Source organism: Myotis myotis, unplaced genomic scaffold (genome assembly GCF_014108235.1).
Source record: "Myotis myotis isolate mMyoMyo1 unplaced genomic scaffold, mMyoMyo1.p scaffold_m19_p_1, whole genome shotgun sequence".
Classification (NCBI taxonomy): Eukaryota; Metazoa; Chordata; class Mammalia; order Chiroptera; family Vespertilionidae; genus Myotis; species Myotis myotis.
The window spans coordinates 1914733-1983096 of NW_023416313.1; the positions used below are offsets into that span (position 1 = coordinate 1914733).

General features: G+C 64.1%; 2 protein-coding genes across 6 annotated transcripts; one reads left to right on the forward strand and one right to left on the reverse strand.

The window, feature by feature from the left end:
* Positions 1 to 8231: 8231 nt before the first annotated feature.
* On the reverse strand, positions 8232 to 27053 carry TRMT44 (tRNA methyltransferase 44 homolog). Of its 2 annotated transcripts, none has more exons than XM_036327785.1 (11): positions 26299 to 27053; positions 23712 to 23826; positions 22591 to 22810; positions 20974 to 21042; positions 20075 to 20182; positions 18745 to 18816; positions 17300 to 17406; positions 15333 to 15456; positions 13591 to 13993; positions 11534 to 11650; positions 8232 to 8968 (listed from the first exon to the last, which is right to left on the reverse strand). In XM_036327785.1, the coding sequence occupies exons 1-11, from the start codon at positions 26915 to 26917 to the stop codon at positions 8736 to 8738; spliced, it is 2187 nt and encodes a 728-aa protein (XP_036183678.1). In that variant the 5' UTR covers positions 26918 to 27053; the 3' UTR covers positions 8232 to 8735. The 2 variants fall into 2 exon arrangements, with proteins under 2 accessions (XP_036183678.1, XP_036183667.1); XM_036327774.1 differs by having other exon boundaries at positions 15333 to 15516.
* A 1050-nt stretch (positions 27054 to 28103) lies between these two features.
* ACOX3 (acyl-CoA oxidase 3, pristanoyl) lies at positions 28104 to 60006 on the forward strand. Of its 4 annotated transcripts, none has more exons than XM_036327796.1 (18): positions 28104 to 28237; positions 30127 to 30343; positions 30821 to 31051; positions 33126 to 33200; positions 33869 to 33958; positions 34728 to 34871; positions 37228 to 37316; positions 40669 to 40765; positions 41535 to 41717; positions 43452 to 43574; positions 43973 to 44093; positions 46373 to 46495; positions 47401 to 47514; positions 53267 to 53382; positions 53989 to 54163; positions 55189 to 55256; positions 56813 to 56899; positions 59374 to 60006. In XM_036327796.1, exons 2-18 carry the CDS (start codon positions 30200 to 30202, stop codon positions 59491 to 59493), a joined length of 2100 nt encoding a protein of 699 aa, XP_036183689.1. In that variant the 5' UTR covers positions 28104 to 28237; positions 30127 to 30199; the 3' UTR covers positions 59494 to 60006. The 4 variants fall into 4 exon arrangements, with proteins under 4 accessions (XP_036183689.1, XP_036183697.1, XP_036183704.1 ...); XM_036327804.1 differs by having other exon boundaries at positions 28105 to 28237; positions 30186 to 30343; XM_036327811.1 differs by having other exon boundaries at positions 28111 to 28250.
* Positions 60007 to 68364: the final 8358 nt, after the last annotated feature.

A 68364-nucleotide genomic window follows, 5' to 3' on the forward strand; every position in this document is an offset into this window, starting at 1 on the left:
GCGTGCCACGTCAAGGGCCTGGTTCCCGCAGGCTCGTCTGTGGGGCTCCTGCAGAGGGAGCTGAGAGGACTGCCCTGTCGTCGCCGTCGTCGTCGTCCCCAGGGGCACACAGACCACGTGGGCCCCCAGCCCAGGGCCCTGCAGCAGCCCTGCCCCGCTCCCTGACCCTGAAAAGCCAGGAGGTGCTGCCCCTCGTAGCGCCCACCCAGGGGGCAGACCCTGACCGGGAGACTGTGTGCAACCCCCACGCCCTCCTGACGGCCACGCCTCCCGGGACCCCATAGGCTGTCGACATCAGGGGACTGGGAGCCCTGAGCTGAAGGACCCTAGAGCCACCTGCCTGTGTGCACCCGAAGCCCAGAGAGGGGCGGCCCCGTCACACAGGAGGCTGGCGACCCAGTGGGACACGACCACGCCACCTCCTCACCCAGGAGGCCGCGCTCTCCCCTCCCAGTGCCAGGTTTCTCCTCTGCTCCCGGCATGGGGTAAGGGGCAGAGCCTCCCTCGGGCCTGGTGGGCCCCCCCCTGGATATAAGGAATTTAAAGTGGACGGCCGGGCCCCCCAGTGCGCGCACCGTGCCCGTGGGCGGCTGCTCTTAGCCCTCCCCTCCCCCAGGTGACTGGCGACAGCCGAGCACCCGCCTCGCCCAGGGCTGAGCAGCCTGGGGTGCGAGGCCTCTGGGGAAACGGTTGTTGGCAGAGCAGGCGACTGTCACAGGTCACACGGCGGCAGGTGTCACTAGGGACCCCACCCGGGACCACGCAGCCCCCAGCACGGACGTCCCTGCTAACTCGGTGGAGGGAAGAGAGGGGTGTGGAGATGGGCAGGAGGAGGAGGGTGCTACGGCCCAGGCGCCCTCACTCACTCGCACATTCATCCACAGATGTTCACTGAGTGTGCACCACGCCCATCCAGTGCCGCTTGTCCGGGCGGCCGTGGTCACACCTCGGCCCTCACCGTGCTGCCGGCAGTCACCTGGGACGCCCGACAAGCACAGGCTCCCGGCCAGGTGCCCCCCCTGCCCCCCGAGCTCCTTCCCGGGGGGGGGGCAGGATGGGGAGACCCTGTGTGCTCAGGGCTGTGTTAGGGTGGCACGCCCATTGCTGCTTCCTTGCTCAGGAGAGTTCTGATTACAAACCTGACTTACCTGAGTGCTGTTTTCTCATTTCCATGGAAACCCCGCTGCCCCTGATCGGCTCAGGGTGGCTGGCTGGGCCCCAGAGGTCCACTAGCAGCCGGGCCTTCAGCGCCATGAGGGACGCGGGGGGGGGGGGGGGGGCAAGGCAGCGCTGGGCCGGAGGGAAACGGGCCCCAAAGAGATGGTGGGCCCAGGACTCAGAACTCACCTGTCCCCCCACTACACAGGCCAGCAAACCGAGGCTGGGGGGTGGGAGCACCGGCCCTGGGTGACAGCAGTGTTGGGACCCGCTGGCAAATGGGACTGCGTTGTGGGCACATGGCCCGAGGCACGTCAGAGCTGCTGTCCACGCCACCGCAAGCCCAGGGTCAGGGTCAGCGCACACATGGCCACAGCCACGGGGACGGGCTTCCCTCCAGGCAGCCATGGGGCCCCGGGCTCTGCCTGCACAGGTCATCGGGCGGGCCCTCAGGGTTGTGGGAGGCTCACCTCTGTGGCCAGTCACCAGGAGGGCCCAGGCTGCTGCTGGCCACGCCCCCTGCCCCCCGCTGCCAGGCAGCCCCTGCAGATGCAGCAGATACCCCAGCTAGCGCCTGGGATTCGAGTCCATGCCCCCGGCTTCCCAAGGGCGTTGGGTGCAGGCGTTTCTGGGCTTAGGGCTCTGCCTCCTAGTGGACCCATCCCTGGGGACAGTGTGGGGTGCAGGGGTGAAGGAGCCTGTGGACCCTGGGCCCCTGCCTCCAGGCTGTGGGCGGAGTGGGCAGGGGCCTCACACCCGAGGATAAAGTAACAGAACCCAACTCCAGCTCCAGCCAAGAACGGGAGGGAGGGAGGCGGTGGGGGCACAGAGCCGTCCGGAGCCCACAGGGGGCGGGGGAACTCAGGAGGCAGCCAGCCAGCCCCCCTCGGCGGCCTGCTCGCTGGGCATGCTGCCGGGTGACCGGTCTCGTGACCATCCTCAGAGCAGACCTGTGCTCAGAGGCCAGCCTGCAGGGGAGCTGCGGCCTGGCCTGGGTCCCGCTCCCAGCAGTGAGCGGGTCACCCTGCTGTGCTGGGCGAGGGGCGGGGCGGCCAGCGCTGGGCCCCGCAGCAGGCGGAGCCCCTGGGAAAGCAGCTCCACGCAGGCAGGGGGGAGGGGACGGGGAGGAGAGGGAGGGGGACACAGTGCTGGGGGAGGGGCCTGTGAAGATCAGGCTCCGGCCAGGCCTGGAAGTGGGTGTGGTCGGGGGCCTAGTCCTGCCAGCCCCAGAAGGACCGAGGGCACCCCTCCGCCCAGCCTGAGGCAAAGGCTCTGTTGACCAGCCCCTCCCGCACCGCCCCAGCGGCAGCAAGGCCCCCAGGGCCCGGACGCCCGGCTGCCCGCGCAGTGTTTGCCTTTGGAGCAGAGGGAGCCGAGGGCGGTTTATTCCTGCCAAGAACAGCGCCCAGGGCTCCAAACCCGCCCAGAGCCTCCGAGCCCAGCAGGCGGGCCCTGTGGAGGTGACTGGGAGAAGTGCAACCCCGCTGGGCCCCCTGCCCTGGGCAGAGAACCCCAGGCTGGGGGAGGGGCCAGGACCACAGAGCCAGGACCAGAGGTTAAGTCAGGTTAAGCCGGCGCTACGCTGCATGTGGAGCGGTGCCCTGGCCGCCGCTCTGCACGGTCCCGGCTCTGCACGGTCTCGGCTCGCCCTCTCGGGGCGGGGCAGGCGCGGGGCTCTGCTCTGCATTAGTGTCAGCAGGACAGAGGCTCGAGACCCCAGGATCCGGTCAGCGTCTCCTCCTGGGGTGCCTGGACTTAGGAGACCCCTGGTCCGCCCACTCCCAGTCCTTCCTGCAGCCTGGTCCCCTCAGTGTCCAGCAGGCGGCCCACCTGGAGCTGACACCCCGGGACCCCCGTCTCCCAGGCCTGGGCCATCGCTGTCACACAGCCCTGGGGTCCAGCTCTGGTGCGGCCCTCCACGTGTGGCCTAAGGCAAGTGCCTTAACCTCTCTGTCAGATTCCTCATCAGGAAAGAGAGAGGGAGAGGGAGAGGACACCATCCTGGGGGTGAGGCTGAGGCGACAGCCCAGCAGCTGAGGGAGGGTGAGCTTCCTGCTCCCTCCTCCCTGCCTCCACCAGACCCGAGAGCTCAGCCCGCCCACCACCCACCACCCACTGCCGCTCCAGGGCCAGAGCCTTGGGGTCTCCTCGCTTCCCTCAGAGGCGAGGAGTGGAATGGGAAGCGGGGACGGAGAAGTGTTTTCTGGAAGAGGAAATGGCCTAGGAAAAGGCTCGGAGGTGCATAGGGTCCGCGAGCAGCCCTTTCTCAACCTCAGCCTCCACACACCTGCAGGCCCAGGGGACAGCCTCCACACACACCTGCAGGCCCAGGGAACAGCCTCCACACACACCTGCAGGCCCAGGGAACAGCCTCCACACACACCTGCAGGCCCAGGGGACAGCCTCCACACACACCTGCAGGCCCAGGGAACAGCCTCCACACACACCTGCAGGCCCAGGGGACAGCCTCCACACACACCTGCAGGCCCAGGGAACAGCCTCCACACACACCTGCAGGCCCAGGGGACAGCCTCCACACACACCTGCAGGCCCAGGGGACAGCCTCCACACACACCTGCAGGACCAGGGGACAGCCTCCACACACACCTGCAGGCCCAGGGAACAGCCTCCACACACACCTGCAGGCCCAGGGAACAGCCTCCACACACACCTGCAGGCCCAGGGGACAGCCTCCACACACACCTGCAGGCCCAGGGAACAGCCTCCACACACACCTGCAGGCCCAGGGAACAGCCTCCACACACACCTGCAGGCCCAGGGGACAGCCTCCACACACACCTGCAGGCCCAGGGAACAGCCTCCACACACACCTGCAGGCCCAGGGAACAGCCTCCACACACACCTGCAGGCCCAGGGACAGCCTCCACACACACCTGCAGGCCCAGGGAACAGCCTCCACACACCTGCAGGCCCAGGGGGACCCAGCCTCCACACACACCTGCAGGCCCAGGGAACAGCCTCCACACACACCTGCAGGCCGTGGGGACAGCCTCCACACACCTGCAGGCCCAGGGAACAGCCTCCACACACACCTGCAGGCCCAGGGAACAGCCTCCACACACACCTGCAGGCCCAGGGAACAGCCTCCACACACACCTGCAGGCCCAGGGAACAGCCTCCACACACACCTGCAGGCCCAGGGAACAGCCTCCACACACACCTGCAGGCCCAGGGGACCAGCCTCCACACACACCTGCAGGCCCAGGGACAGCCTCCACACACACCTGCAGGCCCAGGGAAACAGCTCCACACACACCTGCAGGCCCAGGGAACAGCCTCCACACACACCTGCAGGCCCAGGGGACAGCCTCCACACACCTGCAGGCCCAGGGAACAGCCTCCACACACACCTGCAGGCCCAGGGACAGCCTCCACACACACCTGCAGGCCCAGGGAACAGCCTCCACACACACCTGCAGGCCCAGGGACAGCCTCCACACACACCTGCAGGCCCAGGGAACAGCCTCCACACACACCTGCAGGCCCAGGGAACAGCCTCCACACACACCTGCAGGCCCAGGGGACAGCCTCCACACACACCTGCAGGCCCAGGGAACAGCCTCCACACACACCTGCAGGCCCAGGGAACAGCCTCCACACACACCTGCAGGCCCAGGGAACAGCCTCCACACACACCTGCAGGCCCAGGGAACAGCCTCCACACACACCTGCAGGCCCAGGGAACAGCCTCCACACACACCTGCAGGCCCAGGGAACAGCCTCCACACACACCTGCAGGCCCAGGGGACAGCCTCCACACACACCTGCAGGCCCAGGGACAGCCTCCACACACACCTGCAGGCCCAGGGAACAGCCTCCACACACACCTGCAGGCCCAGGGAACAGCCTCCACACACACCTGCAGGCCCAGGGAACAGCCTCCACACACACCTGCAGGCCCAGGGAACAGCCTCCACACACCTGCAGGCCCAGGGGACAGCCTCCACACACCTGCAGGCCCAGGGAACAGCCTCCACACACCTGCAGGCCCAGGGGACAGCCTCCACACACCTGCAGGCCCAGGGAACAGCCTCCACACACACCTGCAGGCCCAGGGAACAGCCTCCACACACACCTGCAGGCCCAGGGAACAGCCTCCACACACACCTGCAGGCCCAGGGAACAGCCTCCACACACACCTGCAGGCCCAGGGAACAGCCTCCACACACACCTGCAGGCCTAGGGGACAGCCTCCACACACACCTGCAGGCCCAGGGAACAGCCTCCACACACCTGCAGGCCCAGGGAACAGCCTCCACACACACCTGCAGGCCCAGGGAACAGCCTCCACACACACCTGCAGGCCCAGGGAACAGCCTCCACACACACCTGCAGGCCCAGGGAACAGCCTCCACACACACCTGCAGGCCCAGGGAACAGCCTCCACACACACCTGCAGGCCCAGGGAACAGCCTCCACACACACCTGCAGGCCCAGGGGACAGCCTCCACACACACCTGCAGGCCCAGGGGACAGCCTCCACACACACCTGCAGGCCCAGGGGACAGCCTCCACACACACCTGCAGGCCCAGGGAACAGCCTCCACACACCTGCAGGCCCAGGGGGACCCAGCCTCCACACACACCTGCAGGCCCAGGGAACAGCCTCCACACACACCTGCAGGCCCAGGGAACAGCCTCCACACACACCTGCAGGCCCAGGGGATAGCCTCCACACACACCTGCAGGCCCAGGGGACAGCCTCCACACACCTGCAGGCCCAGGGGGCAGCCTCCACACACACCTGCAGGCCCAGGGGACAGCCTCCACACACCTGCAGGCCCAGGGGGGCCCAGCCTCCACACACCTGCAGGCCCAGGGGGGCCCAGCCTCCACACACACCTGCAGGCCCAGGGGGGGCTCAGCCTGCTGGATCCTGCGTCATGATGGTGATTGGCAGGTCTTGGGGGGCCCTGAAATGCTGAATTGGTAACAAACTCCCAGAGGAGGCCAATACTCCCAGCGGCAATGATCTGGAGCCCTGTCCAGCCTGGGGGTGGGGAACCTTTTCCAGCCAAGGGCCCTTTGGATATTTCTATCATTTGTGACCATGTAAAATATCAACTTAAAAATTAGCCTGCTCTATTTGGTCAACATTTGATTACCTCACCCAATGCCTTGGCAGGGCCGGGCCCCTGGTGTTGGCCACCAGCCACAGGTGGCCATTGACTTTAAATTAGTGAGAGGAGGTTCAACACTCAGTCCTCGCTGGCAACAGCCACACCTCCAGCCCAGAGCCAGCAGCCAGCGCACCGGACAGCGCCAAGGCCCGGCTGCAGCCCGGCGTGTGCATGCCTTCGTGGCGCCCCCTTGGGCTCCTGCCGCGCCAGGACGTCCCTCAGTGTTCTGGGGTTTTGGCAGCTGACTCCTCAGTGCACGGAGCAGAGCTGGCAGCCACAGGGAGAGCGTGGAATTCACATCCTGTCACGTCAGGGGCTGGGCAGCGCCTTGGCTCCCCATGGAACCCCAGGAAGGCAAGGACCTGTCCCAGGACTGCAGGGGCATGGAATAAGGCATCGGGATCAGGGCAGAACAGAAATAGATCTGCCGTATCAATGCCCACTGCAAGCCTCCGTCCAAGCACAGCGGCTCACCGATAAATGAGCACTAAGCGAAACTCTGCTCCCTGCACAGAAAGGTAGAGAATTTAAAATCTCTGCACGTCCCCCACAATTTCCAGCATACAGTGACACTAGTATACGCTAGCAACAAAACCTAGTCATGTGAAGAAACAAGAAAATGCGACTCAGTCAAGTGACTAGGCAATCGAGACTGGGCAAGACGGGCCGGACACACCCTGGAGCCCTCCGCGGTCCCTCCCCGGCCCCGATCGTGCACCAGTGGGGTCCCTCAGCCTGGCCTGCGCCCTCTCGTAATCCGGGACCCCTCAGGGGATGTCGGAGAGCTGGTTTGGGCCCAATCCCTGCAGGCCAGGCCGAGGGACCCCAACTGGTGCATGACTTCATGCACCAGGCCTCTAGTGTACACATAACTGGGAGCAGAGAATGGAGCAGAAAAAATCTTTATGGAATATTGGCTGATTTTTCCAAATTGGATCAAAAAACTGTAACCCAGGGACTTATAAGGTTTAACAAACCCCAAGCAAGTAGAAAAACAAACAAACCCACAGCTTATGCCATTACCAAAACTGCTGATATTAGCCTTAGCTGGTGTGGCTCAGGGGACAGAGCGTCAGCCTGCGGACTGAAGGGTCCGGTTTCGATTCCGGTCAGGGGCACATGCCTGGATTGTGGGCTCAATCCCCAGTGGGGGACATGAGGGAGGCAGCTGATCAAAGATTCTCTCTCATTATTGATGTTTCTATCTCTCTCTTCCTCTCTGAAGTCAATAATGTATTACAAAAATAAAAATATTTTAAAATACAACAGAAAACCTGCCGAATACTAAAGATGAAAAAAGGTTTTAACACCAGCCAGAGGAAAAGCAAGCGCTGATACAGGGCACAACAATAAAACCAAGGCTGACTTCGCATCAGAAACAGCGGGGGCTACAGGCCTGGCCGGCAGCGCAGTCGGTTAGAGCGCAATCCGGATTCACCAAGGCTGAGGGTTCGCTCTCTGGTCAGGGAACATGTAAGCAGCAACCCATGAGTGCACGGTAAGTGGACACCGTATCAGTCTCTCTCTCAAGTCCATTAAGAAAAAGAGAAACAACAGAGGCCAGAAGACAACGGAATGGCGACTTGAGAAGAAAAGTGGTGCCTGGCTCAGTCCCCTCACCACCACCTGCAGGGAGTGCACAGGGTCCCACCTCCACAGGAGCCGCAGGCCCAGAGCCGGCGAGTGCTGGGGGCGGGACATAGCCAGGCGGCAGGGGAGCAACCATCCGGCCGAGCACACCCACGTGTGGGCAGCGCTGTGCTGCAGCAGGCAGCATGTGACACCGGGCTGGCCGTGACCTTGGGCGGGGGTCAGGGGGGTGCTGGGGCCTCTTGGAGGGAGGAGAGAGTTTATCCCTGTTACTCAGAACGAACCGAGAACACGCACACTACGTGCCACGGAAAAATCAAGGGCCACAAGTGTCCGTGCGACTTGTGTGTAAAACTGTAAAAATAATTTAATAGAAACACGTGAGGACCTTCCCCTGGAGTCAAAAGAAGTGTCCGTACTTGGCAAGACGCCGCAGGGCAGGAGAGGGCGGCTCCCTGGCCACTGGTCCCCAGGGGTCTCCGGGGGCAGCGGGCACTTCCAGGTGACCCTGCCGTTACACACGGGCACCCTGGGCTGGGCGGTGCCCAAAGAGCCGGCTCGAGCACTTCCTCCGTCTCCTGACCCCCAAGACGCTGGAGACCCTCACACTCGGATAAAAGGCGCTGCCTGTCAGCTCCCTCATTTAACACGAGCCCCGACCTGGGTGGGGGTGGGGCCCGAGGGCCTTCAGCTTCTCCAGCTTCTGTCCCTAGAGTGTGATGCCCGCCACACTGATGGCAGGCGGCAGGCAAGTGGCTTGAGCACCGCCAGCCCTGGAACTGCAGGGCAGAGGAGGGCAGGTCCCCTGGGGGCAGAGGAGTGGGCAGGACCCCCTGAGCCTGATGCTCACAGAATCTGCTTCTTCCTCTTGGAGGCCGGGGGCGGCCGCAGCTCCCCAGGCCCGTGGGCAAAGGGGCAGCAGCCTGCAGGCAGAGCGCAGCCATCGGGGTGGTGTGAGAAGAACCAGCAGAGGCGGGTTTTGAACGCCGTGGACAGCAGCCTGCGCTTGGCTTCCGGTTGCTTCTCCTCCTGCAGCTTCTCTTCCCTCCAGTCTCGAAAGTGCACGCGCCCGTTCAGAACTGCGGTTTGAACCGAGACACAGCCGGGAAGTCAACAGGCAAGTCCCTCAACTCACCTGAGCCCAGAGCTCCGACAGAGCCCGGCCCGCCAGCGCCCAGTGAGACAAGGGCTGAGATCTCACGCGGTGATGGGAGAAGGGACGGTGGGGCAGGATGGGGACGGGCTTGCAGGGGACCAGGCCAAGGCCCGGTGTGATGGTGTGACCGCCGTAGCGTGCAGGGCCTTCCCCGCGGGCAGAAGGCAGCCGCAGGGCCCCGCAGCCAGAGCCCCCCACGGTGAATGAGGGTGCTGCTCCCAGCGGTCAGCAGGGGTGGGGCTGCAGATGGGAGTGGGTGGGGGTCCCTGTGCTGCTAGGGGGACCTCCTGAGCTGGTGCCCTACACCCCCCCACAGCTGAGACCCCGGGAGCTTGCACGTGGCCGTTTCCTCCACGAGCTGTGAGCTCAGCAGAAACGCCGCGCGAAACGAGGCCAAGCAGCCAAGTGAGTCCCGGTTCCCCCGGAAGCTGACCCGGCGACGGGCTGGGATTTGCAGGGCTGTTGAGAAAGCCTGGCCCTCGGCCCTGAGACCTGCACTGAGTTCCAGCTCGACTTTGCTCTGCACAGACGCCCACTAAACACTTCCGGGGGAGCCCAGGCAAGGAGGCAGAGGGACTCCCTCCCGCCACCAAGGGGCGCCTCCTGTGGCCGGTGCTCGGGCCTCCCCAGGACGCTGACCGTGGCCTTCTTCCCCTGAAAGCTCCGGTCAAGGCAACGTCACCGTGTCCATAGCATACCTCCCCGTGCCGCACAACATGACCTGCCCACCCGAGGGAGCCGGGACCCCTCGAGTGTGTGTGCCCCCGTGGCCTGGACAGGCTCGCAAGAAATGTGGGGCGGTCACAGGGTCACAGCCGGGCATGGAGCAGCCTGCAGAGGCCAGGCCTCAGGGCAGTGAGGACCCTCGCCAGGTCTGCAGCACCGCCTGCAGGGCCAGGGGCAGCCAGGGCTCCCAGGCCTGGGGGGAGGGCGCTGCCGACAGCGGGAGCGGATGGGGCATTGAGGCTGGCGGGATGCCAGCAAACCGCCCCGCACCCTGAGGACGGGCCCCCCACTCTGAGACGGGTCCCGACATTTCTGAACGTTTCCTCCCTCACGTGTGCGCGCCCGAGCCTGACTAGCACAGAAAAGCTGCCATGCGCCGCCTCCGCCATTTCTGACCAGATGCTACCTTAACCGAGCGTGGAGGGCGGGGCTGGAGGTCCTCAGGAGAGCACTGCGGACAGCTGCTGGGTGTGCCGTGCTCAGGAGCCCGGGCTCTGGTCTGTCTGGACCTGGGCTGCCAGTCCCGCCTGCCCCTCTTAGAGCCTCGGCACGTCCCTGTCTGAGCTGCACGGGCACCTTCAAGGCCACAAGTGCAGCACTGAGCCCCGCATGCCGACCGCCCCCAGGGCCGGCTCCATGCTCCCGCCACACGCTCCCGACTGCGAGCTGACCAATGCGCACTGGCCATGGGGGCTCAGGGATGGAGTGGCACCATCCTCACGCCTGCACGGCACTCCGTGTCACAGCCCTGGCACCTGGCACCAAGGCGGACGCCTCCGCCCGCACACGTGATGGAGAGCACAGCTCAGCAGCCCGCACACAGACCGGCTCAGGCATAGCTCTCGCATGACGCACGGCTGCCTGCTCCAACTCCACCCTGGCCTCCTACTCAGAAGTGTTTCCAAAAATAAAAGCGCCCCGTGCATACACTGCACATGACAGCAGTCAGACGCATGCGTGCTTGTAACGGAAAAAAGATGCTGTTCATGAAACCAAACAGAAAAATGCGTGGGACACAGAGAAGGGCTGCAGCGAGCCTCCCGGACTGAGCTTGCGAAACGCAGAGCGATCCCAGGCAGCTGCGGTCCCAGGCGGCTGAGCCAGCTCAGTGGGGCAGGACGGCCAGCTCAGGGGCCCTCCTTCGGCTCCTCCCAGCCCGAGGGGCAGCATCTACCCCAGTGAGACCAAGACCTTCGGGCCCAGCATGTGCACCCAGCTGGGCCTGGCATGGGCCAGCACCCTTGGACAAACTCCAACCCGGCCTCCCTCACTCTGGAAAGGCCCCCGTCACCTCCTTCCCACAGACCCCGCCAGAGGCACCTGTCCTGCTGTGGGACCCGCCCGAAGGGGGCAGCCTCCTCCGCCAGGTCCTGGGCACAGCACAGAGGCCTTCACCCAGGCCTGCAGCCTCCAGCACAGCACACACGGGACAGCTCGCCCTGAGATGGTGCCTCGTGAGCCAGACCCCGGGAGGAGGGGTCGAGTGGGTGTGCCCCCTCCGGGACAGCCTCCTCCTGCAGCACCACAGCCGTGGGGACTGGCGGCCCTGCCTGCAGGGAACTCATGGCCTCGCTGGGGTGGGGGTGTGACAAGTGCAGGAGGACGTGTGACAGAAGCACCTGGGGACCTGGGGCCTGGAGGAGGCAGGACCGGGCGGGGCAGGTGGCTCTGGGGAGGAGACAGCCCAGAGACGCGAGGCAGGCCACAGCCACGCGGGAGGAGCGGGGTGAGCCTGGCAGGGGCGGGAGGCGCGGCTGCTCACCTGCGAACACCTGGTGGTTGTTCCGCAGCAGCGTCTGCAGGCCGCCGCACTCCCGCTTCAGCCTCTGCAGGGTCTCCCGGTCCAGCTGGCCCGCAACCTCCGCCAGGGAAAGGCTCGCTATTGAAAAGGGGTCCCCCAACGACAGGAAAGGGCCATCACACCCTGTCCCTGTCCCATGGGCACAGAACCAGCCTCCCGTGAACTCAAACCTCTCATGCACGTCAGCAGGGACCACAGATGCTTAGACTTAATGTGCTTTTGTCTACACCCCCGCTGAACTAGTGGCAGGGGGCCCCGTGCTGCCAGAGGCGGCTGTCCGCAGGCCCACCCTGTGCTGCCCGCCAGGCCTGCCCGGTGCTGCCAGAGGCGCTGCCCGCAGGCCCACCCTGTGCTGTCCGCATGGCCCTGCCCTGCAGCTGAGCCCAGGAGCCGAGCCTCCCGACAAGGTCAGCGGCTGCGCTAACCCACACCTGCAAAGCCTCCCTCTCACCTGCCTCCAACCCGCCCCCTAGAATGCGGGAACCCAAGGGAAACATCACACTGGCCCGGAAAGCCCCCACCTCCCGGCTCTGCCCCATGAGCTCCCCGCGCTGACCCTCACATGCAGCCCGGCCCGGCCACGCAGCTCCACTCTGCCACCCTCGTCCCTCCCACTGGGTCCTGCCCCAGCTCCCCCGTTCCCCTCAGCCAGGCCTGCACCAGGTAGGTCCTGGGGACAGACCACTCATGTCACAGAGCGCAGGCATGGCGGGCCCAGGCCTGGGGCGGGCTGGGCGGTCACTAATCCCAGTGACCAGGAGAGCAAGGCCGCCTGTGGGGGGGGCTGGAGGCTGAGGCCAAGGTCAGGCCTCCCCCTCATGGGAGCATGTTCCCCAGCCGACAGGGAGCTGAAGCCTCAGACCACCCTGGGGAGCATGGCGCCCCGGCTCCCAGACATCTCCAGTGGAGGGGTGGGTTGAGGAGTGATAACTAGAGCCCCCCTCCCCCTGGGCCTGGGAAAGAGCCCGTCCTGCTCACTAGGAGGCACCCCCAGGTTCCCGAAGGACCCCCGAGGGAAGCGCCATCCTGGAACGAAGGTCCAACTGCCGTCTTCAGTGCACTGGGTCTCTGGGCCCACCCAGCTTGCTTCCTCTATACTGACTCCCTCAGTGGGGCACCCTTAGGAGGTGTACCCACAGAACACCCCGTGGCACCCTGGGCTGCTGCAGCCTCATAGCCACCTGGGCCAGGCCACGCTGGCAAGGGCTGCTGGGGTCCTGATCAGACACCAGGAGGGGCGGTGACTCCGGAGAGGGGACATGCTCACCGAGGGGGGGGAGTGCTGCGGGGGGAGCTGTGTCACGAGGACACGAGACGGGAGGGAGTGAAAGGATGGAGACACTCGACTGTGACAACCTTCGTGGCTGAGGGAGAGCAGGAGGGTGGAGGACCCAGGATCCCTCCTCCCGGGCCTGTCACACCCGCGGGGCCAGCGGGGGGCCATCCTGACAGGCTTAGAGGGGTCCTCAATGTCCTCATGACCCCAAACCTCAGGCAGGACTCTGGCTGGTGGACAGACAGCTCCACAGCGCCCCCTGGTGGCTGGCCGGGGCAGATGCCTGCGGGCAGAGCAGCAGGGAAACCTTCCCAGCAGCAAGCAGCCTGGGACCTGTGACCCTGGGGAACAACTTTAGGAAGACAATCGGGGCTCACACTCAGGCCCCCACCCTCGGACGCCACTGGCTGGACAGGGCACCCTCCTGCGAGGACAGTCAGGCACACGCCCTCCCTCTCAGAGAATTACAAACCCACCACACTTGGTCAGAGTCCCGCCGGCACCCGTGACCGTGTGCTGCTGGGACAGACCTCAGACTGGCGGTCTGGGAAGGCTCGTGAGGGCCCAGTGTCCCAACTGGCCTGCCCGCCTCTCCGTCCGCCAGCGGGACCCCCAGGGAACCAGGCCTGAGCGTGCCCACAGCCTGCCCGCCACCGCTGTCTCTCACACAAACAACCCTCCAGCCGCACACAGGAGGGCGTTGCTGCCTGACGCCGCAGTGGCTGGGGGCGCAGAGCGTTACCTCCTCGGTTCCAGGTCTGCGGACTCCCGCGGCGAGGACTTCCTGGGCTTAACTGCTCTCCGCCCAACAACAGGTTTGCCACTTGCAAAACCACCTGGTCCACAAACTCCCTCGGGAGGGCGGTGCAGTTCCTCACGCGCTCAGCTCTGTCTCGGGGGTGAAACCCAGGCAGCCAGCGTCCCTCGGCCCCAGCCTCCAGGGCTCCGGGACTGTCGGGAGGACCGCGGGGGCAGCAGTCCACGCCCACGCTGCCAGCCTCAGCCCGGGGCGGGGCAGGGGCGGGCCCCGGGGCAGGGAGGCCTGCATTGCAGCCCCGGCGGCGGCTGATGTACTGGGTCCTCTGCTGGTCGACGGCGGCTTCTGCGGCGCTCGGGTAGGTCCTGGATCTCCCCAGGAGGCACACCTGCGCGAGAAGGGGAGTCACTCCTGCTTAGCGCCCTCGTCCTGCTCAGGAGCTCAAGTCACAGAACAGCCGCTCTCCGTCGGGAGAGACAGCCTCCTTCACACACCACAGGGCCCGCGCCCTGACCGTGAGCAGCAGCGGAAGCCCAGGAGGACGCTCATGCTCAGATCTGCGTGGGACCGACAGACGTCTGCGTGCTGACCGAGAGCTGCGTCACTGTGCCCAAGGGCACCCACCTGAGACACTGCGCCCATGTCAGCCCCCCTCCACTCCCAGTCCCTGAAGGTCACCCTAAGAGCTTCCGGGGAGCGACAGGAGGAGCCGTCTTTATATCGGTCTCAGTCCAGCGCGGATGCTCCACCTGGCTGCTCCCTCCCTCCTTCGCGCCTGCCCACCAAGGCCACCTGTCCTTCAGAGCCCTGGCACCAGGATGTCCAGGGACGCTGCCCAACACAGCGTCTGCGCTTCCTCCTTGGGCACCAACTACAAAGCCAGGCGACAGGCGAGGCGAGAGAGTGAACGTGAGGAATCACAGCCCCTCCAGTGCCCCAGCTCCGCCACCTGAAGTGCGTGTGACCACGGCAGGCGCTTCTGTGCGGGGAACGGGCGCCTGACGCAGGATCAGCCTGCTGTGTGCGCATCCACGCCTGCATCTGATCCCAAACCACCGTCACACGCCCGAGGCTGAGGGAGGTTAGGGAATAGCCTGAGGCGCCTACAGATGCAGGGGAACAAGGAATAAGAAATCAAACTGTGGGACCGCGCACCCACCCACACGACCCAACTGCAGTCTGCAGCACCTTTAACCTCAGGAGACACCGACCTGCCCGACGGGGGGCGAGTGAGAGAAGGACGAGTCCTACGGGAAACCCGGGTGACTGAGCAGCGAGCACCCGGAGCCGCGGGGCCCTCCCACCACCCAGTGGGTGCCGCCTCCAAGACACGGCCCTGACCGCCTGGCAGTCACAGGAGGGCGCCCTGGCCAATCACGTTTCAGGTAAATCTGAAGTGCTGAGGCTCTGACTAAGAAAACCTTGAACAGTTCTGAGCTTCCAAACAGCCTTTAACTTCAGTCAATCGTTCGCGAATCCAGGACTCAGAACTGAGTGTGTTGAGCCTCAGACAATGCCCAGGCCAAGAGGTCTCCGCACAGGCCCCGCCGACACCTGCCCCGGAGAGGGAGGGCGGGAGAAGGCTGAGCCCCAGCGATGACCGCGTGTGCGCTTGGCACGGCGCCTTCGGGAACACCCTCCGTCCCAACGTGTCCTCTACGGCTCCAACCTGGCCCTCAGCCCTCCCTCAGCGCCGCCGCCCGCCAGGCACCCGGGGCTGGACGTACGCGCTTGGTGGAAGGGATCCGCAGGCAGTCCTCTTCCACGTGGAAGCCACAGGCCGACCCCACCTCCCGGATGAAATCCAGGTACTCCCGGTACTGCGTCTTCTCACTCTGCCGCCGGCGGTACCTTCCAACAAAGTCGAAGAAGCAGCAGGGGAGGACAAAGAAACGGCAGCGGTAGGAGGACCTTCAAAACACCCACAAGCAGACACCAGAGTCCTCAGCAGGTTCATCAGAGAAAACCCAGCCCAAAGCCACGTGGCCATTCACTACAGAAGCCTCAGCAGAAGGCCACGTGGACATTCACTACGGAGCCCTCAGCAGGCCACGTGGACATTCACTACAGAGCCCTCAGCAGAAGGTCACGTGGCCATTCACTACAGAGCCCTCAGCACAAGGCCACGTGGCCATTCACTAGAGTCCCCAGCAGAAGGCCACGTGGCCATTCACTACAGAGCCCTCAGCACAAGGCCACATGGCCATTCACTACAGAGCCCTCAGCACAAGGCCATGTGGCCATTCACTAGAGCCCTCAGCAGAAGGCCACGTGGCCATTCACAACAGAGCCCTCAGCACAAGGCCACGTGGCCATTCACTAGAGCCCTCAGCACAGGGCCATGTGGCCATTCGCTACAGAGCCCTCAGCAGGCCACGTGGACATTCACTACAGAGCCCTCAGCAGAAGGCCACGTGGACATTCACTACAGAGCCCTCAGCAGAGGGCCACGTGGACATTACAGAAGCCTCAGCAGAAGGCCACGTGGACATTCACTACAGAAGCCTCAGCAGAGGGCCACGTGGACATTACAGAAGCCTCAGCAGAAGGCCACGTGGACATTCACTACAGAAGCCTCAGCAGAGGGCCACGTGGACATTCACTACAGAGCCCTCAGCAGAGGGCCACGTGGACATTACAGAAGCCTCAGCAGAAGGCCACGTGGACATTCACTACAGAAGCCTCAGCAGAGGGCCACGTGGACATTCACTACAGAAGCCTCAGCAGAGGGCCACGTGGACATTCACTACAGAAGCCTCAGCAGAAGGCCACGTGGACATTCACTACAGAAGCCTCAGCAGAAGGCCACGTGGACATTCACTACAGAGCCCTCAGCAGAGGGCCACGTGGACATTACAGAAGCCTCAGCAGAAGGCCACGTGGACATTCACTACAGAAGCCTCAGCAGAAGGCCACGTGGCAGTCGTGGATCAGAAAACAGACGCCTGCTGCTGGCGCATTTTGTTTTACGTAAAAAGTGAAGCACAGCCTCCCAGTGAGATTCCTGGAAACAGTGCAGTCCGGCTCTCCCAGTGAGACACGCCGCGAGACTCCCACACAAGGGTTTCCCACTCCAGCTGCTCTGCCAGCCGCACCCGGGCCGAGTGCAGGGCTCCAAGATCTCAAGGCGGCGGGGAGGCGGGCACAGCACGGGCAAGCTGGCTCCGCGCCTGCGGCTCCGCGAGCCGGCACGGTTCACAGGCTGCTGGAGAACGGGCAGCAGGAACCGGCGCCTAAAGGTCTCCTCTGACAGGTGAGCGCCACCTGACATGCATGACGCTGCTGGAGAGACAGATGTGACTGCTGCCACCTGTTTGTGCACCGACAGGTTTTCCTTTGAAGATAAACCCTCCTCTTATAAAAAAAAAAAAAAAAGCAAAAAAATCTTCCAGAAAAAAATGACACATCTTTCACCACTGGATGTAAATATCACAGAAGGAATGTTTTGATCATCACTGTCCAACAGAAACAGCGTGTGAGCCACATATGCAATGGAGTTTTCTCTGGCCCCATATTTCAAGTAGCAAACTAGATGGAATTCTAGATTTACCCGATATTCTCATCTCATTTCAACAAGCTGAACCAGCTGCACGCCAGTGCTCAAGTGCCACGTGCACTGGGGCTACTGCTGCCCAGCGAGGTTCAGGCACCAGCAGCCCAGCCAGGCGCCTGCCGACTGCGCTTCTCCACTCACCTGGCCGCGATGACAGGGATCCACGGGGTCAGCTCATCGGAGTGGTTCCCGATTAGCCAATCAGCGTCAGGGAAGAGGGTCTCGTCACTCGGTGTGATGGCAGCTTCCTGAAAGGAAGACCCGGAGGCCAGTCGGTGAATGCAGACCTGAGGCAGAGGCGGGCGGCCCGCAGAAGCACCGCCCCGCCCCGCAGGGCTCAGCGCTCTGAGCTCCTGGGTAGAAGGTGAGACCAGGACCAGGAGTGAGGACTGCACGGACCTGCCTGCGGTCGGCCCCAAGGGCACGAAATACTGGCAACTTCCAGGGCCATCACTAGAGACACCAACGCTTTTCTCGGGCAAGTCTCCTTTTGACCACTGAAAATGCGCTTCTTCACACAAACACACAGGGCGCCATGGGGGCCGCGTGAGCTGCCGCACGTGCCAATGCCCTGAGCCCCCGTGTCTGCCGGTACCTCCTCTTACCCCGACGGGCATGATGACATCCTGGCCATTTCTGAAGTTAAGCTCGAGGGGCTGCTTTTACGGTTTAAGGGCTCTCAACACCAGCCTTTGTGCTCAACAGACCGTCCTGGCTTGGACCAAGGCCTGCTGCTGCCTGCCCCTCACCCACAGGCAGGAGTCTGCCCTTGGCCTGTGGACACGGGGAATTTTGAACTCAACTGTGTTACTCGGACCCCTTCACACCCGAGTTTAAAACGTCTCAATTTGTTATGATGTGGGGCTATAAAGCAAACACAACCCTGTACACAAGCAGAGCATCCACATGAGACTGTCTGCACCACCACCCTCGACTTTTACAGAAAGGGGGGCAGAGAAAACACAAATGTAACCATGTGCCGAGACCTCATTCAAAGCAGGGAGCTAACGCTGGGAGAGGTCCTGGCTGCCACACTGTCCCCCTACTCGTTACAATAACGAAACGTGTCCTGAGCAACGTGTCGCTAGGCAATGTCATCGTCGTGTGAGCACCATACACCGGAGCGCTATCAGCTGCTAGGGGTGCTGCTGCGGGGCGCCCCCCGCCCTCAGGAGACGGTGCTCTCGTGGGCACCAGCACCAGCAGCTCTTGGCGGAGGACGGAGTGACCCGGGAACTTCAGCCCACGGTCACGGGCTGGACGCAGCTGCCAGCTCCACGGGGCCCAGCCCAGGTTCATTTCACCGCCCGCGCCTGGCCCTCACCAGCTGCCCTCTGCCCCGGGCAGCTCCCAGCACCACGGAAGATGTGGTCCCCATGGCAGGCCCCACGCGGGGACACGCCTCCAGCCCGAGGCCAGCATCCTCTCCAGCTGCACAAGAGGCTTTGAAAAATCCAAACGTTCACCTTTTCCTAAACCTCAGGTGAACCGGGTCGGTGTGAACGGGTGGGCGGCATGACTGGGCTGCACACAGAAAGACACTCAGCGAACAGCCACGGGGAGGCAGGGCACGAACAAGCCAGTACCTCTAAGCGCGTCTGCGGCCCATACGCGTCCCAGATCTTCCTTCTTCGGACATCAACCCCTCTGCCTGGATGCTGAGTGTCAGAAAACACAGGTTAAGTTCTGTCATCAAAACAGATGAGCAAGGACGAGTGACAGCCCGCAGTACGGCCGTCAACGGAAAGCACGGTGACCCGTGTGAAACCTGGATGTGACAGCTCAGTTTCTCAGAATGTACAGACGCGCCCCTGCTGTGGGCTCAGCAAGGGGACAGGGGTGGGGTGAAGGAGCAGCTCTGTGGGCTCAGCAAGGGGACAGGGGTGGGGTGAAGGAGCAGCTCTGTGGGTTCAGCAAGGGGACGGGGATGGGGGTGGGGGTGAAGGAGCAGCTCTGGCTGGAGCCGAGATGGGCCTGGAAAGGGAGGTACCTCGGCCGTCGGGTTCAGACCGCAGTTGGCTCCTGGTCCAGCTCGCATCCCTCAACTCCCGCCCCAAGCCCATCCTGGTGGCCTGGCACCAGGTACACAGCGACCGCACTCCGGGACCACACTTGAGCCCTCACAGGCACCTGCATTTCACACCCCCCCCCCCCCCCCCCCCGTCTCCACCCACCACCTCCTGGTCACCACCGAACGGGCAATGCGCAGCGACCTGTTTACAGTATCAGTTATTCTTCTAAGCACCTCAGGGAATACATGCTGCGAGCCCCGTCCCAGCCCCCGCCGGGAGGACAAACATGTCTGACCTGCAAGGCAGAGGCTGCGGCGGACAGATGTCAGCCTTGGGGTCAGCACTGGGCTTCCAATCCCAGCTGACGCTTGAGTGTGAGGCTGCTGAGCCCAGCCGGCTGTGCCGGGGGACCAGGTGACCGTCTAGCGCACTGGACTTGCCGGGCAGGCAGAGATGTGATGGGAGTGGGGTGGGTGCCTGCACCTCACTGACCAGGCAGTGGAGGCCAGCGAGCCCCGCGGGCTCACAGCGTAGCGCCCGGGCCGTCCTGCGCTGGACTCCAGCTTCTCGAGGCAGAAGCCCCGCCCTCGCCCCGCCAGGGCCTTGAAACGGTGGGCTTCCCGCAGGAAACATCCAACAGCAACACCTGTGCCGCTGAAGCCTGACGTTTCCTGGCGCGCCCGCCCCCAGAGCACCTCCCCGACAGCGCCCTTCCTGTGCACCGCCCCTCGGCAACACGCCATGGCCGCCAGCCCGTGCCCACGGCAGGCCGCTCGCCTCGGTAGCACCGGCAGAAGCGCTCAGCGAGCCTGTGCTGGGCGTGAGGACCCTTTGGGAAAGATGCCGCGAGGCCCCGGGCCGCCTTACCCCCGCCCCGCTCAGGATGTGCCCCGGGCCGCCTTACCCCCGCCTCGCTCAGGATGTGCGCCAGGAGGCCGTTTCCGCAGCCCAGGTCCACAAAGGACTGCTTAGCTGTCACGCCCAGCGCGGCTCGCTCTTCTTCCCATAGGACCTAACAGAAAACACAGAGTGTGTGTGTAATCACTGTAACCCGGAAAACTCAGACACCAGCCCCACGGGACTACTGGCGCTCTCAGAGCGGGGGAGGCCTCTCTGAGGTTCTGGGCTTCTGCGCAGGCGGGCAGGTGCGGGCGGGCAGGGGGGCCGGTGCGGGTGGGCGGGTGCGGGTGGGCGGGTGCAGGTGGGCAGGCGGGGGTGGGCAGGTGCGGGTGGGCAGGGGGGCGGGGCGGGTGGGCGGGTGCAGGTGGCACTGCGTGCAGCAGGGCTCCCTCCTGCCAGCAAGTCCACATTAAAGGGGTCGTCCCTGGGCAGCCGCTTGAGTAGTTCCTTCCTGCTTCCTCTGTGTTCTTTGAAGTTTTGTGCACAATGATAAACAAAATCATGCTCTTTCTAAAGAGACTAAGAATTATGGTTGAGGTGAAACTGGAAGATGCCTAGTTTAAACATTTTACAGGTACAAAACCAAGAGCAGCGAGGCAGGGCACGTCCACACATAGGTGGGGAGAAGCCGGTAAGGAACGCCCTGAGCCTGGGTGGAAGGCGCGTCCTTAACGGGCGCCCAGCGCCCCCCTAGCACCTGTTACCATGGAAGCGCTGCTCAGCTTGATCCCAGGCAGGCTGCCCAGCGCACCCGCTGCGACCCTCGGGCAAGTTACTAGTAAAAGTGAACATTTCGTGTGCAACCAGCCTTGCCCAGAGGTGAGCACCCTAAGTGGGGGTCTGGCAGCCCCTGCCAGCGGCCCCTCCCCCACGCCGCGTCCGCCTGGTCAGGTGCGTCCTTACCAGCAGGTAGGCAGCAATAGCCACGTCTTCATACACGAACTTCTCAGGATCAGTCACTTCAGGCCACACCTGAAAAGGTCCCCGAGGACACACGTCATTCTCCCGCCTCCACCATGTCTCAACACTTCGTACAGCCACAGGCGTAAGTCACCCTGGACTCGACGCAATAACATTTAAAACATAAACTTGTTCCCAAGGCAGAAATTCACAGGCCCTGGCAGTGAGACGTCTGTGCACAGGACGCGCCAGAGCGAGGCCATCCCAGGCAGGTTTCGCAGTAAAGACGAGGCACACAGGTAACTAGAGGAGGCCCTGGGCACCTCAGGACACTCCGCTAGCAGCCTGGCCCTTCTCCAGATGAGGATGAGCAGCAAGGAAGCGAGGTGGATGGGGAGCCAAGGAGCCGGGGCAGGACCAGGGCTCCGACCCTCGGTCTGCAGGGACTGGCTGTCCCTCCCAGAGGTTCTGTCCCCGCCTGCCTGTCTGTAAAGCAGGAATAAAGCTCAACGACCCCACAGGATGACCCCTGGGTGTGCAAGCAGGGGTCTCATTATTAACATGAACAATGTGCAGTGTGGCTCAGTGGTGGAGCATCAACCCATGCACTGAGAGGTCACGGGTTCGATTCCCAGTCAGGGCACAAGCCTAGACTGCTGGCTCAATCCCCAGTACGGGGTGCAGGAGGCAGCCAACTGTTGATTCTCTTTCATCATCAATGTTTCTACCTCTCTCTCCTTCTCCCTTCCTCGCTGTCTCTAAAAAACCCAACAAAACAAAAAACAACAGCAGCAATGCGCAGAACAGGCATCCGGCAGAAGATGAAAAGCCAATGGCTGATGTTCAACATCCCAATTTCTGTTCCAGTCAGAGCAGAGTGGGCCGGACGGTCGGGACGAACCATCTAAAACTGGAAGAGCACGAAAGCCCCCGAGAAGGTGCCTCACTCGCAGTTAACATGACAGCCCGGGGCTCCTCGGCCGGGCTCCAGACCCTGCCCACGTTTCAGCAGGAAGGGTGCTGACAGCACAAGGCCGGGTGCTGTGTCACACAGCGACAGGTGACTGACAGCACAAGGCACACGGAAATGACAGGTCGCAGCTGCTTCAAGGAGGGAGGGAGACGTGAACGGGGAAGAGTAAAAAGCAGGCTCAACGCCGCTAATGATGCTGTACTTCTTAAGCTCCATGTGAACACCTGTGTTTGTCCTTACCTGCTTTCTACTTCTTAGAAAGTTAAGGACACATTACAAAAGTTACCTCCTTTTTGTAAGGATGTACTTTTGTACTTTAACTTTCATATATTTTCTTAAAATACCTTTAAGTTCAAACCAGAGAATTACCGTGATTTAGTAACTAATTTAATGTTCAATTATTTAAAATTAAATACTAGTATTTCCCGTTTGTTTTCTTGGGGGAAAACTTAAGTCGTGTGCCAAAAAGTAAATACACTGCTTTCCACAAGAAGGCTGCGGACGTTTTTGTGGTCTGCAGCCCTAAGCACGTCAGGGCACAGCTGCGCAAGGTCAGGGGGGAACCCCGACAGTGTCTGCCCCTAGGGGAACGGGAATGCACCCAGGAGGGGTCCCACCTGCGCAGGTGGCCAACGTCCCAGCATTACCTGGACCATGTGCTTGTACTTGTCTTTGAGCTCCTGGTAGGTGTGGCTGTACTTGAGGATGGGGAGGAGGGACAGGGTGCTTTTGAAGCCACTGCTCCCGCTCGCCACAGACCACCGGGCCAGCCTGGCCGGCAGCTCGCGCCCAAGCCAGGTGGGTTTGGGATACACAGTCCCATCCGACTGCCATCTTTCTGGACAGAAAATCAAAACAGATATGAACCTTAAAAATAAGAGAAACACGAATAAGCAGAGCTGGTTTCAGTTCTTTTGAAGTTACCTGTTCAACAAAGGAGAGAGGAGACGGCTAAGTTACCAAATATTTTCCCCAAACACAAAGCCACCGGGAACACGCTACAGAATGTTCATCTGACAGCGAAAAACACACTTAAGAAGCAGAAAGAGTTCCACTTCTCTTGCCAACACTGTTAAACGCGGAACCCCCACCAGCCCGCCGGAGGCTAGGCCATGAACCACCACGCTCCCCCTGCGACTGCACCACCAGCCACAGGCTCCACAGCCCACGGACGCGCCTGGCCCTGCTGCGCTTCACACCTCCCACACGGCAACTCACACCTGAGTGCTGGCTCGGCAGGGATTCGCTGGCCCGAGAGCCGCGAGCTCAGCGCAGCGTAAGGGCATGCTCGCAGGCCCCACGCAGTTCCCAGGCCCATCTGCCCACGGTGTGTTCCGGCACCAGAACATGGCCAGGTCCTGGCTCCCACCTGAGCTGTCACGCTCTGCCCAGCTCCTGGCACGGCATTAACAAGCTTACTAAATACCCACTATATCTAAAACCACGTGGGCCTTGGCAAGAAATAAACAAACTTATACTCACGCTCCATTACCAAGTTGTAAGAAATAAAATAACAAAGGGAACTGAGTTTACTTCAACTCATTGCTAAAACCAAGTGCTACATGGGACGTAGGGACTCGACTCCCACCAGGCCGTGACCACACACGCAGCCAGGCACCAGCTGGAACAAAAGCGCGTGGAAACGCCAGTAGAAGGCAATTCGCACGAGCCCTAACCCTGAGAGAGCCCCTCAGCTCGCTCTTCCCTGGCCCGGGGCGCGCAGCGGCCTGGAGCAGCGCTGAAGGAGGAGCCAACACTCAGCTCTCACCATTCTTCACGGCCACGGCGGAGCTGAATCTGATACACGTTGCTCATCTGAACCTTCAAACTGCCTTGGCCATCTTCTTCCAAAGGTAGAAATGTGACCGTTCCCCCGAGGACATCTGGGGAAGAAACGACAGAGGACACGAAAGCGGCCTCAACAGAAGCTGCATTCGCAACAGTAACGAGCCAGGTGTTGGGCTTTGTCTGCCCGGCTCCCACCCATGGACAACGGTGCCCAGGAGGCAGGCTCTCCTGTCCTGCTCCCTGCGGCCTCGAGCCCACCTGTGCCAGCAGGAGCAGCCCTCAGCCCCCCAACCCCCCAAGGTCGACAGGAGCACCAGCGGCATGGCAATCAATGGTGGGGGGTCCTTGGCACCAGTCCACCGCAGCAATCCCCACTTTGGGGTACAATGGAGGAGGAAAACGGTCAGTGCAAAACAGCCCAGTAGTGACACAGCCCAGCTGAGGCAGCCCTGGGCCAGGCCCTGCCCGAGACAGCTCTGCCCGCTCCCTGATGCCTCAGGCCGCGCCAGCTTTCCTTTCTGCTCACGCAGGGAGAAGAGTCTTCCGTGGAGGGGAAAGAGGCTTTCCATATCACCCAGAGCTGGTTTATCTGGACAGAAGTTCCGCCCCTGGTCCCTGATTGGTCTTTCCTCATGCAAATGTGTGGGGAGCAGCTAGTGTTTGGACAAGTTCAAGCCTCGGACTGAGAGGGCACAGTCCCCTCATTGCCTCGTGCAAGTCCCAGCTTGGAGGGCACGGCCCTCCCAGCACAATTATAGCCAACAGCTGTAGTTGTGAGCTTGGACCTATGGTCCGAACACGTGGCCCCACGTGCCTGAGTGATGTGGGCTTGATAGAGTTCAGGTGCATGTAGTTGAGTAGGATCGAAACCCAGGAGAATGTTGTAAACATCTTGACCACGCCCTTGCTTTGCCTCGTGGAATCTGCTATAAAATAAAGACACGGCTTGTAGTCCGTGGCGCTGTCGCTAGCTCTCCATCAGAGAGGACGCTGTCCCACCGAGACCCAGCTTTCTTCTCTTGTCTGTCTTTTCTCAATCCTTCACCACCCCCTCTCAGGCTCACCGAACCTGGCTGAGCTGGCGCCCAGCGTGGGGCTGAGTACGCCATGGCCGGCCGGCTCGCCACACAAATGAAGATCCAAATCTCCACAGTATGACTGGTCCAAAAGGCACTGTCGTGACTGGTCAGAATACAGTCACTCCTGTAAATGGCTGCTAGGATCTGTTTTTGTTGGTTTGTTTTTTTGTTTTAATTTGAGCCCTGTTAGCTATAAGGAGCCCTTCTTAGTAGGTGTCTGCTTTCTCAGGGTCCACACTCACGTGGAAACACTCTGAGGATGCAGAGGTGAAATGTGAAAGTTGATAAAAGCTGGGAGACCTCCTATCCTGGCCCAGCCGGGCAGGGCTGGGGAGGGCCTCCTGGAGGAGGGGTCACCTGGAAGTCTTAGGGGCGCAGAGGCACAGTATTGGGGGGGTACACACCTACCGGCCACTCTGTATTGCTGCGTGTACACAGAACCACGGCCTGATGGTGTCTACACCCTAACGCCCAGAACCTGTGACTACATACATGTGTTACCTGGCAAAGAGGGGACTTGGCAGATGTGGTTCAGGCTACAGACGGAGGAGAGGGAGATACAGGTGGGCTCCAACTGGCCGGGTGAGCCCTGAAAAGGCGGAGGCCCCGGTTCTCCAGCTGGAGGCGGAAGCAGTGCCTCAGAGGGGACGCCAAAGACCCCAAGCGTGAGCAGGGCTCCCGAGACCCGCGGGCCGGAGCCAGAGGCGGCTCAGCGAGCTCCTCCAGGAGCGGCCTTTCCCGCATCGCTTCACCTGCTACGCTCCTACCTGTGGGTCCGCATCCGCTGCGCCTTGCCCTTCTCCCCCAAGCCTTCCAGACGCCCCCAGTCCACACCCCATCCTCTGCGCTAAGGACACGCATTTCTACACGCCCCTCACGGAACAGTAACCAACCTGCCACCTCGCTAGGACAGGGCAGGAACTGGACCCGCAGGCACCTTCCGCGCCTTCGCACCGACCTGAGGTTCAGCCGGTGCGTGTCAACCTAACTGCGTCTAGCCATGCTCCTCTTCACCAAGCTCAGCAGGCTCCTGGAGCCCTTCTCTACTGGCCCCAACGCTGGCCCATGGACATCTCAACAGACGCTAGCACGGCTTCCAGCAGCTGGGGGCTGCATCCCTGGGACGACCCCAGGCCCCTTAAAGTGCCTGCCTGAGGGATCGCAAGGTGACAAAAATCCATCTTCCAGCCCACACCTGAAGAGGGGTCCGACCCCCCGCCTCTCCGCCTATGTGTGTGTATGGGGGGGGCGGGGCAGGGGGTTGGGGGGTTTAGGAACCTAACTGCCACCTGCACCAGTTAACAAACTCCCGTGGGTTTCACATGCATCAGCCCCCCCCTCCCCCTTGAACACGCCCAGGCACAAATCCAGGAGTTGGAGCCACCTGGGCCGCCTCCCACTGTCAGTGCGTGACTGATGGGAGTGTCCTGGCCCCGCCAGCGCCGGCCGGTTGGTCTGGACGCCTCCCGCCATCGGAGACACCCTTACCCCGCGCCACCATCTCTCTCCGCGGAGCCGCGAGCGGGCAGTGCCAGCTCCTCTTGGGGATGACGGTCCTGAGCGCCACGTCGAGCTCGTGCTGAGCCTCCGCCTGCAGTCCGGGCCCTGGGCCTGCGAGGAAGGCCAGCAGCTCCCGGTGGTCGCCGGAGAGGCTCCGGGAGAAACCGTCCCAGAGAGAATCCAGGTCCGGGGCGGGGACGGCGCCCTCCCCGGGCTGTCCGGGGGCCCCTGCGAGCAGAGGCGTTGCCGCGGCGGCTCCCCTCTCGCTCTCCCCGTCCTGGAGCTCCTCGGTTCCCTGGGGCTCCTCGGGGCCTGCGCCGGGCCGGGGGCTCGAGCCGCCCTCGGGGGAACGCTGACCGGGTCCCGGTCCCTCCTCGGACCCGCATCCCGCCGGGGCCGGCTCCTCCCGCCCGGGCTCTGCGCTGGGCCGGGGGCCGCGGGCCTCGGTCCCGGGCAGGGCAGCGCTCCGCCGGGCCTCCAGGCGGACGCCGCACAGCCGCTTGTTGGCCACCTGCGGCCTCTCCAGCCACACGGCCACCGCCGCCCAGAAGCCGCCCGGGAGCAGCGCGCTGGGGTCGCGCACCGCGGCCCGGCCCACCTCCGCCATGGTCAGCCTGCGCCCCGAGCCTGGCGGCGGCGCGCGGCGATGACGCACGGGCAGCGCGGCGTGTGCGTGTTGACGTCACTGGGGCGGGGCGCCGGGACGCGTAGGGGGCGGGGCGAGGACGGACCCAGGGCGCTCCCCTGCTTCGGCTCCCCGGCAGGAATCCGCGGCGGGTTCCAAGCTGTGCTTTGTTCCGCGGGATCCGCTCCAGGCGTGTTGGTGCCTCGGAGGAGCGTGGTCGGAGCTGAGCCGGAGCGGCTGGAGGCGGTGCACGTAGGAAAGCATAGGATCAGCCCCGCGTCCCGCATCCTGCGTGGATGACAGGTCAAAGTCAAGAAACCCAGTGTGTGCATGTTCAAGGTTACGCCTCTTACGGAAGCTCGTCCCTCTCCGTTTTCCTTCCGGGGTGCTTTCTTGTGTGGGAGAGCTACGAGGGTGCGTTCCTGCGCCCCAGCACCGCCCCCGGTGTGTCCCCAGGAGGAGCAGGGAAGGGTGGGCGCCGCCAGTTTAAGTCAGCATCACCCGCACAGTCCGGAGAATCTAGTGACGAAAGAAAAACATCACAGAGATTCGTCCTTCTTTCGAACATTAGTCCCTCGGTGGGGATGTTGCCATTCCCGAGACGGTCTCTGCTTAAAACCAACTCAAATCATGTGACTTATCAGAGAGAAGAGCGGACCCCCGGTCTGGACTTCAGTATAAGATGCATGAGCGACAGAACCTCGCAGACACTCCGGCCCGCCCGGCGGGCCCTGCCAGCCTTTGATCGGGTGGCTGACTCTCACGCGCTCCGAGTTTTCTAGGGCGGCCATAAGTTACCATAACAACAAGCTATTCTCTCCCAGTCCTAGGGCTCCTTGCCTCTCTGCTTCTGGTGGTCGCCATCAATCATCAGCTTTCCTTGGCTGTGGCCACAAAACTCCGATGTCTGCCTCCACGGTCGCATGGCCTTTCCTTGTTTCTCTGTCTCTTCTTCTGCAAAGACCCTAACTCCAGACAACGTTCTAGAACAGGGAAGGGGGCCCCGTGGGAAGAGCACCCGGGCGAGTCCAGGAAAGGTTCGGCTCCAGCGCGTGCATCCCAGGCGGCCGCGGTGGGCAGGGTGCTCCGACGCGTTCAGCGTTTCCCGGGCGACGGGGGTGGGCGGGGCGGCGCGGTGACGCCAGGGTCGGACGGTGGCCGCGAGGCGGTGCGGGCCTGACAGCCCAGCCGGTCGCAGCTGCGTGCTTGGCACTCCCTGTGACGCCTACGCCCCAAGGACGTGCATTGAGCGCGGGCTGCGTGCGCTGATCGATGCGCGGACCCTTCGAACTGGAGTGATCGGTGAGATCCGCAGGTCGAGTCCGCGTCTGCCTGGGGGCGAGGGGGCGTGGGGACGACACATGCAAAGGTCCGGGGCACCCGGGCTGGGGGTGCTTTGCACGCCCGGCCATTGGCCATCGCGAAATTGCGGGGCGCACAGGAGGCAAGGAGGGCAAACCTGCGGGACTTTTTGAAGAATTCAGACTATAGTCCCCTAGGTCACGGGACAGCTGTCACCTAGAGGGGGGAGGATCAGATCTGCATTTGAGAGTCACCTCTTCCTCTGCAGAGAGGAAGGTCGGCAGGGCGAGGAGATGGAGGCCACAGTTCCATGCTGGGCACGGCCCCAAGTGCCCCCTGCCAATGGCAGCAGCCGGGACACCGACTAGTACAGCGAGTCCTCACTTAACCACGCTGGCTGGCCGGACAGGTCCTGCCTTAAGCAAGCGGAAGTACCAGGAAACAGCTGTCTTGGGGGCTAATGTCAACCAGAGTTACACTGTTTCTGCGCATCCAGCCACCCTCCTAATGAGACAGCCCGAGGGAAGTGAGTCACCCGAGGACCTGGAGGACTAGACTCCAGACCAGCCCCGAGGCCCACACCAGGCCTGAGGCACAGGGAGGCGGGGACTTGCAGACTGAACAGGCGACTTCACCCAGCTGGCGAGCTCTGAGGCCAGGCCGTGTGGAACCCTTCTGGGCGGCAGTAATGACAGTGACCTCAGGGACAGAGGCCATCGGGGACTCGCTGATTGCTTAAGGTCCTGGGACTGGGGCAGGATGTGCCTGACAACAGCTGCAAGACCTTGGACAACAATCTCACTCTCTTTTTTGTTTGAATCCCTACCCAAGGCTATATTTTTTAAAATATATTTTATTGTGTTTTTGTTGTTGTTGTTGTTTTTTACAAAGAGGAAGGGAGAAGGATGGAGAATTAGAAACATCGATGAGAGAGAAACATCGATCAGCTGCCTCCTGCACACCCCCTACTGGGGATGTGCCCGCAACCCAGGTACATGCCCCGGACCGGAATCGAACCTGGGTCCCTTCAGTCCACAGGTCGACGCTCTGTCCACCGAGCAAACCGGTTAGGGCCCAAGGATATTTTTTACAATTATTTCTAGAAAGAGTGGAGGTGGGGGGAGGGCAGAGAGAGAAACCCTGAAACAGAAACATGGATGTGAGACACATGGATCGGGGTTTCCTCCCACATAGCGCCACCAGGGCTGGGGAACCTGCAACTGAGGTACAGGCCCTCAGCCAGGAATCGAACCCGGGACCCTTGCTTCATTGCGCAGGCCAATGCTCTAACTACCGAGCAACATTGGCCAGGGCTGATTTCACCCTTAACAGGCGTCAGTTTCGTCATGCAGAAATGAGAGCACCGTGAGTCCTTGGTGTTGCCACACGGTTGAGACATCCACTGGCTGCAGGGGTTGCCCAATAATCGGGGGTTATTAGGTTCCATTTAATAGGAGTGGGGAGTCGTGGAAGGTTCAGAAGGCGTTAAAGAGGGGAGTGTGGGGCTTCGGGGCCCGAGGAAGAGGGGGTTCCCGGATGGCAGCTGGGTTGTGGAACGGCCTGCGGGACAGGCTGGTCAGGGCTGAGGGGCGCTCAGTGTTGGACATGCCAAGTTCAAGGGCCTCCCTGAGAGGGTGGGTGGCCAGGAAGCTGCCAGTGATGGGGAGGATTTGGGAGCCCTCTGGCATGGGGACCACGGCCTGCTGACATTGGCACCACCCAGACCCAGGGCTGCCCTTTGCTCCCTCCGCCCCCTTGCCACCTTTGTTGGTTCAGGGAGCTCTGCCTCCCCCTCTGTTTGGGGAAAATGGACTTTAGCGCTAAGCGTGTCTGTTCTCCTTGGCCCTTTGGAGTCTGGCTCTCATTGGTAACGCATTGCGCGTACACAGTTGCTCGAGGTGCGCGAACAGAGACCAGCTCGCCGACTCAGGCTGTGATTGCTGCGCAGGCTGACGGGGAGCGATGGCACCCAGTGTGGAAGGAAGCGAGGAGGCCCTGCTCCCCGATCTCCCCAGGGGGCCCCTGCATGCCTACCGCGCCCGCGCCTCCTTCGACTGGAAGGAGCTGGCGCTGTTCTTGGAAGGCGAGGACATGCTGCGCCTGAAGGTGAGACTGTGGCTGTGGGCCATGGCTGGGCTGACCACAGGGGGTGCTGCGCTGACCACAGGGGGTGCTGGGCTGACCACAGGGGGTGCTGCGCTGACCACAGGGGGTGCTGGGCTGACCACAGGGGGTGCGGCGATGGCCGGGCTGACCCACAGGGCGTCTGGTGGCGTCCCAGGTCGCTGGTAAAGAGGGGGCTTTATACCCTACAGCCACGAGGCTTCCCTGGGCCTCATGTCCCGCCGTGAGGTGTGCTGTCTCGGGCTGCAGCCCAGGCTGACTCCTCGCTGGGGGGCCTCCGGAGTGGCCGAGGCCCCAGGAATGGACGCAGACTGTTGAGCTCCCCGGGGAGGACTTTCACCTCCAGCCGGTGTTTCTGGGCCGGATGTGTGTTCCTCGGCCTCAAGAAAAACCGTCGAAGGGGGAGCACAGTGGGACGGCGCCCGGGCCTCCACATCCTTTCCCGTGCCTCCCTTCCAGAAGTCCATCTTCTCGGCCTTGGAGAGCGACCCCCTGTTCGCCCGGCCGGGCCGCAGCCTCTCGGTGGACAAGCTGCGGGAGCTGACCTTCCTGCGCTGCCGGCGCGTCTTCCAGCTGGACTGCCTGCGCACCGACACCCTGCTGCAGAGCCCGCCGCGGATCCTGGCGCTGGTCACCTGCCTGGGCATGTACGACTGGTCCCTGGCCACCAAGGCCTTCCTGCACGTGTTTGTGAGTAGGCGCGCGGAGAGGCGGGGCCGCGAGGTGGCCCATGAGGTCGCCCGGGGCCAGGGCCATGCGGGACGCTCGTCGCAGGAACTGGGCTGCAGCCTGTGGGGTGTCGACGCTGGCCTGGGTGGTGGGGGTGTCAGTGTTTACTGGCGTCTAAAGTTTCCTGGGATTTAGGCATTCGGGGGACTCTTGCTTAGAGACTTCTAAGACTCACGCAGGAAACAAGCGGAGGTGGGAGTGTGCGGGCCCATGTTCTCTGCTCGGCGAGGAGTCCGATGTTTCGCCTTTCTGTGAACTTGCACAGAGTCCTTGAGACCACCCGGTTCCCCAGAGGCCAAAGCCCCAGGGGAAGAGCAGCTGTGGGACTTTTTGGCTACACACACACACACACACACACTCACACACACACTCACATACATACACACACACACTCATTCACACACACTCATACACACACTCACTCACACACTCACATTCATTCACACCCGCTCACACACACACTCACATACATTCACATCCACTCACATACACACACACACTCACACACACACACACACACTCATTCACACACACTCACACACACACTCATACACCCCCCCACACACACTCACACTCACACATACACACACTCACACTCATTCACACCTGCTCACACACACACACTCTCACACACTCTCACACACACACACACTCACCACACACTCACTCACACACACTCACACACTCACACACACACACTCACACACTCTCACACACACACACACTCACACACTCATACACACACTCACACACACATACAACACACACACAAATCACACACACTCATACACACACACTCTCACACACACACACACACGCACACACACTCATACACACACTCACACACACTCATACACACACACACTCACACACTCATACACACACTCACACACACTCATACACACACACACTCACTCGCACACACATACACTCACTCACACACACACACACTCACACACACTCACTCACACACACTCACACACTCACACACACACACTCACACACTCACACACACACACACTCACACACTCATACACACACACACTCACACACTCATACACACACACACTCACTCGCACACACATACACTCACTCACACACACACACACTCACACACACTCACTCACACACACTCACACACTCACACACACACACTCACACACTCACACACACACACACTCACACACTCATACACACACTCACACACACTCATACACACACACACACTCACACACACTCATACACACTCACACACTCTCACACACACACACTCACACACACTCATACACACACACACACTCATACACACACACACTCACACACACTCATACACACACTCACACACACTCACACACACTCATACACACACACACACTCACACACACTCATACACACTCACACACTCTCACACACACACACTCACACACACTCATACACACACACACTCATACACACACACACACTCACACACACTCACACACACTCACACACACTCATACACACACACACACTCACACACACTCATACACACACTCACACACACTCATACACACACACACACTCACTCGCACTCACTCGCACACACATACACTCACTCACACACACACTCACACACACACACTCATTCACACACACTCACACACACACTCATACACACACTCACACAACAAGCAGAAACCAGCCACCACCAAACAACCCAAAACATGAAAACGAAGTGAACAAACACCGCTTGGCGAGTCACGGTCTGCCCGCTGTTGTCAGAGGGAAAGAGGGCCCGCTTTGCCCTCACGCACCCTCCTCCCCGCCCTCCTGTCCTGTCCCTTGTTCGTCACAGTCCCTCGGGTGTCCTGCAGGCATGAAAGTCCCAGGTGACTGTTGAACCTACACAGACTGCTTGGGATGGGGCCCAGGTCTCCTCCCCCTGGAGCCTGGCGTGATGGTAGTTAGCTGTCAGGGCTGCGGGGTGGGGGGGGGCGGCCAGGACGGCGGTATTCTCTACCTTCCACCTGTTAATGGAGCGATGTTATATTTTCAGGTGTTTGGATCAGCGATTTTCAACTCTGGTTCTGAAAGGCATTTCAAATACATTCCCAAGATCTTCAACATGGAGGTAAGTTTGGGGGAAGGGGTGTTGTGAGCCGCGATCCCTCACCTGTTCTCTGGGGTGTGTGGAAGGGCTGCCGGTGGGGCCGGGGGAGGAGGCGGGGACTCTCGCTCAATGATGGGGATCTTGTTCTCAGTTAATGCTGCTCTTGACAGATGTGGTCTGCCAAGCCCAGCACTGAATGAATTTAGCTTTTTCTTGTTGTTTTGTTAATCCTCACCAGAGGATAGTTTTACATGGATTTTTAGGGAGAGTGGAAGGGACAGGAAGAGACAGAGAGACACCAATTGGTTGCCTCCTGCATGCGCCCCATCGAGCCTGCAACCCAGCTACCCATCCTTAGCCAGAATCGAACCCTGGACCCTTCAGTCCGAGGGCCAGTGCTCTATCCACTGAGCAGAACTGGCTGGAGTGAGCTTTTTCTTATCAAAGCAAAGCCCCGTTTTCTTGTGCTGCCCGGGCGCGGCTCTGCCACCAGGCCAGCTTGGCGGGGCCGCTGTTGGCACGTCTGGGCGGCGTGGCGGCCAGCACAGCAGAGGGGCGTGGTGCGGTCACCGGTTGGTTAGATGGCAGAGGAGATGGGGCCTCCATCTTCGTCCTCACGGAGCGGTGGGCAGGCCCCTCCGGGGACCGCGAAGGGGTCCCACCTGACGTGGTGTCCGCCCTCACGCTAGATCTTCGGCTGTTTCGCGCTGACCGAGCTCAGTCACGGCAGTAACACCAAGGCCATGCGGACGACCGCCCACTACGACCCGGCCACCGAGGTAGGTGCTGTGTCCCCTCTGCCTCTGGGCTTCGGGCGCCTGACACGTGGTGCGGTCAGGAGTGACACCGGTCAGTCCCCGAGACCCGCCTCACACACGTGAGCCTGCCGAGTGCACACGCGCCCCCCGCGCCAACCCGGGGAGCTCAGGGGTGACCACTGACTGGAGGTCAGTGAGGGACACGGGGGAGTGGGGGGAGGGGAGGAGGGACACGGGGGAGTGAGCGGGTAACACCCCGGAGGCGGTCAGGCCTCGCCGCTGAGGGTTCACCACCCGTTGTCCAGCTGCGTGGTTTTGCGTGGGTTGTGTTGTTTGACATATCGATCACCGTTTCCTTTCCTTTCTTGCTTTAACCCTGGCCTGAGGATGTTTTATTGGCTTTTGGAGAGAAAAGAACTGGGAGAGGAGCGCTGATGTGGGAGAGAAGTATCGATCAGTTGCCTCCCGTATGCGCCCCAACTGGGGACCCAGCCCCCAACCCCAGGTAGGGCCCCGACCGGGAATCGAACCCACAACCTTCTGCTGTCCAGGACGCCGCTCCCAGCAGCCGAGCCACCAGCCAGGGCTTCGGCCTGGTTTTCCGCAGGGAGGTCCTTTAAGTTGTCAGGCCCAGGGGTCCGCTCCCTGTGGAAAGGAGCCAGCTGCCTCCCGGGAACGGACACCTCCCCTGGGTTCCTGCTCCCGCCCAGAGTGTGACCCGAGAGCCCTCGGAGGAAAGGAGCCGCCCTTGCTCCAGCCGAGCTGCTGACCGTCACCCTTTCCCGTGCAGGAATTCATCATCCACTCCCCCGACTTCGAAGCCGCCAAATTCTGGGTCGGCAACATGGGCAAGACGGCAACGCACGCAGTGGTGTTCGCGCAGCTGTACGTGCCGGGGGGCCAGTGCCACGGCCTGCACCCCTTCCTCGTGCAGGTGGGCTGCGTGGGGCGGGGGGGGGGGTTGTCGGAGACGCGGTCCTCGCCACGGGGGCGGGTGCTGCCGGCATTCCTGTGTAGACGAGGATGCCGCTAAGCCTCCTACAGCCCAGGGGGATCCCCGAGAAAGGACCGTGCACCCCGAGGACCGGCTGCTGCTGCTGAGCCCTGGGCCCCGGGGTCGCGGGGGGAGGACTTTCCATCCCATCGGCCAGGTGGGCATCGGCTCTGACCCGTGGCTCAGGTCTGGACGGCCCGGCCAGGTCTGGGGTCCCCTGGAGTGTTGGGTCACAAATAGGAAGTCACTGCCCAAGGAGTGGCCGTGGGACTGGGGGCCGGGCAGGGGCTCCCCGACCCGGGGCTGCTGCAGGTCCAGAGCCGGGGCTTCCAGAAGCTCCTTCAGGCCTTCCCGCCGGGGCTGCTGATGCCCAGGAATGCCCACTGGCCCCGCCGAGACCCAGTCTGGCATTTTTGTTAAGCCTTCCTGCTGGAGGTGGGGGTGGGGGTGGGGGTAGGTGGAGCTGAAATTCATACCACATGCAATTGCCCGTTTTAGAGGGAACGGCTCAGGAGCACTTAGTGCCTCAGAGCCCCACAGTCCTGCCCGTCTCCCCGAAACGTGTCCTCTAGGGCACCCCCCCCCCAGGTTGGCACCACTCGGCCCCCCGGTTCCCAGAATGAAGCTCCGTGTCCTGAGACAGGGCTCCCGGGCGAGGACTGCCTGCTGCTCCGTCTCCTTTCCTGGGTCTGCTTATTGGGAACTCGTCGGGGAGCAGAGATTCAGAGAAACACGTTAGGCGCCCGGTCAGTGTGGCGCAGGGGCTGAGCGTCAACCCCTGAACCAGGAGGTCACAGTTCGACTCCCGGTCAGGGCACATACATGCCCAGGTTGCAGGCTCGGTCCCCAGTCGGGGGCGTGCAGGAGGCAGCCGATCAATGAGTCTCTCCCTCTCCCTTCCTCGCTGAAATAAAAAATATATACATATTTTAAAAAGCAACGTTAGGCCATCTCTCCCACAGCAACATGTCGTAGCCTCTTTGTCATTTTACTAAAACCGCCAGGAAGGCCTGCACCTCAGGCGGGAGCATGGGGCCCTCCAGCCCTCCAGGCAGCTGACCAGCTCCCGGCTTCGTTCTGCTGTGGCCGCAGGACCAAAACCCAACGCCCAGTACGGAGGCCCGAGCCCAGGCCAGGTGTGGGCGGGCCGCTCCCGCTGGAGGCTCCGGAGGAGGGTCCTCCCGCCTGGTCCAGCTCTAGTTCCTGCCCGAGGTACCGGGGTGCGGCCCATCGCCCAGGTCTCTGCTCCGTCTCCTCTCGCATCCTGTCCTCCTGGCTCTCCTGGGCCACTTGTCCTGGGATTTGGGTCCCGCCGGGGTAATCCGGGGAGATCTCGCTGTTGGGGTCCAACCCCAACAGGTCCAGGGGTCCCCAAAGGTGTGGACGGAGTCGGCGAAGAAGGAATGACACGGAGACAGCGTTCAGTTGATCAGCAGCCTAGCCAGGATCTCTAGCCAGGAACTCCAGCCAAGTTCTGTCCAGGATCTCCAGCCAAGTTCTGGTGTTTATTGTCTTGTTACATCTGTTTTTATACCAGTTGATTTTAATCCTGTCAATTTCTATTGCAAAGGTTAGGGCGTTTCTTATCTCCATTCCAGGGAGTAAAGATTATGTAGCTTAAGGGTGATTGTTTGTAGTTAAAGTGATTAACTACCCGCCTGGCACTTAGTTAAGGGGTTTTATCCCCTCCATAACTTCAGGGAAAAATCCCTACCCGGGGAAACAACCTTTCTCGGAGAAGTGACCTTGGTTAAAACACATAGTGCCAAGAAGGTGAGCAAACATATTAAGAACAGTATGCCATATACGCCAGGTCCCTTGAAACATGCTGTGCAGATGTTTCTTTCCTGCAGCAACTGTGTCAAGCAGCAAGGATGGACCGGCTCCCGGCATCTCGCCTCGAACTCCTTCTCTGTCGCATCTGCAAAGTCCCCGCTCACCCGTCCCAGAGGATGCGTTGTGCTCCTGCAGCTGCCCTGGGAGCTGGGCCTCCGGGGCTGAACACGCTCATTCTGGGTTTTTTGTTTTTTTTTAAAATATATTTTATTGATTTTTTACAGAGAGGAAGGGAGAGAGATAGAGAGTTAGAAACATCGATGAGAGAGAAACATCGATCAGCTGCCTCCTGCACATCTCCCACTGGAGATGTGCCCGCAACCCAGGTACATGCCCTTGACCGGAATCGAACCTGGGACCTTTCAGTCCGCGGGCCAACGCTCTATCCACTGAGCCAAACCGGTTTCGGCTCATTCTGGGTTTTGTGCGCTCAGTGTGCTGTGTTCTGTGCTGTGTGCAGATTCGGGACCCGAAGACCCTCCTCCCCATGCCCGGCGTGATGGTGGGCGACATAGGGGAGAAGCTCGGGCAGAACGGTCTGGACAACGGGTAAGTGCACCTCAGCCTCATGGTCTCGGCTCTCCTCTGCTCAAGCTTTCCTCTGTGGGTGGTCTGGGCGCTCTCCTCTGTGGGTGGTCTGGGCGCTCTCCTCTGTGGGTGGTCTGGGCGCCCCCCTCTGCGGATGGTCTGGGCGCTCTCCTCTGTGGGTGGTCTGGGCGCCCCCCTCTGTGGGTGGTCTGGGCGCTCTCCTCTGTGGGTGGTCTGGGCGCCCTCCTCTGTGGGTGGTCTGGGCGCCCCCCTCTGTGGGTGGTCTGGGCGCCCTCCTCTGTGGGTGGTCTGGGCGCCCTCCTCTGTGGGTGGTCTGGGCGCCCCCCTCTGTGGGTGGTCTGGGCGCTCTCCTCTGTGGGTGGTCTCCGCGCTCTCCTCTGTGAGTGGTCTGGGCGCCCCCCTCTGCGGATGGTCTGGGCGCTCTCCTCTGTGGGTGGTCTGGGCGCTCTCCTCTGTGGGTGGTCTGGGCGCCCTCCTCTGCGGGTGGTCTGGGCGCCCCCCTCTGAGGATGGTCTGGGCGCTCTCCTCTGTGGGTGGTCTGGGCGCCCCCCTCTGCGGATGGTCTGGGCGCTCTCCTCTGTGGGTGGTCTGGGCGCTCTCCTCTGTGGGTGGTCTGGGCGCCCCCCTCTGCGGATGGTCTGGGCGCTCTCCTCTGTGGGTGGTCTCCGCGCTCTCCTCTGTGAGTGGTCTGGGCGCCCCCCTCTGTGGGTGGTCTGGGCGCTCTCCTCTGTGGGTGGTCTGGGCGCTCTCCTCTGCGGGTGGTCTGGGCGCCCTCCTCTGCGGGTGGTCTGGGCGCCCCCCTCTGCGGATGGTCTGGGCGCTCTCCTCTGCGGGTGGTCTGGGCGCCCCCCTCTGCGGATGGTCTGGGCGCTCTCCTCTGTGGGTGGTCTGGGCGCTCTCCTCTGCGGGTGGTCTGGGCGCTCTCCTCTGTGGGTGGTCTCCGCGCTCTCCTCTGCGGGTGGTCTGGGCGCTCTCCTCTGTGGGTGGTCTCCGCGCTCTCCTCTGCGGGTGGTCTGGGCGCCCTCCTCTGTGGGTGGTCTAGGCGCTCTCCTCTGTGGGTGGTCTGGGCGCTCTCCTCTGTGGGTGGTCTCCGCGCTCTCCTCTGTGGGTGGTCTCCGCGCTCTCCTCTGTGGGTGGTCTAGGCACTCTTCCCCACGGTCTGGCCTCAGGGGTTAGATTCATGCCAAGCCCAAGGCCGTGGGGCCGCTCGTGCCTGTGATTTCGCGGAACCCTTAGCACTATCCCATGCCCTCCACACTCCCGTGGGGCCATGTAACTCAGCAGGGACACACGCCTCCCCTCCACACTCAGAGCCACGTCATGAGGGCCTCCCAACACTAGGAGGTGTAAGAGAGCCGAGTACTGAACAGTGAACTTGCCTTCAGGCCCAGGCCAGACCAAGGCAGCTGGGACGGAGGGACCCTCAGCTGGGCAGCGCCGAGCTGTGATGGGCCTGCCTCCCCCAGACGCGGGCCCGCCAGTGACCTGGAGCTCAGCATCCACCCGTGTCCACACTGACCCAGGTGGTGGGGGCGGCGTGGCGTGGACTCCAGGGCGGGGGAGGGTGGGCCCAGCAGGGGGCATCCTTGGGAGTGGCCGTACGTGGTCCCCGACCCCAGCCTTCGAAGGGTCAGTGACCTGTCCAGGGTCCCAGGCACATCCCTCCTCCTTCCCGGCCGCGGCGCATACGCCCAGCAGAGGGCGCACGGGTTTCAGGGACAGGAACCCGGCGGGGTGTCGGGCTGCCTGCCCTAGTCATCTAATTCTGCGTCAGCGTTAGAACTGAGTGCTGGTGGTTTTGGTCTGAGATCCTTTCTCTTGGGGATATAGGTTAGAGCTGGTCATTTCACAAGAATACCCAAGCCCTAACCGGTGTGGCTCAGTGGATAGAGCGTTGGCCTGCGGACTCAAGGGTCCCAGGTTTGATTCCGGTCAGGGGCATGTATCTTGGTTGTGGGCACATCCCCAGTGGGGAGTGTGCAGGAGGCGGCTGATCGATGTTTGTCTCATCGATGTTTCTAACTCTCTATCCCTCTCCCTTCCTCTCTGTAAAAAATCAATAAAATATATTTAAAAAAAAAAAGAACATCGGAGGATGTGGGATGACTCTAGAAAATAGACAGAACTTGTACGGGTACATTTAGGTGAGTAACTAAAAGCAAAATGAAGACCCTCCCTGTGAGAGCCTGGCCTCTGACCCTGCCTGGGCGGAGACCTGCTCACCCGGTGCGTGGAGGTGCTGGGCCCTGGGCCTCGGGGATCCACCTTGCAAGTGGCCAAGGACGTCCCGTGTGGGGCCGGGTGCGCTTGGTCCCGGGAGCAGGTGTGTGCAATGCTTGGGAGCCCGGCCCGCCACCCGCAAGCTCCCAGCACACGCCCCTCCCCCCATGTCACACGCACACCCCTGTGTCCGCTGGGGACCCTGGGAATCGGCCTGCAGGCTGGCCCCGGGCTGGCCCCCAGCCGGCCGGCCCTGGCACAGCCCTTGTGGAGTAAGGTGCCCAGAGAGGGAGGAATTGTGCTCTCGGTAAACCATGGAGAGCGAACCCTGTGTGCTGCAGACACGCTCAGACTGGTCCTGTCTCGGGTGCGAGAAAGGGACAGCGTCCTTACGGGGAACAGGAGCTGACAGCCGCTCGCAAAGGCCTTCCTTGGCTTCTGGCGACAGGCGTCACTCGGTGGGCACCGAGTCTGCCCTTGGAAACCGGGTATCGGATCAGATGCCCCGATAGGCCTTCCGGGGGCTGGGGCCCCCCCCCTCGGCCAGTCAGCACACCCCACAAAGGCCCTGGTGCTGGGGCTCACCCGCAGGGCCCCGGTGCGCCGCGTGGGCCTGCCCAGGGCCTGGTCTGCGCTGACCTTCCTCTCCCCCTCGGGAGGCGCCCACAGAGGCTGGCCCCAGCCTGGTCACCCGCAGGGGCCTGGCCGCCTGCTGAGTACCCCACCACAGGCATCCTTGTCGCTTCCTGGGAAGGAGGGGAGCCGGCTGGTTTGAGGGTCACAGTGCCATCCGCTGCAGGCCTCGAGGGGGCCAGGCCCTTTAGTGCAGAGCGGGGTCCCTCCAAGGGCTCACACCATCTTGGGGGGTTTAGGTGCCCAGGTTGTAGGAGCGAAGGTCTCCCGCAAGGCCCCTGCTGTGCGCCCAGGAAGGCTGGGGCGGGGCCTGCAGGAGCGAGGGCGGTTGCTGCAGGCAGGCAGGCAGGAGGGTGGTGTCCAGCAGGGCAGAGCTGCCGGCCAGGGCCCTGGCTGGGGTGGAGGTGAGGATGGGGACCAGACGGGGCACAGCAGGTGGGGGAAGCAGCCGTCGGGAGGTGCTGCTAGTAACCCGTGGCCCCCGTCCTCGTCCCCACAGATTCGCCATGTTCCACAAGGTCAGGATCCCTCGCCAGGACCTCCTCAACCGGACGGGAGACGTCACCCCCGAGGGCACCTACATCACCCGCTTCAAGGTACAGCGTCGGCACAGGAGCTGGGGTGGGTGGCAGATCTCATAGGTCTGGGTTCCGGTGCCACCAGCAAGGAAGGTGGTGCTTGGGTCAGGCACCCCCGGGGGCACTGCCTCCACTCCCCCCGCTGCCCCGCCAGCCCTCGGGGTGTCAGGGAGCCCTGCCTGATGGGGAGGTCCGGAGGTGAAGGCTGCCTGGCCCACAGAGGGGGGCGAGTGTTCTCTGGTGTCCAGGGCTCGGTGCCCCACGTCCTGTAGGACACAGTGCTCCGCTCGGAGCTGAAAGCGAAGGTGAAACATGGGCCCCCAAGGGGTTGTCCCTTTTAAAAGAACTTGGATGAGCATCGTGCACTTTAAAAGGGTGTCGCTTGCGGGGAGAGGGGTTTGGGGCCTGAGGGTCAAAGGCCGGCAATTTTTAAACAAAACGTGGGCTCCAGCCGAGCGCTGTCCATCTGGGGTCGCCCCACCTGCACGCCTGGTCTCAGCTGACAGGTGGCCCCGCCCCGGGTGGGAGCCTGCAGACTCCCTGGCTAGGACCCCCTTCCTCGTGGAGCTGAGTGCCCCGGGGCCTCCCCACCCGTCCCACGAGGGTCATCAAGGCCCTGCCCCTGCGCCCGGCCCCCCTGCCTGGAGGTCTGCGGCAGGCGCCTGGGCGGGGCTCGCGGCGGCCACCTGCCCGCTGAGAGGAGGAAGGAGCGCCCGTCTGTGTGCCTCTCCGTGTCGCGGCCGCGAGGGTGGCCGTGGCTCTGACGCGCCCCGCGCTCTCCCCGCAGGACAGCAGGCAGCGCTTCGGCGCGTCGCTGGGCGGCCTGTCCGCGGGCCGCGTCTTCATCGTGGGCATGTGCGTGGTGAACCTGAAGCTGGCCGTGTGCATCGCCCTGCGGTTCTCCGCCACCCGGCGCCAGTTTGGACCGGCCGACGGGGAGGAGGTGCCGGTGCTCGAGTACCAGCTGCAGGTCGGCCTCCCTCTGGGTGTCACTGGGTGTCATTGCTCTCTGGGAGCTGAGCCAACCTGCCCAGCAGGTCCCAGAGCCGTGGGCGGGCAGTCGCCACGGAGGGAGGCAGGCGGCAGGCGGGGAGGCGAGGCCGGTGGTAAAAGGGCTTTAATGAAAGGGTCCGTGCGACGCCCCGGTAAGCAGGCAGGAGCGCCCTGGGAGGCTCCGGGGAGACGGGTGTGCTGCGCCCCTGGGCAGCCCTGCAGGCTTTGGCAGGTGGCCTGCACACCCAGGTGCTGGCCCCGCCATCCATCCACCCTTAGAAATGGCCCCCGTGTGCACGCCGTCTGCTGGGCGGCTCTCGGAGTAGCGGGAGGGACCCTCGTCCTGCAGGTCTGCAGAGCGGGCGGCCGACGGTCACCTGGAGAGGGGACACGCATGTTTTCACGTGAACAGCCTTCCACTCCTCGGGGTCGGTCTTTTTTTTTTTGGAGGCGAGGGAAGGAGGGAGAGAGGGAAATATTGATGTGAGAGAAACACACTGATCGGTTGCCTCCTGCACTTGCCTCCTCGGGGCGGGGGATCGAACCTGCAGCCCATGTCGCTGCCCTGGACCTGGAATAGAACCCAGGACCCTCCGGGGCGCAGGCCGTCGCTCCAGCCCCTGAGCTGCACTCGCCAGGGCTCGTGCTGGTCTTCACAGCACCGCCCCCAGCTCATGGGTGGGCTGAGGACGGCAGGTGACTCCTGTCGGAGGTCGTAGCGAGGCCTGGCCCGGGGCGTGGGCCGAGCCACACGTAGGCAGAGCGTGTTGAGTGAAGCCCCAGGAGCTGTGACTCTCACAGCTGGCCTCTGAGTGCTTCTTGCACTGTGGCTGCGAGCGAGTGCCTGTGCCTGCCGTGGCCCCTTCCCCACCACCCCAACCCTGCAGCCTCGCTCCCCTGCTGCTGTGGCCCCTTCCCCACCACCCCAACCCTGCAGCCTCGCTCCCCTGCTGCCGTGGCCCCTTCCCCACCACCACTGCCCCTGTGGCCCATGAGGTTGCCACGCATCAGCCCGCCTGGGCAGCGAGTGGCTCAGTGAGTGAGAGCCCCCTTGCGCCACAGTGCTGGGCTCTCACCCAGGTCCGCGCCCACTGCTGTGTGCCCTCAGCCAGGCCCTGGACCTCTCTGTGCTCCAGTGCCTCACTTGTAAGCTGGTGACAGCCCCTCTTCCTGGTGGGTGTAAGGATTAGACCCATTGGTGCGGAAGCAGCAGGTGGCACGTGTCGGGCATGTGACATTTGGGCACTGACCGCGGTGGTGGGTGGTGGAGGCCTTTCCCGGCTCCTCCCCAGGCCCTGCCACCCCGGGGCTCTGCATGTGCCCGGTGACCAAGCCCGCCCCCTGCCTCCGAGGGCCTCTGGCTCTCCGTGAGCCTCGGTTCCCCCATCTCCCTCCTCGGCTCACGAAGCACCAGGCATCACGGGCCAGCCCGCGCTCTGGGCATGGAGGCCGGTGTGGCGGGGTCCCAGTGGTGGACACTATGCCGGCGTCATGGTGGGGGCAGCGGGGAGGGTGGGCATGCGGGGCTGCACACGGCTCCGTGGTGCCTGTGGGGGTGGTCGGGTGGAAGAGGAACCATTGCGTGTCTCGGAAACACAGGAGACGCGTTGGGGGGCCAGGGGGCCGGCTCTCACCGCTCCCGTCTCAGGCCTCCTCCACACGCCCTGGGGCGCGGGTGGGAGGGGCTCACGCCGCCCGTGACTCCCTGCAGCAGTGGCGCCTGCTCCCGTACCTGGCGGCGGCCTACGCCTTGGACCACTTCTCCAAGTCACTCTTCTGGGACCTGATGGCGCTCCAGCAAGGCCTCCAGCAGGACGACCGGAGCGCCAGGCAGGTGAGAGGGACTCGCTTTTCTCTGCTTTTTAAAAAAATGTATATTTTTTATTGATTTCAGAGAGGAAGGGAGAGGGAGAGAAACATCAGTGATGAGGGAGAATCATCGATCGGCTGCCTCTTGCACGCCCCACACTGGGGATGGAGCCTGACACCGGGGCCTGTGGCCTGACCGGAATCGAACATTGACCTCCTGGTTCATAGGCGGTGGATGCTCAACCACCGAGCCACGCCAGCCGGGATGAATCCCCTTTTTTCAAGCTGAGAGTGGGATTCTTTCTCCTGCTGAAGGGTGTGTTGGATTAACTGGAGGGACATGTGCCTTTGACGCCCCGGCTGACCGGAACCTCTCCGGTGTCAGAGCCTCTGTTCACTGTGCCCTTTGCATTCCTCCTCAAGGCAGAGCTGGGACGTGAGATCCACGCCTTGGCGTCGGCCGGCAAGCCCCTGGCCTCATGGACGGCCCAGCGGGGGATCCAGGAGTGCCGCGAGGCGTGCGGAGGCCACGGCTACCTGGCCGGTAGGTTTTAGAGACGCGAGTGACCGTTTTCTGTCCTTACCCCTCCCACTCGCTCCAGACCGGGGGTCGGCACACTGCGGCCTCCCGGGCCAGACCGGCTACCCCCGGCTTTCATGGCCACCCCTTCCCACATTTCCCATGGCCGTGCTCACCCTGCATCGGTCGCTCAGTGGTCCCGACAGAGCCTGAAACGGTCGCTGTCTGGCCCTTCGCAAGTTTGCCGCCACCCTGCCCTGGACGGTCCCCGTGTTCCGATGCCCAGTATTCCTGGAAACATGGAACTCGGGGCGGGGGGGGGGGGTGTGGAGGACCCCGAGGGAGCCCCTACACACCAGAGCGGGGAGGAGATCATCTCTTCGTTTGAATCATAACTTTCTGGTTAAGGACTTGGCAGTAAATCGACATCAACTTTTGTTCTGATGAAAAACTGTTAAACAGGAAAAATAAGTTCTTAGTGGCCTTGGCTGTTGGTTGGTCAGCTGGTGTGTGGGTAAGAGAGTGGGCAACCCGTCCTGGCTCTGCCACTCTAGCCTTGTCACCGTGAGCAAGCCACCTGCCCCTGCTGAGCCTCAGCGTTCTCCCCTGTGGAAAGGGGGTGCAGATACGATCCCACAATGGAGGTTCTGGCACCGGCTAAGTGAATTAATGCACACAAAGCATTTGGCACAGTGTCGGGCGTCCAGGACGTGCTCTGAGGCTTTTATTGGCTGTTGTTTCTTGAATTATCCGGATTACAGTCGCTATTACTTGCAGCTGGCCTGCCCAACTTCCTGTGTCCCCACCTCGAGTGACTGGTGAAGTCCCGGTCCCTCTGAGAAGGCCGCGTGCACATCGAACAACAGACTTGGCAGAGCCCTGACAGTTCAAACCTCCGACAGCGTCTCAGGCTCTGGCCGAGTCGGGGCGCCCTGGGGACGGCTGGGGATACGTGCGCCTTCCCGCGGGCCGTCCCAGGTGCTTCTCGAGCAGGGCGGCCGGCGTGGCCCTCGGCGCCCCACGCTCCGCCTCCCCCCGTCACTAACTGACGAGCTGGAAACCACGGCTCCACACGGGTTCCTTGCGTGCTTTGTCTTCCACGAAATGCTCTTTGTAGTTTTTGTTTGTTGCTGTAGCTCTGGGAGACGCTATGAATAGTTTAGAATGAGGCATTGAATCTTGCGGCATTGCAGACAACAGAAACGCCCAATCGAGTGTCCTCGCGCAGACAAGCGCAGGGCTCGCACCCCAGGGCTGAGCGCAGCGGGGGGGGGGGGGTTCGGGGGTGCCGGGGGGGGGGGGGCCCCTTTGGCTTGCAAGGCGATTGCAAACTTTCTCTAAGTCAGTGGTTCTCAACCTTGGCTGCACATTCGAATCACCTGGGAATCTTTTTAAAACCCTGGTTTCTGGGCCTCATCCTCCGGAACTTCTGTTTCTTTGTTACGGGGTGGGGCCACAACATTAGTAACAAAGAAACAGAATTTCCGGAGGATGAGGCCCAGGAATCAGGATTTTAAAAAGATTCCCAGGTGATTCGAATGTGCAGCCAAGGTTGAGAACCACTGCTCTAAGGGCTCCCAGCCCCTCCCTGCAGCGGCCTGGCCCTGGCAGGGGCGGCGAGTCCAGAACGATCCACCGATCAATCGGGTGTGACAGGGGCCCCTGCCCAGCAGCATGTGACCCTGAGGGGCGGACTCCACTTTTCCCTGCTGGCCCCGCCCTCGGCCTGGGTCCGAGAACATTCTCCCCAGAGGAAGGCCACCCAACCGGTGATGAGGGCCTGGAGGGCACACCTTGCAAAATATGTAAACAATCCGGGGTAATTAACCAGCTAGAGAGACCACAGGAGAAACGTGAGCGTCTCCTTCAGCTGGGCAGGCCCCCTGTGTAAGAAGAGGGGTTCACTCAGGACCCCCACGCTGCAGGCAGCTTCGGCCAGGTGCCTCGCGAGGAGGGTGCTGAGGACGGCGTGCTTTTTAACCTTTTAATTTAATTCTCCCCTCACCTTCCATCCCTCCGTGCCCTCCGCCACCTCCTCCACCCCGACCCCGGCACGCTGCTTGCGTGCTCACTGTGCTGCATTTCTCAGGGGCTGCTGGCTCCCGCGGGCCCCCCGGGCCGGCACCGAGCGTCCTTCCGGCTCCACTGCCCCCAGCGCGCAGGCCGTGTGGCCGGGGGTGGGGGGGAGCGCGTGGAGCAAGTGCCGTGTCCCCGCCCCACCCTGGCCGGACCTTGCGTTCCCAGGGTGACGGCATTCCTGCCACGTGCACCTGAAGTGACGGAAACCCGTGGGCTCGTTGCAGTGAACCGCCTGGGCGACCTCAGGAACGACAACGACCCCAACTGCACGTACGAAGGCGACAACAACGTGCTGCTGCAGCAGACCAGCAACTACCTGCTCGGGCTGCTGGCGCAGGGGGGCCCAGGTGAGCATCACCTGCTCGGGCTGCCGGCGCAGGGGGGCCCAGGTGAGCATCACCTGCCCCCCGGGTGAGCATCACCTGCTCGGGCTGCCGGCGCAGGGGGCCCGGGTGAGCATCACCTGCTCGGGCTGCCGGCGCAGGGGGCCCGGGTGAGCATCACCTGCTCGGGCTGCCGGCGCAGGGGGCCCGGGTGAGCATCACCTGCTCGGGCTGCCGGCGCAGGGGGGCCCAGGTGAGCATCACCTGCCCCCCGGGTGAGCATCACCTGCTCGGGCTGCCGGCGCAGGGGGCCCGGGTGAGCATCACCTGCTCGGGCTGCCGGCGCAGGGGGCCCGGGTGAGCATCACCTGCTCGGGCTGCCGGCGCAGGGGGCCCGGGTGAGCATCACCTGCTCGGGCTGCCGGCGCAGGGGGCCCGGGTGAGCATCACCTGCTCGGGCTGCCGGCGCAGGGGGCCCGGGTGAGCATCACCTGCTCGGGCTGCCGGCGCAGGGGGCCCGGGTGAGCATCACCTGCTCGGGCTGCCGGCGCAGGGGGGCCCAGGTGAGCATCACCTGCCCCCCGGGTGAGCATCACCTGCTCGGGCTGCCGGCGCAGGGGGCCCGGGTGAGCATCACCTGCTCGGGCTGCCGGCGCAGGGGGGCCCAGGTGAGCATCACCTGCTCGGGCTGCCGGCGCAGGGGGCCCAGGTGAGGCTCCGCTGAGCTGAGGCGCCCTGACCTCGCACGGGCGTGGGTTCTCGGGCCCCCAGAGTTCGCTCTTCCCTCAGCTGGCTCTGTGTTTGAGGGCGGGAGGGGTCGCGCCATGTGCCCGGCCCCTCCCCCGTCATTGCTGAGGCGGGTGGGGGGACCCTCCCGGGCACGCGCTGTGCGTGGGGCCTCGGGCTCCCCGGTGACTGAGTGCTCCCAGGTGGCGCCCGCCTCGAGAGCCCGCTGAAGTGCGCGGACTTCCTGGCGGCCTACCCCGCCCTGCTCGGCCGGCGGTTCGCGGTGACCAGCCTGCAGGACTGCCTGGACTCCGCGGGTAAGCCACCCCCCGCCCCAGCCCCCCTCTGCGCCAGGTGCCGGCGGCCACGGGGCCCAGGAGGGCCTGGGCGTTGGCGTGCCCGCACTAGTCTGCCAGCGTCCCCTGTGCCCACACTGAGCAGGCGCGGGCTGCACGGTGGACAGAGGCAGCCAGTCCCCTCCCGCAGGCCTCGTCCCGGAAGCGGGGGCCGCCCAGGGCCTTCCTTGGCCTCCCCCGGGGGAGGGCCTGTGTTCCCTGCAGGCGTGTGTGCAGCTCCTCCTTGGGCCGTCTTGTGGGGTGCGGGTGGCCGGCACGGGGTCGGCCGCACACGGGCACCGCGAGGCCCGGTCGGAGCAGCAGGTCTGCAAGGCGGTGGCCCCCACGGGCTGGGCCTGCTCCGCTCCCGGCCCCTCCCCTCGGGCAGGTCCCCCCCCGCCCCCTCCTGCCTCGGTCTCTCTCTACGCCCGGGTCACAGCGGTGGCTGCCGCGGCGGGCTTTCCTGAGGACGAGGAGCTGATGCGCGGAGCTCAGCTCGGCGTTCGTCGCCACGTGGTCACCCCTGCCACAGACTCCCCGCCAAGGGGCCCTGATCCTGCACGCCGTTCGCAGAGCCTCTGGTGGGGGACCCGTGTGCGTGTCCCCTGGGGCGCTGCTGGGGCCTGGGGTGAAGGAGCAGACACCCCTACACAGAGGACAGAGCGTGTGGTGCTGTAGCTCAGCAGCTGCAGGCTCTTCCGGGGAGGAGACGGCAGCAGCGCCGGCCCGTCCGCCCCGTCCACGTCGTCACCGTCGCCATCGCCAGTGTCGTCCGGAAGCTTCAGCCAATGACCCTCCCTCCTCACGGCCCAGCCTCGCGGCGGCTGCTCTGACACTCGCTAATGGACCTCGTCTGCCTGGAGTGCAGGGGACGCCAGAGAAGGTGCTTCTGAGGGGTGCAGCCCCCCCAATGTCGCCCCAAAAAGCCCTGGGGAGACATCACCACCCAGGAGGACCAGCCCCATCAACAGCTCCTCCCTGAAGCCATCACCGATGTAAACAAACCGTAAACCATGTGCCCGCCGGCCTCACATGTGCCCGCCAGCCTCCATGTGCCCGCCAGCCTCATATGCCTGCCAGCCTCATATGCCCACCAGCCTCCGTGTGCCCGCCAGCCTCATATGCCCGCCAGCCTCATATGCCCGCCAGCCTCCGTGTGCCCGCCAGCCTCATATGCCCGCCAGCCTCACATGTGCCTGCCAGCCTCACATGTGCCCGCCAGCCTCCGTATGCCCGCCAGCATCATATGCCCGCCAGCCTCACATGTGCCCTCCAGCCTCCGTGTGCCCGCCAGCCTCATATGCCCGCCAGCCTCATATGCCCGCCAGCCTCACATGTGCCCGCCAGCCTCATGTGCCCGCCAGCCTCGTGTGCTCGCCAGCCTCGTGTGCCCGCCAGCCTCATATGCCCGCCAGCCTCATATGCCCGCCAGCCTCACATGTGCCCGCCAGCCTCATGTGCCCGCCAGCCTCGTGTGCTCGCCAGCCTCGTGTGCCCACCGCGCCCGTGCACCCCACCTCTCACGCGCCGTCCCTCGGACACCGGACACAGCGCAGTGTCTGGACCGGCCTCCACACGGGCGCCAGGGCCGCGTCATCTGTTTTCCTCCGAGTGCCCTAGTTTCTGCAAGATCCAACAACGTGAAAACATTTTCTGGAGGAAAAAAAACGCAGCTAAAGTTTACATGGCGAGAGTGGCTTGGCACCGCCCCTGGCCTTCTGCCGGAGCACAGAGAAGGGAGCGTGCGCGCGGCCAGCCCCGTCCCCAGGGCATTCGGTCATCTGCCCACAGCCCCGCCGCCTTCGCCTTAGCCGGCCCTCAGTCACAGCTGCCGGAGATTTACGGCCTGGAGCTGGGAGGGCCTGGAGCTGGGAGGGCCTGGGGCGCGGAGGGCCTGGGGCGCGGCCTCCGCAGCGTCGCCTGGAGCAGGCAGGGCGGGAGGTTTTCCTTCGGGGAATTAGACGATTATTGGAGAGGGTGGGGCAGGCTCCCTCCGGGCCCTGATTACGCACATGCGTGTGCAGGGGGGTGGGCTTCCCGAAGGGCCCTGCCCCGAGGCCTGCACCCCGCTGAGCGATGCCAGGCCACTTCTGCAGTTGGCTCTTGGCAAAAACGTTACGTGGTTGCAGCTACGAGTGTTTGCTGCTCTGACAATCGTGTGTACGTGCCCCTCAGTGTGACGGGCTGGGCACCTAACCCTCTGTGCCCCATTGTCCCTCGTAATGGTCAGGGAGGGAATGCAGGGGCCTGTGCTGCGCCTGGTGGGGCCTGGCCCATGGTGCTCTCGGCGGGGGCAGGGTGGGGTGCTGGCCACCGTTGGGGGGGCCACTGTCTCGGACTCCCTCGGGGACAAGAGGTGCAGGTGAGCTCTGCGGTGGCTCATGAGCTGGGTCTCGTGTGTGGGCCACACAGGAGCACAGGGGGGTGAAGGGCGTGTGGGCACTGGTGAGGAACAGGTGGCCCCTGGACCTGGGGGGCTGGGGAACGGGGCCTGCGTCCGGCGGGCCTTGCTGTCCACGTGCCCCTGGGTCAGAGCCCGCCTGCCTCGGGGAGGGGGGGGCAGCAGGAAGCTGGCGCAGGCTGGGGGCAGGGGAGGTGGCCCGAAGGTGGCTGAGCGGCCGGGCGAGAGGGGCGCTTTGGCTGATGCTGGGAGTTCAGGGGTCACAGGATGAGTCATGTTCCCAGCGGGTGTGCTCAGCAGGACTGAGGCCGGTGGAGCGGCAGGCCCTGGAGTGAGTGGAGGGGACAGTGACAGTGGGGGGTTTAAGAGGGGGTGTGCGTGGAAGGGCAGGGCCATGCTGGGGTGGGGACGCCCCGACACGGTGAGGAGAGTATGGGGGTGCAGAGGGGCCGGGCCGGGGGGGGCCCGGAAGGGCATCCGTGACCACGGAAGGCCCTGAGCCTGCGCGGCCCCCCGAGGAGCTGGCTGTGATGATGGCTCACCCCCCAAGAATTCCAGGACCCTCGCGCTCGCATGCTCGCGGGGTCTCTTCCTTCCACGTGGACACCCCGAAGCAGCGTGATGTACTTTCTTCTACAAAACTGGCAGCTAAGAGTGGAGTTTCCAGCAAAGGCCGTTCCCACAGCTCCTGTATCAAGCTGGCTCTGTTCACATCACAGCAAACTGCAGATGGGGCCCTCGGGGCCTGGCTGGTGGGCGTGCCCCCCCCCCCCCCCGGCCACGTAAAGAGATGGAGGAGGAGTCGGTGACGGTCCGTCACCTCAGCTGGGGAGGCTCAGGCAGCAGCAGAGCCGCGGACCCCGCACAGGCGTCTGTCACGTGGGCTCCATCGTGTCCACGTGGGTGTCCAGCGTCGCCGAGGTTTTCAGGGTTGTCCTGCAGGGCAGCCGAAGGCTCCGGCGTGTGCCCTGGGCCGCCCGTGGTGTCAGCGTCCTGGGCGGCCATGACAAAGCCCCACAAATGGTGTGAAGACAGCAAGCCCTGGCCAGGCCTGGGTGGGCCCCTTGGAGGTTTGGGCAGGTCCCCCTTGTCTCTTGTCTTTGGTGGCTCCCGGAGTTCGGGGCTCGTGGCCTCATTGGGCTGGTCGGCCTCCATCGCCACCTGGCCGCCGCCCTGTGTCTGCCTCCTCGGCCGCCCCCGTGGAAGGACACTCTGTGGGTGCAGGGCCCCCCAATACAAAGACTCAGAGCCATGTGGCCAGCCACACCTCCCACGTGCAGGGTGCCCCCTGCCGGGTCCTCCGTGGAGGGAGTGACGTTTCGTGGGCAGGTGCTCGGAGGGTCCCGGGTTCTGGGACGCGCCTGGTCGGCATGAAGCGCCGGGTGGAACGTCAGCCGCAGCCCACCCTGTGCCGGGAGTTGTCCCGATGTCCAGGCCAGCGCCCGTGACGCTGAGGGCACGTGCCCCCTTCCATCCACACCAGGCGCGTGACACCGGCCGCAGCGTAGCCGGCACAGAGAGGCGGCCAGTGGAGGGTGGCTGCCAGGATAGTGTGGAGGGGGGATGGCTTCTCGCCAGAGCCAGGAAGCACCCTCACCTGGGCCTGTCCCGGCCACCACCCAGTGGGGGCCCTTGGACAGCCCCCGTCCTGTGCCTCAGTTTCCCTGTTTGTATACTGGACCCACCTCACCCACCCATCATCAATACATGCCAGGTGCTCACACCTGCTGGGCGCTCTGTTACTCGAGTACCGGCCACCTGCTGGGCGCTCTGTTACTCGAGTACCGGACACCTGCTGGGCGCTCTGTTACTCGAGTACCGGACACCTGCTGGGCGCTCTGTTACTCGAGTACCGGCCACCTGCTGGGCGCTCTGTTACTCGAGTACCGGACACCTGCTGGGCGCTCTGTTACTCGAGTATCTGACACCTGCTGGGCGCTCTGTTACTCGAGTACCGGACACCTGCTGGGCGCTCTGTTACTCGAGTACCTGACACCTGCTGGGCGCTCTGTTACTCGAGTACCGGACACCTGCTGGGCGCTCTGTTACTCGAGTACCGGACACCTGCTGGGCGCTCTGTTACTCGAGTACCTGACACCTGCTGGGCGCTCTTTTACTCGAGTACCGGACACCTGCTGGGCGCTCTTTTACTCGAGTACCGGACACCTGCTGGGCGCTCTGTTACTCGAGTACCGGACACCTGCTGGGCGCTCTGTTACTCGAGTACCGGACACCTGCTGGGCGCTCTGTTACTCGAGTACCGGACACCTGCTGGGCGCTCTGTTACTCGAGTACCGGACACCTGCTGGGCGCTCTGTTACTCGAGTACCGGACACCTGCTGGGCGCTCTGTTACTCGAGTACCGGACACCTGCTGGGCGCTCTGTTACTCGAGTACCGGACACCTGCTGGGCGCTCTGTTACTCGAGTACCTGACACCTGCTGGGCGCTCTGTTACTCGAGTACCTGACACCTGCTGGGCGCTCTGTTACTCGAGTACCTGACACCTGCTGGGCGCTCTGTTACTCGAGTACCGGACACCTGCTGGGCGCTCTGTTACTCGAGTACCGGACACCTGCTGGGCGCTCTGTTACTCGAGTACCGGACACCTGCTGGGCGCTCTGTTACTCGAGTACCTGACACCTGCTGGGCGCTCTGTTACTCGAGTACCTGACACCTGCTGGGCGCTCTGTTACTCGAGTACCTGACACCTGCTGGGCGCTCTGTTACTCGAGTACCGGACACCTGCTGGGCGCTCTGTTACTCGAGTACCTGACACCTGCTGGGCGCTCTGTTACTCGAGTACCGGACACCTGCTGGGCGCTCTGTTACTCGAGTACCGGACACCTGCTGGGCGCTCTGTTACTCGAGTACCGGACACCTGCTGGGCGCTCTGTTACTCGAGTACCGGACACCTGCTGGGCGCTCTGTTACTCGAGTACCGGACACCTGCTGGGCGCTCTGTTACTCGAGTACCGGCCACCTGCTGGGCGCTCTGTTACTCGAGTACCGGACACCTGCTGGGCGCTCTGTTACTCGAGTACCGGACACCTGCTGGGCGCTCTGTTACTCGAGTACCGGACACCTGCTGGGCGCTCTGTTACTCGAGTACCGGACACCTGCTGGGCGCTCTGTTACTCGAGTACCTGACACCTGCTGGGCGCTCTGTTACTCGAGTACCGGACACCTGCTGGGCGCTCTGTTACTCGAGTACCGGACACCTGCTGGGCGCTCTGTTACTCGAGTACCGGACACCTGCTGGGCGCTCTGTTACTCGAGTACCGGACACCTGCTGGGCGCTCTGGGGTCACTTTTTCCCGTTTCCATCCCCAAGTCCCCCTGGCGGCATACGAGTGGCTGGTCTGTTACCTGCTCCGAGAGAGTCACCAGAAACTAACTCAGGAGAAGAGGTCCGGAAGCAGTGACTTTGAAGCGAGAAATAACTCCCAGGTGAGTGTGTCTTCCAAACGCCTTAGTTTATCTCTCACCCTAACGCCTGTGCTGCCGGTCCCCACGGAGGGGCCAGCCCTCCAGCCCGGGCCGCCTGGTCTGCTGTGGGGATGGTGCCCCCTGCTGGGCTGTGGAAGAGACAGGGCATCGTGTTTGAAGTGCCCGCTGGTGCCGTCCATTGGCCTGAGCTGGGGTTACTGAGGGGGCCCTTGGGTTGCACAGGCCTCAGACTCCTAGAGGGGCTGGGGTACAGCCGGGTCCCGACCTACAGAGCCACAGCGGGGGCTCAGGTGAGGTCGCACGGCTGCTCAGTCATTTCACCCTCCCCCAGGCCTCGGTGGGCACATCCAGGGCCTCACTCTGGGCAGACTGTCCCGGGTCCTCATGTCCTGGGAAGCCGGCTGCAGGAGCCGTGCTGTGAGACAGCCGGGACACGGGGTCGGGCGGCTGTGATCTGTGCAGCCTCGCTGTGGGCGCGGCCTCTCCACACAGCTCCAGGGTGGCCGCTATGACGTGGCTGGCGGGCCCGGGAGGTCCCAGCCGGGGCTCACCGCGGGGCCAGGGAGGTCCCAGCGGGGCTCACCTGCGAGGGCGCCTTTCTTGCAGGTTTACTGCTGCCGCTCGCTGGCGCTGGCCTTCCTGGAGCTCACGGTGGTGCGCAGGTTCCACGAGCACACGCACCAGCCCGACGTGCCGCCCCCGCTGCGGGCCGTGCTCCAGCGGCTCAGCGCCCTCTACGGCCTGTGGTCCCTGAGCCAGCACACGGCCCTGCTGTACCGAGGTGAGGCCGCCGGCGCTGGGCGCCCTCGCTGGCTCAGCGGCTGCTGTCCGGGTTGGGTGACAGACACGTCCGTGCTGAGAGCCGGGGCACAGCGGGAAGCACGAGGGCAGAGCTGGCGCCGGGGGCATCCTGGGGGAGGGGATGCAGGGAGCCGGGGGAACGGGGCGGCCTGCGTTTCTCAGCTGTTCCCAATCGCGCCCTACAGAGCTCTTTAGACGTGTTTTCCTAATCGCCCCAGCCACGCTCATGCTGCACAGCCCGCGGCTCTGCTGGTGCCTGTGTGTGTCTGGGCCTAATGAGGAGTACGCCTCCCCCCCACCCCTGCCAAGAGCCCACGCTGCCCCTGGGCTGCTGTTGCCCCAGGAGGCGGTGAGGGTGCGGGCGGTGAGGTGGGCTGGAGGGCGTGCAGGCAGGGCGTGCGGGCACAGGGTAGGTGGGCACAGGGTGGGCGGGCACAGGGCGGAGACCTCTCCCTGAGAAACGCCAGCTCTAGGGCCACACAGATTTCATAGCAAAACCAAACAGGCAGGTGCCGCAGCCAATGCGTCCCAGTGCACAGGCCGCCGCCTCGCCTGGGGCCGGGAGGCTGAGGAGGTGGGGGCATCCTGTCCCCAGATGGCCCCTTACCCCAGGGCACCGCTCTGCACGCGGCCCTGCCAGCCCTCAGCCCCGTGCTCCCTGCACACCCACGGGGTGTCCCAGCACCATCCACGCTTCCCTCTCCCCAACCTCCTCTCAGCCTTCAGAGGGAGCCCCTCTGCCCTGGGTGCCCGCAGACCGCCCACCGCCTCAGGCCTGGCCAGGCCTGCCTCTCCAGGCCCTTGCTCCCTCCCGCAGCCCCGCCCCTGGCCTGGCCGTGCTCCGTGAGGCCGCGTCCTGCCAAGGGGTCACCGCTAGGCCGGCTGGGGCGGGGCGGTGACATGCTTTCACGGAGAGGGGCTGATCGGAAAGCTGCAGGAGGGAGCCTACCTGGGGGGTGGCTGAGGACTTGGCTCCCACCCCGGTGACCAGCGCTGTGCTTGCAGGCGGCTACTTTTCCGGGGAGCAAGCCGGGAAGATGCTGGAGGGCGCCATCCTGGAGCTGTGTTCCCAGGTGAGTGGGAGGCCCTCCACGTTCCCACGGCCCCTGTGTCACCTGTAACGCGTGCTCCCGCGTCCCCCTCTGCACCCACGCTCTCAGCTCTCACCTCCGCTCCCGCACTCCGCCTCGTGCACACAGCCGTCAGCAGAGCAGGGAAGTTACCAGGAACTCTGCCCCGGCCCGAAACTTCGGGGAGAGGGATTAGTGGGACGGCCCCAGAATCGGGCACGTCCGGCCCTTTCACCACAGTCGTTACTTCTCCCCCGAGCACCTCAGGCTCCCGGCCTGTAGCCCAACCTCATTTCGTGGCACGAACTCAGGTGGCCGAGCCCCTCCGCGGCCCATGGCGCTCTGTCCAGTGGAGCGTCCCACAGGGACCCGCCGGTCACCACTGACTGGGGTGTCGGCCGTGGCAGTGCGGCCGGCGGCTGAGCTTAATTTCCTTTCACTGTAATTAATGTAAAGCGAGAGCGCCCCACGTGCTGCGGCCGCCACACAGGCCACGCCGCTGCCCGGCGCTGAGCCCGGGCTCCACGTGGGGTCGCCAGACGCCCCCCGGCGGCTGGGCCGTGCGTTCTCCCGGCAGTGCGGCCAGGGTCGGCCAGCCCCCGCAGGCAGACGTCTGGCGGGTCTGAGCCTGAGGGTGGGTTCCGTAGCACCAGCCGGCTCCCTGCCCGAGGCAGGGGCAGCCCCATGGTCTGCCCCTTCCCACAGGGAGACAGTGACCCGAGGCCGTCCTCTGTGGTGTGTGTTTGAGCTGCCCTTTGTAACGTCACAGCCGCTGTCCCCTGGTGCTCCCACGCGCTGCTCCCTCTGTGGCTAAGGCCTGAGGGGCGCAGGTATAATAACGCAGCCCCTGCCTCCCGCCCCCGCCGGGGGGAGGGGGCCCAGGTTCATCTGTGACCGCAGGTCGGGGGGTGTGCGGGCCTGGGACAGAGTGTGCCCTGGAGGCCAGCGTCCGCCCGTGGGGACTGCTCCGGGCTGTGCCGCGGGCCGCGTTGCTCGGTGCTGACCGCTTGCTTTAGGGGCTCGGGGGGCCCGCCCAGCTTCTAGCACAGCTGTGGCGTCTCACAAGGGTTATACGAGGAAAATGTGTTTTTGCATTTCAAGAAAATTCTTGGGCGTCTCCTATAAATTCCACACTGAACACTAATGCGTAGGGCAGGACGGGGGGCACCGCTGGCCGTGGGCCTGGGAGCGCCCACAGGGGCACGGAAATGCCTCTCCCGGCGCCCCTGGCACCTTCCCTGCAGGGGAACGGCCGCTGCCCAGGTGGGTCAGGGCCAGAGGCGCACCAGGCGACGCGCTACGGTCGGTCGTCCCTTTTACGACCAGGCCAGGCCCGGCCCGGTGACGAGACATAGAAGGTTGGAGTCGTGCGTGGAGCGGGCCTGGTGAGAGCATTCCCAGGCCGGCCCGGGACCCCGTCCGCGGGTCCCCCTGGGAATCGGCCGCGCGCTAGGGTTACCGTTGCTAGTGGTCCCCCAACAAGCTCCCGGGCTCTGTTCCTCCGCGGTCGCCATGGAGACGTGGGGCCTTGCCAAGCCGTGGCCTTTGTCTTCCAACAGCTGAAAGACGACGCGGTCGCCCTGACCGACGTGATCGCCCCTCCTGACTTTATCCTGGACTCCCCGATTGGCAGAGCCGACGGCGAGGTAAGGCCGCCTGTGCCGTGGGGCCGCCGTGTGTGCAGGGGCCGCGCGGGGGGCCGGCCGGTCACTGCCGGGCCTAGGTGACCACCTGCCCAGGGGTCTCCCGGCGCCTGCGGGAGGTTGTCACATGGCAGCAGGGCAGGGAGGAGTCAGTGTCTCATCCCCCAGAGCCTTCCTCTGAGACTTGGGGCTCTCGCGCCCTCGTGGGCTGTGATGCGGGCCGGGCCCTGCCGCACCTCCCTCCCTCACACTCGCCCACGGCCCTCTCCAGGCCTGGCTGCTCCCCCACCTCACAGGGCTGGCTCCCCCATCAGCCGGGCCCCTCACCCTGCAGCCTGCTTCCCGGTGGCCCCCTGCGGCTCCCTAACCTCCTCTCTGGCCCCGCCCCAGGGATTTCTCAAAAAGCAGGTGTCCTCAGGCTACTCCCCTGACTGAGCCGCCCCCCCCCCCCCCCCCCCCCGGTCCCTGAGATCGCCCCCAGCTCCCCTCCCGCACACCAGCCGCGCAGCCTGGCCGGTGCTGGTCCTCCAAGGTCACCGTGCGCCTGCTCCTCTGCCGTCCGGCCTCCAGCTGACGGGCCTCTCTGCTCTGTCCTGCTGGCTCATCCCACCCCAGGACCTTTGCACCTGCTGTGCCCGCTGCCGGGACCAGGGCCCTTCATTCAGTTCTGAGCAGATTGCTGCCTCTCGCGAGCTCTTCTCTGGCCTCTGGGGGGTGCCCCAGGCTCCGCCGCTCTGTCCTGCTGTGTGACCCCAAAGCGCTCGGTCCTGACCCCCATGTCCCCACATGACTTTGCTCCGTGCCTCCCAGGCTGCACCCGCTGCAGCGTTGTCCCTGGAGGCCTGGGGACGTGCCTCAGGTGTCAGCATGGAGCAGGCCTTACCGTCACCCGGGCCCAAGGCCGCCCTCTCTGCTGAGACCTGCTGCAGCTCAGGCTCCCAGGGGTTGAGGGGTCAGGAGCCTGTCCTCAGAGGACCCTGAGGGGGCGCTCTCACGGTCACGGTGCACGCCGTGGCAGCCTTGTCCGGGGGCCGGCGCCCTGACCTCCCATGGCCCAGGGCGCCTGGGGGGGCCGGACAGAGCAGTCCCATAGAATCGCTGCAGAGACCCACTCCCAGCCAGGCAGGCGTCGCCCGGCCAGAGCGCGGCAGAGCCAGGGTCTGGGTGAGGAGTGCTGGGGAGGAGACAGGAGAGCCCCCCTGGTCCCCTGGTGTGGCCAGGGCTGCAGAGGCAGCGCTCTCGGCCCAGGGGAGAGGGGCTGGCCCTGGGGGATGGGGACTTGGCAGGCAACCGGGTGGGTGGGCAGTTGAGGAAGAGGCAACAGTGGCCTGGCGGGAGCGCCCGGGAATGGCGCCTTCCGTCGCCCCCCCCCCCCCCCCCCCCCCCCCCGCTCCAGATCGCATAGGAGTGTCTGCCCGGAGAGAGGTGCCCAGGTGGCTGAGCCCCAGAGCTGCGGCCGCTGTGCAGGGGCACCGTCCAGGGCAGCGGGCGGTGGAGGGCCGTCCCCACGCTGGGCCCCCTTGACCCACAGCCAGCGGAGACCTCGCCGTCAGGGCGGTTTCTTTCGCGCTCATTCCTCCCGGCTTCGGGGCCTGATGCCTTAACCAGGCGCTGCTGGCAAGAAGCCCATATGGAGCCAGTAAGCGCGGCCGTGGGGAGGGTCTGAGACGCACGCACCGGGGCCGAGCTCCCCCCTGCAGGCGGTACCCGGGGTGTGACCGGAGGAAGAGCCTGCGTCTGGGTCCTGCGAGCAGCGCAGCGCTGAGTGCGTTTAGCAGGTGCAGGGAGGGGCCCTGAAGGGTAACATGGGTCCACGCCAGCCAGACACACAGTAGGCCCTTCCCTGTCCCCTCACGGTGAGCGGGGGCTGGGCTGCCCGGCTCCGACCTGGGCGCTCACTGAGCTGGAGCTGGGAAGACTTGGCCGTCGGCCGTCAGCCGGTGTGGCTGTCGCGGCCCCCTCTGCGCTGCTGGCTCGCTCTTTCTCCCACGAGGCCACTCGGCTGGGAGCTGTTTGTTCTGAAAGTCCTGGAGGAGACGGCTGGGCAGGCGGAGGGACAGTGAGCGCCAGGCCTGCCCGCCCGGGGGGCCGGGACCACGTGGCGAGGCCAGCCCCACGGCCCTCATTCTGCCGCTCGGCTGCACCCCCACGTGCCAGCGGCCGCCCTGGTGCCAGGGACGGACTCGAGCACAAACAAGGAGCGCAGACCCGCCCACGCCCACCCCCCCGCGGCCCCACCGACCGGACGCAGGGTCTGTCCTCGCGAGAATTTCCAAAGGAAAGGGCCAGTGGGGTGTTTCCCGCTAATGTCCGTGCATTTTATCGTTGCATTTCCCTGTTGCTTCCCACTCGGGGGAAAGGTGTATGTCACTTGGATGTAAGTTCCCTAAGGTTGTTATAGAGGCAGGAGAGCCCCCGGGTTCCGACACCTGGTGCCGGGAGGGAGCTCTCACGTGGGTGCCTGCTCCTCTCTGCAGCTCTACAGAAACCTCTGGAGCGCCGTCCTCCAGCAGCGCCGCGTACTGGAGAGGCCGTCCTGGTGGCCGGAGTTTTCCGCCAACAAGCCCGCCCCGGGGAGTCTGAGCTCGAAGCTGTAGCCGCCGCCACGCCCCGCGCAGCCTGGTGAGGCCACTGAAGACGCGGCCCTCGACGAAGCCTCTGCACCCAGCTGGCTGGTGTCCCTGCACGGAGGGGGCCTGGCCCCTCCCCGCTGGGCCCTGGGAGTCTCACGGGCAGGGGCAGCCCCGAGGCCAGGGGTCATTTGCTGTGTGAACAAAAAGCCTGTGTGACCGCATCTCCCGGATGGACCGTCGACTTTGACAGCGAGAACTGGGCGCGCCCCGTTTCCCTACAGGGACGCAAAGCCGCAGGCTCACCCTGGGCCCTCTGGGCGCCAGGGCCCGCGAGCCTCCTCGCCGGCGGGGGCTGCGCTCTGATGCTCCCGTTTGCCTTCCCCGCGTGATCAAATGGTGATGACCGGTTTGCGCTGCCGACCATCAGAAAGGCATCGTTTCAGATTTTTAAGGAAAGAGTCAGGTTTGTTACCTCCTGCTGTGGAGCTGGAAGTGTCCGTCGGGAAATGTTCCAAAGAAAACATCCCTGGCCTCCAGGTTGTGCGCGTGTCACTCGCATCGGTCGTTCCCACAGTCGGACGATCCCGGGCGGCTTGGCCCCATGGAGCTTTGCTAGCAAACCCTTTCACACGTGTGCGTGCGTGTATGCGTGTGTGCGCGCATGTGCGTGTGCATGTCTGTGTCTGTGTGCCCGTGCCGTTCCGATCAGTGAGGCCGATGGAGGAGGCGGGTGAGCGAGGCCGGGGTGGCGGGCCGGCGGCTGTGCTGGCTCTCGCCGGTCTGCGTTTCCTTTGGCCGGTGGGTCGTGCTCCTTGGCCTCTGATGAGCCCGGAGGGCAGGGGTGTCGTCAGCAACCCCAGCGCCCTCCTGACCTGTCACCGGGGAGCCCGGCAGGCACGTGTGACCCCCGCACACGGGGTGCAGAACGGAATAGCCCAGAGAGCCCCCGAGCCTGGGAAGGCTGTGGACGCCTGTTCTATCTTTATTGATTTTTAGCAATCTGTTTGTAAAGACCAAATTTCCAGCTCTGCACATTACGAGGTTGATAACTTGGCTTCTCAAGCCTCAGTTTTCCTGCCTAGAAAAGGGGCGTGCACACACAGACCTGTTGATTTTAGAGACGGGGGGGGGGGGGGGAGTGAGGGGGGAGAGAAGGGGGGAGGGAGAGCTGGGCCGGGCAATGCTCTCAGCCCCGATGCTCTCGGGCCCAGCGCGTCCTGGGGCCGGCACGTAGCTCGGGTTGCTAGCGTCAGTGTCAGTGTCGACGAGGGAGCCATCCGCCTGGAGTTACCGTGCCTCTGGCCGGGCGGTTTCCTTGGTTTTAAACAAACCTTCGTGTTTTCGGGGCTGTTTTGTGCATTAGCGCCCTCGGTCCTGCCTCCGGGAAGATGGGAGCCGCAGACGCTGTTCCGGAACCGGAGCTGGCCGGGGCGCTTCTGAGCGCAAATCCAGTCGGGGCTCGGCTGTGCCGGGGGCTGTCCCCCCACGTGCCGGTGTTCGAGCCTGAGCCCAGCCCCTCCGCCTGCGACTGTCCTTGGAGACGGGGTCTCCAGGGGGACTTAGCTGAAACGAGGCCACGGTGCCCCTGATCCCGGCGACTGGTGTCCTTACAGAGATGAGGACACAGGCACGCAGAGGGCCCACCCTGCTGTCCACACGCCAAGGAGAGGCCTCCGGAGGGAGGGAGGGGACGGGGAGGGGAAGGGCCTGTCCCCGCCCCCGCCCTCCCACACCTGGTCCTGGACCTCCGGCCTCTGGGATGGGGGGCGGGGGGCACGTTCATGGTTAGGCCCCGTCTGGGGTGTGGCAGCCCAGCCAGCTCACGCACAAGGAGTCGCTCCCGTGTAACCTCGGAGCCCAGCAGGGGCTGGTGATCCCACCCATTTCTGATAGACTGAGGCAGGACGTGGCTCGGGCACACTGTACCCGCGTGGGCAGATTTCAGCTCCTGGTTCCACGCCGCGGGGCTAGGCGGAGGGACCAAGGGAAGATGAGGCTCAAAGGGAAGGGGGCGGCGTGAGCGCGAGGCTGGCCTGGGGTCGGCGTCCAGTGGGTGCCACACAGCCAGCGTCCCTGTCTCCCTTCTCTCCCGCCAGCCGGGCGTGGCCGAGCGGGGAAGCAGCTCCGGGAGGTCAGGGCTGCAAGCTCAGGTTCCCGGCTGCAAAGGGCACGGCGGCCTCTGGCAGTTTGCAACGGACGGGCTCTCTGAAGCGCATCACCTGACTCCAGAGGTGGGGTCACCCCTTTTCCATGAGGACACTGGTATTGGGTCACCCCCTTTTCCAGGAGGACACTGGTATTGGGTCACCCCCTTTTCCAGGAGGACACTGGTATTGGGTCACCCCCTTTTCCAGGAGGACACTGGTATTGGGGCACCCCCTTTTCCAGGAGGACACTGGTATTGGGTCACACCCTTTTCCAGGAGGACACTGGTATTGGGTCACCCCCTTTTCCAGGAGGACACTGGTATTGGGTCACCCCCTTTTCCAGGAGGACACTGGTATTGGGTCACCCCCTTTTCCAGGAGGACACTGGTATTGGGTCACCCCTTTTCCAGGAGGACACTGGTATTGGGTCACCCCTTTTCCAGGAGGACACTGGTATTGGGTCACCCCCTTTTCCAGGAGGACACTGGTATTGGGTCACCCCCTTTTCCAGGAGGACACTGGTATTGGGTCACCCCCTTTTCCAGGAGGACACTGGTATTGGGGCACCCCCTTTTCCAGGAGGACACTGGTATTGGGTCACCCCCTTTTCCAGGAGGACACTGGTATTGGGTCACCCCCTTTTCCAGGAGGACACTCCTGGGTCAGCTCAAAGGCAGATCTGACTCAGGCCGGACACAGCACGGGCAGCACCTGCAGGGTCCCCACTTGTGGGGGCGGGGAACTCGCCAGAGGGGAGGGTCAGAGTCTGCCCAGCGGCCGGCCTCGCTTCCCAAGATGTTCCCCAGGCCGGGAAGCAGCCCCGCCCACGGCCGCACGCCCGAGGCCGGGCCTGACTCAGCGTCAGGCTGGTAAGCTGGACAGTGGCCCTGGCCTCACAGGGCCGCTCTGCACAGCACCCGGGTCTCGGCGGCAGCGGTGGAGGGTCCTGCGTCAGGGATACGGCAGCGCCATGGCGGGTGGCGGGCTGACGCCTAGCAAACGCGGGCCAGACGCTGTCGGGCGCCAACAGCCGCGTCTGCCGCCTTCCTGTCCCCACAAAGGGCTCCGTGTCCCCTGGCTGGAGGGTGTCACAGCTTTCTGGGCACAGCATAGTCTCAGGGGGTGGGGTATCCTGGGGCAGGGCACCCCGTCCACAGAGCTGTCACCCCATCAGCATCGCTGTGACTAGGCCTGCAGACAGGGAAGCGAGAGGCGAGGGCCCTGGTGCAAGCAGGCGTCCAGGGGAGGGAGTTCTGGGAAGGTTTCCGAGTGACTGGCTGCCAATCTGCCCGCCTGCCCGCTGCATGGACACCTGTTCTGAGGCCGGGATTGCATGCGAGAAGCCAGGGACACCGCAGGGCCTGCGTGGCTCCGAGTCCGGCTCCGGTTCACGTCTCACCGCCCAGGGAGCCGTCAGGTCCCCCAGAATCTCGCTCATTGCTCCCCCCTCAGGGCAGGGCACAGCCTGGGACCCCCAGCCAGACACCCAGGAGTCACCTCGACCCTGGGACCAGGTCCTGCCCAGGCTGTGGTGCCCCTCCCAGGAGCCCTCCCCTGACCCTCTGAGTGGGCACCCACCACACCTGCCCACACCGGCCTCATGGAGCTCCCTCCCTCCTCGGATGGCACTCAGGGCCCTTCTCTGTGGACCTCCCGTGTCTCCCTCCCCTGCCTGGCACCACCACCTGGCGTGCCCTTGGCCACCTCAGACTGGACCCTCTCTGGACCTCCTGCCTCCCCCCAACCTCCAGCGCCCCTTCTCACTCTATTGGAGGGACCACATGAAGGCCTGCACTGGGGTGGGGTGCAAAATGGGGGCTGCCCCAGGCCACACTGACATCAGAGCCCAGCCTGCAGTCCCTCCTTGGCTTCCAGCCGGGCCCTCCCCCAAACCCCACTGCCTCTCCCTGTCTCCAGCTGGACCCAGGTCTCTGGGAGAGGCAAGACCTCGCGCGCTGGCGTCAGAGCTCCTGGTCCGGCAAGTGCTGCGACGTGGTGCCTCGGTTTCCTCATCTGTGAAATGCGACAGCGTCGCCCGTGTTGCAGGGCTCCAGGGAGGACTCTGGGGGATGGTGGGCCCAGCTCAGGGCGGATGTTCAGTGCGTGGTAACCTGCTGCTGCTGGGCCCCTGGGGCACAGGGGGCGGGCCATGCCCTGGGGGACGCTTGGCCAGCCCGGTGAGCTGGGCTCCGGGTGCGAGTGGAACATGGGGAGACGCACTGAGGGAGACGCACTGAGGGAGCCGTGTGAGGCCCTCGGCCTGCAGGGAGTGAGCGTGTCCTGGACACACGAGGCCCAGGCCGTGCGGCCTGAGCTGCCCCCTGTGCTGACCCCGGGCAGCCGCTCAGCCCGGCCTGTGCGCGGTCCCTGCGGCCAGCCCCGCGGGAGGGGCTGTCGGGGACGGGCGCGGAGTTTGAAGGCCGCCTGTGGCATCAGAAGTTTCTTGAAAACATTTATTCTCTCTTGGCTTTGCAGCTGTTTTTCCTTAAAAAAGAAAAACACAAACCAAACCCAAAACAGGGAGCGGATGCCGGGGCCGCCAGCAGGAGCAGCTGCGGGGCCGCCTGGCCTCGCGGCCGCCTCCCCCGTGACTAGCTGTCCTCCCAGAGCCCTCCGGCCTCCAGGACATGGGCACTCAGGCCTTTGCACGGGCTGCCCCCTGGCCTCTAACACGGTCCCCGCCCTGTCCTCCCAGCGGCTCCCCTTCTGGGGGCTGTGCCCCGACCGACCCTCCCTCCCCTGCCCGTCTCCATGATCAGGTGGCCTTTCTGTCCCGGGGACCTGCTCGCTTGCGGGCGTGGCTGGGCCGAGGCTGTGTGGCCTCCTCTGGGTCTCTAGGGCCTCACACGCACGGGACCAGTGTCCAGTTAGCAGCTGTTGGGGGACGGTCTCCAGGGGCTGGTGCCTGGGCACGGCGATGAGCGTCCAGGGACCGCCCTCTGCTGATGCTGCAGTAAAGCTGCGCCTGCTCAGCAGGGAGGGGAGGGTGGGCGTCCACACTGAGCCCTGATGGGGTCACCGTACTGCACCCTGAATGTGCTCAGCCAGGCCGACCTGACCGAGCCACACCTCCTCCAGGGAGCCCTCCTCCTGGGCCCAGGGCAGCATCCCTCCTCCCTGCTTCCCTCCTGCAGGCACCCCTCGGGCGGCCTGGCCCCTTTCCCAGCACAGCCCTCGGGACAGTCAGACCCTGTGGTCCCTCAGTCAGCCCGCATCCCTGCCCTGGGCGCCGTCCCGGGACAGGGATGTTGCCATGGTGCCGGCATCCGACAGGGCAGGAGGTGAACAGGGGAAACAGTGGGTGAGGACAGAGGCGCATGCTGTGGGGCAGGTGAGGCTGGGGCAGGTGAGGCTGGGCAGGTGAGGCTGGGGCAGGTGAGGCTGGGCAGGTGAGGCTGGGGCAGGTGAGGCTGGGGGCAGGTGAGGCTGGGGCAGGTGAGACTGGGCAGGTGAGGCTGGGGGCAGGTGAGGCTGGGGCAGGTGAGGCTGGGCAGGTGAGGCTGGGGGCAGGTGAGGCTGGGCAGGTGAGGCTGGACAGGTGAGGCTGGGGCAAGGGCTGGGCAGGGAGATGGGTGAGGCTCCCACACGGACCCAGCAGCTGCCGGTGGTTCTGAGCATCCCAGGTGGTAAGAAGGTTCTGGATCTGCTGGGGGTGGTGCCTTCAGCACTTGCTGGTGGCCCTCGGGAGGAAGGAGTGACAGCCCAGCGGTGCACAGCTGTCCATGGGAGCAGGTGCGACAACGCAGCTCCGAGGGCGGAGACCCAGGCGGCGGTGGGGGTGACGTTGAGGGCGGCGGGAGCCACCCAGAGGCAGCTGGGACAGGCCTGGGCCGGGGCCTGGGAGATGCCGGAATAGCACCCAGCGGGGCCACAGCACAGGCGCTGGAGTGGATTCAGGGCTTGGCAAACCGAACCGGGAGCGTGGGGCGTGGGCTCACGGGAGGAAGCGAAGTGTTCGCAGCTGCCGTCAGCGCTGCGCGTCTGCCAGCGGCTGGGAGATTAGCTCACGGCCCAGGGCGGCGGCCGAGGCCAGTTCACCACCCCCACATCCAGGGGGTTGTTCCCACACTGGCCGCAGCGGCCAGAACAATGTATTTTTCTCAGAAGACAAATGAGTCTTGGCTCGCGCTTCGTGTATCTCAAGTGGGAAGAAATCAGTGCTGGCTTCCCAAGTGGTGGCGGAGGCGGGACAGGGCCCGGCACCGCGTGGGGGAGGGGCGGGGGCTGGGGGCGGGGCGGCTGGCACTGAGCACCAGGGCTGCCCGCTGCGCACGCCCCGCCCTCAGCTCCCGTGAGGACCTGGGGGAGGTGAGGCCAAGGTGCAGGAGATGCCCTGTCCTGGGCCCCCACAGCCTCTGCAGCTGGGACCCCACCCCCATCACAGGCTACTCAGCCAAGCGTGTCCCCCAGCCGTGGCCTGGGAGGCGGCCACACCCACGGAGCAGGGAGCCTCACACACACGCGGTCTCCTCGATGGCAGCCTATGTGCCGGCCACGTAAGGAGCTGATGATCCCCCGGCTCCTCACAAACCAGCCGCCTGCCCTCCACCCACCACTCCGACCGCTCCTGCCCCGGGGCAGCCACTTCCTCTTTCCTTGTGTTTTTTTTAAACCAAGTTTTTTGGTGTTTATGTCTGTATTCCGAAATAGCATGTTTGTATTGCTGCGTCTTGCTTTTCAGCGTGGTCAGCACCCACGACTGTCCTCACGGAGAAGCGGTGTGCACTCTCAGCGCTGCCCACCCACACCCTCCTCCCAGCGCCCCCCCCCCACCCCAATGCGGAGAGGGTGTGGCTTAAGTCATGTGACCCCTTCATGGGACTCAGCAGAGCCAAGTCGGACACTGCGACCGCCTTTCCTGCCTTATCTGCCCCCCTCCCCCCAAACAGTTATCCGTCGCTATGCCCCGTTAGGTTTGTTTTTTAAAATGTACTTATTCCTAATGCGGTGCCAAACTCTGCGTCTTGTCCGCGGCAAGCTGGCTGGCCGAGCCCCAGGATCACGGGCCAGAGGAGAGCCTGCTTCCCCCTCCGACCCTCTGAGGGAGCCGCTGGGGCCTTCGGGGGTGAGGGAGTGGGGAGCACTCGCCCGCTCTTGCTGGGGGTCTTGCGCCAGTTTGGTCTGTGCTGGGAGGGCACTGTGTGTGCAGACTCCGTGCCTGGCGCACAGTGGGCCCACAGCAGGTGCGCTTCCGGAACTGCCATCCCGACACTGGCCTGCACCCTCCCGCCCGCCCCCGGCGAGGGGCTCTCCCCGCACACACCTGGCCCTGGTGGCCCCATACCAGCCCCCTCAGGGAGCAGACCACACACCTCTTCCCAACTCGGGGCGCAGTGGGGGCACAGGAGGCCTCAGGGACCCCGATGCTGCAGGCGACCCTCCTGTCTGCCGAGGGCGGGACGGCCCCGGGCCCACACGGTTAAAGGTTCAGATCACGCGGCTGCCTCCTCAGTGTGGAACCCGGGCCCCTGGTCCCCGTCTCCTCGTCTGTAAAACGAGGAGAGGGCTATTTTGAAAATTAAGTCAATAACGAGATACGGTGGGATGAGCACGTGGTAGCACACAGTAGGTTCTCACATTCACTGAAGAGCTGCCCCCGAGCGGGCGTGGGTGGCCCAGATGCTCGGCGCTCGGCATTCTGGGAGGCGGGGACCCGCCAGGAAGGCTCGGCGGCCAGCTCCCTCTGCTTCTCATTAGGACTTGTCGCCTCCCCGCCCCGGCCCTTCCAGTTGGCAACGTCATTCCTTCAGCCTCTGGGGACCACCACAGCCCACTGAGCCCGCCAGCTCGCCAGGGTCGGGCCGGGGAAGCTGCGCCTCCAGAAAGGGGGTGGGGGAGGCCGGCTGGGCGGTGGAGGCCTGCTCATCCGCTCGCCCTGGGTCACTGTTGGGTCCTGCCCTTGGGGCGTCCCTTCCTTGGGGCCCTGCTGCAGAGGAGCCTGTGTGGGGTTGGGGCAGGCTTCCGTCCCCTCCGCCTCCTTCACCAAGTTTCCAGGAGGCGTCTCCCCTGCACAGCTGGGCCCCCAGTTGGGCGCCTGCGGACGGCACTGCTGTGACTTTGCGGGAGGCTCCCTGGAGCCATGGGGTCAGGCCTGAGCAGCGCCCAGCGGCCGCAGGGGACCAGCGCCACATCCCTGTCGCCAGAGTTTCTGTAGGCGCGCCCCCGGTGACCACAGCCTCCCTGCGCCCAGGCCGGGCCTATGGGGCTGCCCCCCTGCCCAGGGCTGCCCCTCACAGCCCTGCGTCTGGCCTTCCGGGTGTGACCTCGCACAGCAGCGCCGACCTTCCGTCCCCACGACTCCTCTTCCCGCGGCCCTCACCCTCTGCTGGCAGGACCGGGCGTGCTGCCCTCGGCCCGTGGGCGGGAGGCCGGTGGGGCTGTGTTCCCTGCTGCCCAGGTTGGGGCTGCGGTCCTCGGTGGGAAGGGGCGGGCAGACCACCTGGGGCCCCCCTGGCTCCTGCAGGGCGCTGCCCACCTCAGCTCTGCCCCATCACAGGGCCCAGACCGGGCTGGGCACAGAAATGGCCTCACCTGCCTGACCTGCCCGCTGTGGGGGAGGAGGCCGAGAGGCGACCCCTGAGTGCCATCTTCTGAGGTCCAAGTCCAAGGTCCAGGCTGAGCCGGGCGGGACCGGGGGAGGAGAGAGCAGCCCCGGGAGCGGCATTTAGGAGGCTTCCTCTCGGGCGCCAGCCCTGCACTGGCACGGCCCTGTGGACAGATAGCAGACGCCTGTAGAATGCTGCACCTC

Bases quoted from the DNA above. Each gene is read 5' to 3' on its own strand.
- TRMT44 (XM_036327774.1), bottom strand. From the start codon at position 26,917: ATGGCGGAGGTGGGCCGGGCCGCGGTGCGCGACCCCAGCGCGCTGCTC. The intron at 23,827-26,298 runs GTAAGGGTGTCT...TTTCTTCCCCAG, and splicing joins GAGAGAGATGGTGGCGCGGG to ATGTCCTCGGGGGAACGGTC. The intron at 20,183-20,973 runs GTAAGGACGCAC...GTTTTCTGTTAG, and splicing joins CTATTGCTGCCTACCTGCTG to GTCCTATGGGAAGAAGAGCG.
- ACOX3 (XM_036327796.1), top strand. From the start codon at position 30,200: ATGGCACCCAGTGTGGAAGGAAGCGAGGAGGCCCTGCTCCCCGATCTC. The intron at 40,766-41,534 runs GTACAGCGTCGG...CTCTCCCCGCAG, and splicing joins CCTACATCACCCGCTTCAAG to GACAGCAGGCAGCGCTTCGG. The intron at 44,094-46,372 runs GTAGGTTTTAGA...GGCTCGTTGCAG, and splicing joins AGGCCACGGCTACCTGGCCG to TGAACCGCCTGGGCGACCTC.